Source organism: Cupressus sempervirens, chromosome 9, assembly GCF_028749045.1.
Source record: "Cupressus sempervirens isolate cs-2001-9-10 chromosome 9, ASM2874904v1, whole genome shotgun sequence".
Lineage (NCBI taxonomy): Eukaryota > Viridiplantae > Streptophyta > Pinopsida > Cupressales > Cupressaceae > Cupressus > Cupressus sempervirens.
The window spans coordinates 808,109,544-808,181,632 of NC_143126.1; the positions used below are offsets into that span (position 1 = coordinate 808,109,544).

The following is a 72,089-nucleotide window of genomic DNA, read 5'->3' on the forward strand; positions in this document are numbered from 1 at the left end:
CTTAGCTTGTTCCCATGTCAGCCAATCACAAAATGTCTCAAAAGAAGGCATCTAATATATGTTACCCAAGGCATCCATAATGGAGTAGAAAGTGGAAGAAAAGATCTGATACTGTCCTCAAAACTTTGAGAGTATCAAAAAAATACACTCATCATCTATTTTGATTTTTCCATGTCCCTACAAAATTGTATGTAGATATTTGAACTTCATCAAGAAGTCCTTAATGGTGGGGAAGCTGGTAGGTGTCAAAGAAATCAACTCTGCATCAAGCTGTAGTGCTCAAAACTCATTCACTATGCCAAATAAGTTGTGAAACTTGGTCCAAATAGCCCAAGGAGTGGTCAAACCATCCAGGTGAAATAGGAGACTATTAGAGATGTTTAGTGCAATCAATCCCATGGCTTCATCCATTTTATTCCTATCTTAAAGAACCTCAAAAGGGTGTTGCAAGACAATTTGATTCTCATCCAGACATGACCATAAGCCACGTGACATAAGAAGCCAAGTCATGTGTGATAGTTGTGTGGCGTTAGCTAGGCCACAAGAGGTTCAACATCGAGAGAAGAAGGCAAGAATAGAAGGGTCAATTTTGAAGTAAATTACAAAAAATAAAATGCTTCCCCCCAAAATGTATAAATATATCCCTCAAAAATCAAAGAAACAACTACTAGAAGCACAAAAACTAAGAAAAAAAGTTGGACGCCGGATGCAGAGAGGGAGGAAACTGAAGCCTCTACTTCAATGCCAAAAATGGGAGCTCAAATAGACTTAGAACAAAATAAAATCTACATCATCATCTCCATATTAGAACCAACTTTATGGTGCTTCTTTCGGATTGAAAAAAGACCTTCATATGCTCAATTTATGACCAAAAAATGAACTGCTCCAAAAATTGAGCTCACTAAAAAATACAATCATGGGAAAAAATTTGATGGCCATATGGCCATCAACAGCCCATCACTAGAAAAAATCTAGCTATCGAAAAGATGATGTTAGCAGCTAGAAAGGTGATGTTAGCTCACCGAAAAATGATTTTAGCAGGAGCAAAAAATGGTGGCCAGAATAATGATGTCAACAACCTAGATGTTGACATTAGTAGTAGGAATGTTGATGTCATGGGCTGAAAAACTATGTCAGCAAAAAATGGTAGCTTGGCACTGGCGATGATGGTTGTCAGGCAGTACTATGTCGACAAAGGTGGCTAGAGGGTAGCTCGTCGGTGGTGACGGGGTGCGGTTCGTGTCGCTCGCATTGTGTTGGTTGCAGCTGAGCACTGGCTGAGCATGGGTGACACTCTAGTAGCGACAGGGTGGCCGCTCGGTAGAGGGGCCAAAAACTTTTTTTTTTTAAATATTTTAAATTCGTGTTCATATGACCTTTTTGGAGGTCAAATTTTTTTCCAGAAGCTATAGTGTCCAAAATTTGAAAATTTTATATGATTTTTTATTGTACTAGGCCTTCTGAGCATGATGGCAACATTTGTTTTTGCCTAAAGTGCACCGAAAAAATGTGCCTCCTCTTGATTGAAGAAAAAACCTTGAAAAAGTGAGGGTTTTTGTCTCTGGATCGCGGCTTCAAAATCTTCAAACTAGGAAGCAACAGAGAAGCTCTGATACCATGTAGAAGTTGAGAAATCCAGCTTTATAGATCTCCAAGAACACCCGCATGTAAATAACCTATGATGAAGAGAAACCAAAGAAGGAAAAAGCAGAGCTTGGAAAATCTCAATGATGTGAAAGCAAAATTTTATTCCAAGTTATGAAAAACAAAAAGTACAAAAATTCAACTTTAAAGGTGAACAAAACCCTAAAGAGAAAGAAAACTAGGTTTGTGCATTATAATTAATATAAAATATTAATTATACGCACCTAAGAGAAAGCTTAAGTAGTCTAGAGTAATACATGACTTAATTAATTAAATCAACATTGTCTAATTAATAAGCGTAAATAAATAATTACTCTAACACCCCTTATAGAGTAGATTATATATTATAATCAAACATTGTAACCCTAATAGGTTAACTTTATTGTTGCAACAATGAAGATTTGCAGGTTTCATCCCCACCCTAGTTTTACCTTCATATTGAAGTATTTATGGGTTACCAAATCATTTGTGTTATGTGTTGAATCTTTCATGGATGTTATGTTTTAAAAATTACAATTTTATGTTACATTTGAGATATGAGATGAATTAGGTGTGAATTCAGTAATTTGGTATTGTAAGTAAAAGTTTAAGATCCTGATTCACCCCCCCAACAAGTATCTTGTTTTCTATTAAATCCTTCCAATAATTGGTATCAGAGCTTCATTCTCTTGGAAGAAGTCTAATAGGTTAAGAGGATCAGATCTTGGAGATGGAGGAATACAAGATGGGAAAAATCATTGAGAACCAAATGAATGAAATCTAGACCATATTGCAACTACTTGAAGGAGAAAGAGAAGAGTTAAGGAAATCACTGAGAAGAAGGAAAGAGATAGGAATTTAGCAAAATGATACACTATGCAAGAAAATAGACACAAAAGTACTAGTTGACAGTGGAAAGACTGGTAACAACAATGAAGCAATAGCAAAACTATTGGAAAATAATAGTACTCTAAGAAAAGAGTCAAAAGAAATCAAAAGAGAATAGGAAACTTGATCAATAAAACTATGTGAAGTAGTAGACAAAAGAAGAAAGCTGGAGAAGACAAACTTCATGGCTGGAGAAGACAAAAGAGAGATGGAAACTAGAATCGAAGAGAGATCATTCCAAGTACAAAAGCTCACAAATAATTAATTGGCTATGATGAATCAATTGATAATTGCAACTCAAGAAGCAAACAAGAAGGACATGAAAATCACAAACCAAAGGTTACAAAATGAGAAATTGAGAAATGAGCTAAGGAATCAAAAAGAACTTTTAGAAAGAATAAACAAACCAAGTAAGGCTATCAAATACTTTGAAGAATTGATGAGATAACCCAGATCAACTAAAGATACTTATGGACTAGGATACAATAAGAATTTTTCATCTACTAAAGAAGGTTGATCATCAAAGAGTGGAGAACAAAGAAATACAAAATCTAAAGGCAAACCTACATGTCATCATTATAGAAAACTTGGACACACAACTAACATATGCATAAGCGATAATGGTATGCAAACTTCTAAACCTAAGTGTATTTGATGCAAGAGCATCTTGGGTGTAACGACAATCTTGCATCACCCAAAAATATTTTATTTTCAGTCTTTTCTATTTTAATAAGGACTAGTAGATAAGGTGGTTACTATTTATGGGAACTTGCTATTTTTCGTAAGTTTTTTATATGAGCTTAGAATGTTCTCATTTTCTACAAGAAGGTTCATTTTGGAGATATAAGCTTAACATCAAAATCTCATTGCTCTAGCTTAAGCATCAAAGAAGTTATTGCAGATTTTTGGTTGAAAATTTTGCACAAAAATCTTTAAGCTCACCATTGGAGGCCTTATAGTGCCCGGATGAGGTCCAAAAACTCACCAAAAGGGCACTAGCACAATTTTGAGCATGTAAATTAGGAGTTGGCATTTTTGAAAAGTGGTTATAATAGCCAATCGGAGTAACAATTTGTGAGTTATGGCCTTCAGAAGTTGTGCTATTGAAATTTCTCAAATAATTTGTGAAATATGTATTTGGCCGACTCTATGTGTATTGTTAGGGTCTATCGGCCCTAGGTATTAAGTTTGAGCATTTAGAACCTTCCTAGGTAGCATAAAATTGCCTATTTAAGAAAGACCCAAACATTGGTTAAGATAGCTCCGTGTGATAGTTTGCAACACTGTCTTGCATATTACTGTAATGAAGGCACCCATTTGGGTTAGCATATTGTAATTGAGAATTCTATAATTCCACATTTGTGGCGATAATAAGAAGTCCATCTTTTGTTCTCGCATTTGTTGTTGTTTCTTTGTTTCTGTTATGAGTTTATGGTATTAAGGGAAGTCCCCTGCATCAAGTGGTATTAGAGCTAGAGTTCTTGAGTGTGTGGACAGATTGCCAATTGTGAGGCAATTTACAATAGGGTTTCAGTAGAATCACGAAAATGCCTCCACAAAGAGAATGTGGCAGAAGAGTTGTACATGTTACGCCTAAGGGTTTTTGAGCCCTCTAAAGGCAAATGCAAGTGTTGGAAGAACAAATGCAAAGAGGAATAAATCTTTCTATAAGAGATGAAAGCAAGGATGAGGACGAAGTAGAAGAAAATGTTGAAGTAGAGGTAGTTCTAAATCCAGAGGAAGAGAGGCTTTTTAGGGACATCTCCAAGATTGGAAAAAGATCTTGAGTTTGAGATTCCCACATTTTTAGGAAATCTTAACCTAGAAGAGTTGATCAATTGGATCAATGAACTACAAGAGTACTTTGAGTATAAAGATACTGAGGATCTGAACAAGATCAAGTTTGCAAAGGAAAAACTGAAGGGACATGCAAATATTTGGTGGCAAGAGGTTTAGTTGGAGCAAAATAGAAATGAAAAGGACAAAATCACCAAATGGGATCAAATGATAGCTAAAATGAAGCGACAATTCATTCCTATGGATTATGAGCTTGATCTGTTAAAGAAGATGTGAGGAATGAAGTGAGCGAGAAAATTTGTTCAAGAGTATACCAAAGAGTTTTACCGAGTTCTCATTAGAACCCACCATGTAGAAGCTGAAAAGTGAGAAAGTCGCCCATTATCTTAATGGGTTAAGACCAAGCATCTAGGAAGAGCTAAGTCTAGCTTGAATGAGCAGTATTAAGGAGGCATACTAGTTTGCCCTAAGAGTTGAGGAGAAATTGAGCAAGAATTTTAACAACAAGAATAGTGGAAGAGGTCATGGTGTAAGATCTTATGGAGGCCATAATGATGATCAAAAGAACGAGGATGAGGCTGGAAGTAGCAACCAAAACCAAAGGGGAAACAATTAATCATTTCCATGATCAGAACAATAGAGATTAGAGAGGAAGAGGTAGAGGACAAGGATTTGGAAGAGGAGGATTTCGTGGAAAATGTTTTCACTGCAAAGAAGAAGGGCATAGAGAATTTGAATGCACCCAGCACCAAGGAAGGATAGATATAAGAACAAAAGGTCAGGCGAGAGTTACACATGTTGATAAAGATGCCAGATCCTCACATTCTAAATTATGCTTTTTTTGTTTTAAATATAAAGTTCTGAACTTTATAATCCACCTGGTCATCCTATTTTGCGACTAGACACTGTCAGTTGCAAAATCTACCCAACAGCTATCACAAATAGAAGTGCTAGGATCAAGATCGGTCTCCTCTACATATTCTTCTCTTAAAGTTGGTTATAAAGGGCTTCTTCCCATATAAAAATGAAGTTTATTGTTAAATCTTGCTATCTAATGTATATATTGTATGTTAGTCTTTAGATGTTAAATCTTTCCTACTTTGATTTTAAGTTTCGTTGTGCTTAGCTTTAGATTTGTTGCATTGTTCAACAAAAATAAATTAATCTGGATAACCAGTGATGCAGTCAGAATTTGGTCTAGTTGCCTGTGGTTGTGATAATCCCCATTTGTTGTGTTTGTATAACTGAGAATTTATGTGTCCTGACTCACTCAATTGAAGGCCTAGAATTATCTAGAAAGATAGCTTAATGTATGCAATATAAAATAGCTTGATGAAGTTCTATACATTTTTAAATTGGAAAAGGGCAAAAGTTGTTGACTAGGACTTGGGAGGTGTGGAACTCGTAGCCATTTCAATATTGCAGAGGTAGTGTACATTCAAGATTTGTACGCATTAACTATTTAATTGGATCATATAAGACTACTATGCTAAATTATCTAGAAATATAGGTTCACATATTAAGAATCATATCATGAACTGAAATTTTAAATAAGTTTTAAACAAGACAAGGGAAAATGCAGTTCCAAATAAAATCAGCCCAAACAATAACAAGAATTTATAAAGATTGGCATGTAATAAATATTAAATTGAGCCAATCAATGGAAACGGGTCTGTTATAACATATGGCATTACCCATATGAGATTTTATATCCGATTAGATTAAGGAATAAAATACCAGTACAACTAAACTTTAATTAGCTTCAAAACATACCTCATGAATCTATCCTAACAACATTTGGATACTACTCAAAGAGTCTTGGGTCTATAAAATCTGATTGAAAATTAGAAACAACAAAAATCAAATGTAGTTATAACTGAAACTATAATTTGATAGAAGCTTAAGAGCCTACATCTAATTTGTGTCTCATATAATTATTGTAATAAGTCAATCATAGCAGCAATGTCCATGAGAAATCTGATCTATATTTATAGCAACAATAGCTTGTAATAATTCTTATCAGTTAATACAACGAATTCTTTATGTTTGTTAAAAAAATTGGTGTATATTATGTTGATAAGTAGGAGATGATTTCCACAGCTAGTCAAATTGTGATGTGAATATCAGGATTTAACTGTGTGATTTTGAGTCAAACTTGATGACCCCTATTTCATGAGTAGTGATTCAACATGAATCCATCTCTCATGAGAATAAATGAAACACTTAGCACTCATTGGATCTAGGTGATGCTCACAGGGGTGAAGCACCGGGACTTCCTGGGAGGTCACCCATCCCAGTACTACTCCAGCTTGAGCGCGCTTAACTACGGAGTTTCCTCCACAGTTAAACCCAAAGCTTGCAACCCCATTTGCAAAACCTTCACCAAGTGTTGTGCCTTATGAACCATTCATTAGAAAGCCCCTTAAGCTCATCAATTGATAAGTTACTGTATATTATGTATATTATGTTACTATTATATTCATATTAGAATTGTATTCTTACCTTATTGTTTATGTAATTTTTTTCAAGTATTAAAAACTTAATATATTTTTGTGTTTCTTTTTTTTGGCAGAGTGGAGTTCAATGCTACATAATGAATTCTAATTGTAACAAAAAAATACAATTTCTTCTTGCTATTGCATCAAATGTTATCCAATTGGTAGTACAAATTTAGAATGATAGTCAGATTTCAAAAAGTGCACAAAACAATTGTAAGAAACGTAGAGTACATTTGTCTAAAAGAATTCAATTATCAAGCATGGAATTAGATGGCATGGAAATAGTCCATGCAACCAATTCCGAGCTAGGTGAGATTATTGGGAATGACTTATCTATTTCTCAGTGGGAAGGAAGAATTCAAGGTGAGTGGTATGTCAAGCAATGCTCTTTACATTGGTGGAACCACTACATTTTTCAAGTTAGATGTGATGATGAACATTTTCTCAACATTTTTAGGTTGCCTTATGCATTATTCAAAAACCTTTGTGAAAATCTGAATGATGACTTGAAGCAAGGTGTAATACCATATTCATTGGCTAATTCCATAAAAAGTAGGGTGCTTTCAGTTGAGAAACATGTTGCTATTGCAGTTTTATGATTGTCATTAGGAATGACAATGGTTAACATTAGTGAATTATTTGGTTGTGGTAAGTCCACTGTTGTAAGAGTTGTGAATAAGTTCATGAATGTCTTTTATGCTCGATATAAAAATCACATCCAATGGCCTAGTAATCAGATGTCAATTGAGCATGTGAAAGAAGGTTTCTGTCGGAAATGAGGATTTCCAAATTGTTGTGGAGCAATAGATGTAACTCATATTCAATTTCATCTTCCACCTAATGAGTGTTGTTCTGATTGGTTTGATTGCGATCATAACTATAGCATGTCATTACAGGAAATTATTGATAACAATATGTATTTCATGGATATTTTTACAGGATGGCCTGGCTCTATAAATGATTCTAGACTTCTACGAAACTCGGGTTTCTATAGAATGTGTTAAGGTGGAGAGAGATTAAATGGGCATTTAGTGTCAATTGGGTCATTGAATATGAGAGAGTATATTATTGGTGATGGAGGATATCCATTATTGACCTGGTTAATTACACCATTTAGTGGAGGTCTAACAACTAGTCAAAGAGAATTCAATTTTAAGTTGTCATCAACACATATTGTGGTAGAACGTGCATTTGGCAGGCTAAAAAGGATGTGGCAAATTTTGGAATAAAAAATATGGCATCCAAATTTGGAAGTACTTCCAAGAACTATATATTGTTGTTGTGTATTGCATAATATGACATTAAATGTGCAGGATGAAGATGATACATGTGATGATGTCTTTGATGAGAGAGGAACAAATATGTCAACTAGTGAGTTGGCTGATCCAGTTGCAACAATTGCTTGAGAAGCATTAATGACTTTTGTAAATGGTGATATGAATAATGTAAGCATGTAAAAATTTTAAGAAATGAGAGATGAATGGTAATTTGAATATGTTTTGTAAAAGTTTCTATTATTTTTCTTTAACTTTGAATATTATAGGAATACCAGAATTTTCATATACAACATTTGAATCAGTTTACATATAGCTTCCTTGAGTGATTTGAATGTGTTATTAATTGATATATCTAATGATGTTTAATATGATTGAAAGATATGAAAATAAGTACACACAATTGATAAAAGTGAATTATCATATGATTTGCAAAATATTTCAAATAATGTAAACAATATTTAAAAAATAAAAATAAATTTATATACTTAAACAAATTACAATATAGATTGCAACACAATTTTAATTTATATCATGATTGTAAAAAGTTAATATATATGCAAAATAACATATTATAAAATTAAAAATTTAATTATAATTATAATAAAATATAAATACTATAACAAAATTCAAATCAATTTACATATGAGCAATTGAATGTGTTATAAATTGATATAAAAAATTTCATCATATTTAATATAATTTAAAGATTTAAAAACAAATAAAATAAAAAAGATAAATATCATATAATTTGAAAACATTTCAAATAATGTAAATATGTTTTTATTTATTTACAATATAGATTGCAAGATAATTTTTTTTAATATTGATTGTAAAAAGTTTAACATATAAAGTAAATTTAATTATGATTATAATAAAATAATATTATCATAAGTTAGAAAATTATAAACACTTTTCATGGGACCACCGGCTTCCTTGTTTGTAGGAGCTAATTGTTTAAAGTGGATTCACATAAAAAATTCATGAGACCGCTTTCGTATAAAAATTTCTTAAAAAACTCAGCGGCACCCGCTTTATTTTTAAGCAAGCGGGTGCCCATGGGACCTTACCCTAAGAGAAGAATATAAAGTGAAAGAAAAAATAAAGTTTATTCTTATATATTAAATATTTATCTTTTATATATATTAGATGTTTAGAGAACTTGTAAAAGGATAGATTTTGTTGGTCTTTAATAAAGAAGACTTAGAGATAATTTTAAGTCATCCACAATTTAAAAAATATTAAATTGGGAATTAGAAGCAAATTAAGGCTAGTCCCAATAGGTGAAAAGGTCTTCCTTGAGGGGAATACTTTGGAGGATGCCGTAAGTTTATATGACCTTTATAGTGGCAAGGCTTATGTGGCTAGTATTGTACCATAGTTGATGCTTAAAGACAACAATAAGATGAGATTATTATGAATAGTAATGGACTATATAGTGGATACTCATGAGGATGATGCCAATACTTTATTTTAGAAGCATGCGTCCTTAGTGCCACAACACTTCAAGGAAAAGTTTAATAAACATTGCAGATTTGATTAAATACCTCCTCTATGATGCCCAATTTTACAATCTTGCACATGTGACCTACAAATGTTCAATATGTGAAATTAATCAAGGTGTTACAAAAGAGGGATGAGACTTAGCTAATGAAGAGGGATGTGATAGTGTTAACAAACATCTTGTATATGTCATTTTTTGTTGTGCTAGTTTTGCAAAAAATGAGTGGACTTTACCATTACACTACTTAATGTTTTCTATTTCACTTGTATGTACAACAACTAACTTCCATTCATTGTTATGTAATGAAAAATTTAAAATTATTTAATGATGCAAATTTCTAATGCTTTACTTCTATTTTCTGACTGCCAAATTTTCAATGCATATAGTCAATGTTAACTTTGTAATTCATGCAATAAATTCAAGCTTCACAAGGGATATAATGAAAATGAATGTGTGTATACATATTTGTATGTGTTTGTATGGATGCATATTGTTGTATTGAATCACTCATACATCAATTTGGAGTTTACATACATGTAACATTGCAGTAGTCAAGAATTAGATTGTGACAAGTCCATGCATTGCGATAGCAAGATTGAAACTAGTTGTAATGAATAAATGGTTCTCCTCCAGCCGTGAATGAGTTTTGGCCCAATTATTTCACTAATACAATTTTGCACACTTAGACAAGAGTGGTATTGCAAGAATTGCATCATGAAATCTCTGGATATTATATAATCCAAAGGTGGATCCCCTTGCAAAATTGGGATCCAAATACATTAGTTTCTTGGTGTTAATCCCATCAATGAATGATATCCCCTAACATAATTGCATGCATGTTATGTCAACAAAAGCTACCAAATAAATAAGGATAATTATGGTGGGACAAAAAGTTACAAAATTATATACAATTAATGTCATTTGCATGTTGTCAATGTCAATTGAATAATGGATACAATAAATGCAAGCTTCACAAAGGACTACATTGTTAAAAAGAGACCATTTGACATTCATGAAAATGCTAAAAAGAATGATAAATAACAATGAGATATTGTTACTTTGTGAGTCCTCACCTAAAATACAACAAAAGAACAAGGTTGGACGAAATGACAGAGATAGAAGTGGGGGAAGTATTGGTGGGAGCTCTGCAAGTGACTTCTACATGATGAAAATGAACTAATTTAGGATAAATTTGCCTTAGCAAATGGGTTAACCACTGGTGGTAACGTGACATTTGGTGAATGGTAATATGTATCACTGTGTTGGGTAATAGGGTTGATCATGATTAAGTTAGGGACATGGTGGGGTGTAATAACATGAGGATTTGATTTCTGCTAGGGAGAATGTGTTTTAATTAAAATGAACCCATTGCCACCTTTTTTTATCCAATGAACATTCATTGATAGAAAAGCAAATAGCAATTGGATATTATGTGTTACTTTATCCAACATAGGTATCCAACTAATACATTGGATACCTAAGATATTAGCAGGTCAATTTGCTTTTATAATGTATATGTCCACACCATTACAAAATCAATTGAAGAAAATGGTATGATAGATGTTTAATGTATTCATTGACATCAATGTAAAAATGAAGAGGGATTTGTTGGATATTCATTGAGAACGCAAAAAAAGAAAGAGAGAAATGTGAAATCACAAACTATAACGATCACAACTAGGTAGATTGATAAGTTCATGAATTTAGTTTTGACATCAAATTACTTATTCTACACTATGCAAAGTCACCTGTTATACTCCATGGGTGGATTCACATTATAAAGTGAACATTCATTAACATAAAAGAAGTTACTAATTGGACACATTCAATTTCTTTATCCAACATTATATTACAATAAACAGATTAGATACTTATAATACCATTTGGCCTAATTATCTAGCATAGGTATCCAATCAATGCATTAGATACCTAAGGTATCGGTAGGTCGATTTGCTTTTATAATGTATATATCTACACCATTACAAATTCAATTGAAGAAAGTGGCATGATAGATGTCTAATGTATTCATTGACATAAATGTAAAAATGAAGAGGGAATTGTTGGATATTCATTAAGACCATGACAAACACAAGAAAGCAATGTGAAAGCACAAACTACAATGACCACAACTCAAGTAGATTGACAAGTTCATGAATTCATTAATGACATCAAATTACTTATTTTTTACTATGAAGAGTCACTTGTTATACCCAACGGGCGAGTTGACATTATAAAGTGAACATTTATTGACAAAAACAATTACTAATTGAACATATTCAGTTTCTTTATCCAACATTATGTTCCAATGAATAGATTGGATACCATTTGGCCTAATTTATTTTGAAATGTATTTCTATAGACCACTAAAAATTAATTTAAGCAACATCTTCTTTGAGTACATTACAAAACAAAGGCAAAAGTGTGAAAATCTAATTTTGTAAGGTATTCACAAATCACATTACAAATCTATGGTTGCACAACATTGTCATAATTTTGTAATGTATTCAGTGAATACATTGCAAAACAAACTTAGCAATGTGACTCTTCAACAACATCTAAATAATGTCTTATATTACAAAATAAGACCAACAATATGGTGTTAGTGTTCTAATGTATTGAATGAACACATGAGCAATGTAAGGTTGCTCAATGTTGTACCATGAGCACAATGGAATTAGATGATCCTTCAAAAAACCTTACAAATATTCAATGTTACTAGATAGTTCTTAAGTACATTTTGTTGCACACAATGATGTCTACACATCTACAAAATGTTTAACAAAAATGGCTACTCCATTGAAGTAGTCAAAATAAAAGATTTACCATATTATGTAAAAAAATCCTCATTTCTTGCAACGAAGATTGAAAATTAATTGTAATCATCCCTACAACACAACATTCTCAACATCTCCTAAGCTTCAATCATAAGATCTTTAGAGCCCTCTCTTTGAAAATCAAATATATGTGCAATTTTTCCAATGTTGTCATTAGGATCAATATTTTTAATCCCCACAACAACTTTTTCCCAGTTTGATGGAACCACAACTTGGGTGAAGAAGTCCAATACCTAGTCAATTCTACTTGTACCATGAAGACGGGCAAAAAAGACAAGTTCATAGATGACCCGATCATGTAGATGGGGGTCACCAAGACTATGTCACACAAGATAGACAATAACATCACATATGTCTTCATGTGGCATGATAAATAATCAAGAGCATTGGTCTTCCAATGACTCCTAACAAGAGCCCTGGCATGGAATACCGAAAGTTCGATCCATAAATAACACCTTAAAGAAAGTAACATACATAAAACATTCATATTATTTGATTGAATTAGAGAACTTAGACAACAAGCTCAAATAACATAGTACAATAATCATAACTTAACTAGATTGACAAGTACACGAAACCATTGACTACATAAAATACATCATTAACAAATTGGATAAAACACATCATTTAGAAACAAATAAATTGGGGAAAAATCATGCATAAGAAGCACTATAATTTGGAAATAATTGTGCATTTGAACTACTAAAGTAGGAAATAAACATGAATCGAACAGTACGCTACTAGCCTGAACAAGTACAAATTTGCAGAATGCTAAGAATAGCTCAGGAGCATCTAGACAAGGAATTTTCAAAGATATTAACATGACATTGTATTGTTCTTATAGGAATTTTGACATAGAAGAAATGGTTTTCCAATTGGAATTTTGAATTGTAGCAGGAAGTGGTTAGTCATTTCATACTTTAAATTACATTTAATATTTACTTTATGCCATGGCTTACCTGAATAATATTAACTATTCTATCTTTTTTATACATCCATCTATTTAATTAATTTCATTTGTTGTGCTTCCTTTTTTTTAATTTAATTCAATTGGTGAGCCTTACAACATTAGTCTTCATTTATAAAAGAGGTTGGCTATAATAAGTGATACACAATGGTAATGACAAACAATATTCAACTTCAACAATTGTTGGACAACAATGCTTGACAATGTTCATAGACTCAGGGGCACATCAACATAGTGTAAAATTGTTATGGAAAAAATGTTACATGATTAATGAAAAGTAGCATATTGAAAACTAGAGTAATATGTAGAATGCTTGTGAGTTGAAGAATGGATACAATCTTCTACATATGCGAGTTCAAGAATGGTCACATCCTTATACATATGCATACAATTGATTTCATTAGAAATATGAATACAAGAAATGGTACCTCGAGGAATGCATACAATCAATGTCAACTTAATGATGCACACAATCAATGTCAACTGAACAATGCATACATTGATGACAACCTAACAATGCATGTAGTTACTTGAATGAGGCAGTGCAGTCAAATAAATGTATGCAAATGAGTATGTTTAGGGTGGTCATCAAATGAATGACAATTTGAGAAAGGTCACATGCATAAATAGTAACATTGCACAAATAGCTATGTTGCACAAATAATTATCTATGCTCAAGATTGCAATGCAATGGGAGACATGATGATATGCATTGGTTTACTTATACTGGATCACATTTCCTACATATAATAATAAATTGGATCGTTAAGTTAACTATTGGTTGTATTCATTGATTCAAAATAGACATTGGTTGTATTCTAATAATAGTACACCATGACTAATAATAAATGGTAGTAAATTTAAATAGCAGTGTTGAAATGATTTAGTTCACATTAAAAACAATATTGGATTATATAGTCTCATTACATCACAACACTTTATCGACTTAAAAAAATTGGAATCATAAAAGCATGTAACAGAGAACCGCTCATAAAAGTACAACAAGAAGCAATCATTAATCAACAATGTACACTATTCCTTTACCATCCCTTCTAATTTTTCCTGACTATCACATCAAATGCAATGATTTGAAGGTGGAAAGATAGAAACTTAAAATGAGTATGCGTTCAAGTAGATGTATGCAAATGAGTATATTCAGGGCGGCCAACAAATGAATGACATGTTAAGAAAGGTCAAAGGTAAGGTAAGTATTTCAAATGAGGGTGGCATGAAGCATTAGTGGGTGCTGAAGTTTTCAGAATAACAATATGAGGAAGACAATTATGAACACATGCAAATCCCCAATCTTTAAAGGAAGAGTAGGAGAAACAAGTAGTGCAACAAGAAGTAATGATTAAAGCGACAATGTACACTATTCATTTACCATTTCTTTTAATTATTTGTTTCAATTACATTTCATGCAAATAATTGAAGGTGGGAAGACCAAAACATAAAACAATGGAAATATTGAATCACAAAATTCTATTAAAGACACCATGAGAAAGATAACTTTTTAGTATTGGTCGACAAGTTTCTTCAAAGCTACGAAAATTATAAATGTCATGGTGTTTCTATAGCATCCTGAAACTATCTTAAATGATTACAAACCCTTAACCTCAATGATTGCACACCCTTTAATAACATCCCAAAACCCATAACCGCAAATCAATTATTATTTCAAAGAGTGGAAGAAATCCATATCGACTAAGTATTTGTTTCTATGGTTGTACATTCAATGATTACAAACCCCACAACCATCCCAAAATTTTCAATCGCAAATAAAATATCTATTAAATGAAACACTTTTACATTTCATCTAATATTTTTAGAACCAATTGAGAACCCAAATACTCATGGCCCCTTTCTTAAAATGATTACCTTCACTAACATTATTAGTTGCTAGAAAACCTTAGTTAATTACTCAAAATAATGAAAGCAACAATTTTGGCAAACACGTCGAAGAAAAATTTAAACACAGACAAATCCCCAATAATTTGTTGAAACCTGCAAGGCACTTCAAACATTCCAAAATAATGCAATAGCAAGCAATGATTTTATTGACACTGTACACTACTTATTTCTTTATCTGAAACCCTTCAATAGAATACAAAAAAATTGAAACCCTTAAATCATTACAAACCCTTAACTAAAAATCAAATCACATCTGAAAGAATCCCTATTACATTTCATCTATACAATTCAAAACCATTTGAAAACCCTATTTATCATTTCCCTTTTCCTTTGAAAATTTCCTTCATGCCATTAAAGGTGGATGAAAACCCTTAAAAAACTTGACATTTTAACAATGATAAGCAACGATTTCAATAAATCCTTTGAAGAACATTATAAGCACACATGAAATCTTGAAACATTCACAAATAACACAACAAAAATTAATGATTAAAAATCCTTCAAGCAATCATTGAATAAAAACTCTTAAATAATTACAAACCCTTCAACCCATTTTCTCATTTCCCCTATCTTGTAATGAATTCGATTAATATGTTGAAGAATATTATAACCACATACAAGTCCCAATATTTCTCCCAAAACCTACAGGATACTTCAAACATTCACAACAAACAAAAGAGAAAGCAATGATTATCTCAACATTGTACATTTTTTATTTACCAATTTCTTAAATTATTACTTTCTTTCACATTACATGCAACCATTTCATGGTGAAATTCCAAAGACAAAAAATGGAAACTGCAGGATAATCATGGAAACACTAAGTGAATGATAAATAAGAGCAATAATGAACCCATAGAAAACCCCATATTGCTTCCGAAACTTGCAAGTTACTACAAACATTCACAAAAAACACAACAAAAAGCTATGATTTTATCGACATTGTACACTATATCTTTACCATATTCTCAAATTATTACTTCCTCTCACATTACATGCAATAATTTCATGGTGAAACCCCAAAGACATACAATGAAAACTATAAGATAATCATGGAAACACTAAGTGAATGATAAATAACAACGAGATATTGTTACTTTGTGAGTCGTCACCTCAAATGTAGAAGAAGAACAAGGTTGTACGAAGTGGTAGAGATGGAGGTGACAAGAAGCGTTGGTGGGAGCTCTACGAGTGACTTCTAGATGACGAAAATGAACTGATTTACAATAAATTTGCCTTAGTAAGGGTTAACCACTGGTGGTAATATGACCCTATGTGAATGGTAATATGTGCCATCGTGCATGGTAATAGGGTTGGTCGTGGTTAAGTTATGGTCACAATGGGGTGTAATAACATGGGGTTTTGGTTTCTACTAGGGACAATGTGTTTTAATTAGAATGAGCCCATCACCACCCTTTCCATCTAGTGGGAGGGTTCACATTATAAAGTGAACATTAATTGACACAAAAGTAATTACTAATTGGATATATAGGTGGTTTTTTAAAGCTTAAAAGTAATGGTATTTTGGGGGTTTTGGTGGCAGGTTTCGGGTGAATACTTTTTTAGGCTACTTTTAGACCATCTTGTACTCTACAGATTCTACAGAGAACTTTGTAAATGCGGGATAGCTGAAATGTTAGCTTTAAGCTCTTCACTCACCTAAATAGCTTCATTGAAAAAATTAACAATTTTTGACATACGAATTAGGAACTGTAGCTGCATGAAGTTAGTCTAGGTAGCTATTGGCTTAAGTGTTTCCCTTAGTACAAGGATAACCTACATGTGAGCAACATAAATGAAATTTTTAAGGAGGCAAGATTACACAAGACAACTAGCTTCCTAATGTAGATCCACAACAAAAGGGAACAACTTATTCAACGTACTATTTAGGTGGCCTTTTGGCCCCTTAGATAGTCACATGAACATCATTAAAACCCTTTCATTTAATTAAATATAAATACTAATATTTAAATTTATTACATTTCTATTTTAGTTCATTCATAAACATAATCGTAATAAACAATATATTTTCTATTCATATATAATAAATTTTATATATTATTTTTGCCCACGTTCCCTTTCATGATTACTCAATTTATTGTCACAATTTACAAGTACCTCAAAATCTTTCAAGTATCTGCTATTTTAGGGAATTTGCTCCCTCCAGATTCCACTTAATGATATTATTAATCCTCTTTAATTTTTCACTAACCCCTAACAAACCTTGCTGTTTATTATGTGATGTTTTATAAGCAGGTCCTTAGCCGCCATAAATTCAGATTGAATTGTAGAGATATCTGAAGCTCTGTTGATGTAACAATTTTGACACGATATAAGATTTATTGAAACTGGGGTATGTCCCTTTTACAAATGTATAATATAGGACTACGGTCCCGGGCAATACTGGAGGTTTTTTTTCCCCATTTTTTCTACCAGTGCCCGTCAAAACGATAGAATTCTTGTTTTCTAAATTTTTTTTATTAATAAAAGAAATCAAGACTACGATCGTTTATCAATCAATTTTTTTTAAAAATATAAATAAATAATATATATTTTAATAAATATGTATCTTTAACTGAAATATAAAATCAAGTATAAAATTATTTTTAATATTAAATTAAATTAAAAAATTATTGTTATTAAATTGACTCACTAGTACAAATACAAAAGCATTAATTACTAATATTTTTAAATTCGTTAACACTTCAATCTATTTGATTTCATTGGCAGGAAGTCCTCGTGTCTTCACCCAATCAAATTCTTCGCCGCCGATCAACTTTAACCTCGAGATTAACCCGAGTTACCCCTCGCACCGTTTAAAGTAAATTCGGTCCTTTTGTGTTTTAATCCTTCCCCTGGAAACTACACTTTATATTTCCTATTTTTATAAATATAAATAAAATAGAAAGTGTACATCGTGCTTTTTTCTTCTTCACTGAGCGTCTAATGCGATTCCGGCAAAGGTGCAATAATAAGAAACTACAAAAAACCTACACTTCACGCGATCGGCACGCAATTTTACTCTCGAAATCCTGGGCGGACGACGAGTCCATCTTCGAGGAAATCAGCAGGAGCACAATTTGAGCTCTCAATCGCGCTAATCCGTTTAGAAAATCTCCCTCGAACAGGTTGGTGCCCTCACTTTTACTTAAAACCCTCACAGACGTCAACTTTATTGCTGGATTGTGTTTTTGCCCAGTCGAAATAAAAAAGCCAGCGATTTTGCCATCTGGGTGATATTTTTTTAGGGTTTTAAGGGTTTGCCAATGGGGGACCAGCCGGTTACGAATATCTACGAGCCTGCGTCCCAGGGCCACGGCGACGCATACACCTTTCTAGAGTTTAATACGCAGGGAGATGATTTCGATTACCCAGAATTTACAGAACTTAGCCAGCCCATCAGGCCACCCGTTTGGGCAGACGGGTCGCAACCCACCGATGGAAATGATCTTATGGGCGTTGTCAATTCTGGACTTAATCTCGGCACCGACGTTTCGAACGATGGTAAGCCGAGGAACAGCCTTAACCAGGTGGGTATAGGGGCAGACGCCCTTGTAGATAATATGAGAGGCCTTAATTTCGAGGATGCAGGGGGCGAGGATGATAGCAATGATTATTCTAAGAGGGATACTCCTGAACATGCCTGTAAATATTGTGGGATTCACAATCCGGCATGTATTGTTCGCTGTAATGTACCGTCCTGCAGGAAGTGGTTCTGCAACTCCAGGGGCAATACTTCGGGTTCTCACATTGTCAGTCACCTGGTAAGTAACTTCTTTATCCTTTGCTAAACCAATCAGCATGTTGTTTATTTTCTCCCTTTTGAGCAGTTATATGTTTTCCTGTAATTTTCATGCTAAGCTATTCTGGTTTTTCTTGTAGGCTCTTGCCAAGTAAATATGTGTTTTCCTGTTTTCCTCTGCGAAGCAATTCCGTATATGTTTATTTTCCGTAGGTTAGCAATTTTGTTTTAACTTCAATTCTGCACATGTTTATTTTACCACTAGTAAGCAATTATTATTTTTAAAATTTATTTCTCATCCTACCTTTTTATTGTGAAATTACCAATTGTTGTGTAAAGAAGCAGTTTACAAATGCGTATTCTTTTGGCATATCCTCATGTTGGATACTGGAGATTGTTAACATAGATTTTGGTTAAGCCCACCCACGAATCAGTTGCCCTTAAGCTTTCCGCTAACTGACACCTCCTTACCACCTCCTTACCAACCAATTCTTTATGGGCAAATCCTCATGGTTCGGAAACTCAAGACTCGTTGTTTGGAAACTCAAGATTTGAACTTTACCACCTAGTGTGGCTTAAGTTGCATCCCGTTACTGGTCTATTTTTGTTTGTTTTAATTACCTTCCTTGCTAACTGCTAAGCAATTTTGGTTTTGCTTATTTTCCCCCTGCCAAGCAATTTCTCTAAAAAAAACTGGGCTCTTCCTATACCAAGTAATCCTGATTAATCTATTGACCTTCCTTACAAAGCAAATTTATTTCTACATACTTCCCTTACCAAGGTATTCTGTTTTTGTGTATTTACCCCTTTTATAATAAATATAACCATTATGACTTTACTCACATTCCGACTTCGAAGCAATACTTTTTCAGTCAATTTCTCCCTTACTGAGAGCTTCCATTATTAGTTGTTTCCACCTGCTAACCTATTTTTGGTTTTTTAGGAAAATGAGGAAAGGTAACTAATGGTGCTTGTGACAAACCCTTCAATTCTATCCTTTAGTATTTACTTCTTTCTAACTCACAAATACCTTCATTTTTTATATGTTTTCCATATAGCAAACAGTGCCTTTTGTTTAAAAGCAAAATTTAAAGGTAGTTTTCTGGGTTGCAGATCAACAAGATAGCAATTTGTTGCGTGAGACTGCTCTTTTTCTTGTCGAGTATACTATTTCTTGACATCAGATAATAAGCCCTTCTAGTTTTACCTGATTTGTCTATACGAAGCAGTAGTCACTTCTCTTAAGATAAAAGGTAAAGTTAGTTTTATGGGTGGCAGACGAGTAAGGTACAAGTTTGCTGTGCGAGACTGTTCTTTTCTTGTACACTCTTCCTTTAAATCATATCATAATTTTTGACACCCAATTTGAAGTCCTTCCACAGTATGATTATGCCTTTTAGGAATTCTTTTTTTGCACTTCCATATGGTAATATACTGAAATTTCCTCGTGTATTTTTTTCCCTTGAAATGTCTACCATTTCATGAATTTTACCAATTATGGGGCTCCGTGAGTTCATATGAGGAAATGACCTGCCAGGCAATTTTTCAAGTACCAAAGTCCAGGCCAAGATATAGACAGGGCCAATAATTGTACCTAACCTGGCAACTTTGGTAACCTTACCAAGCACTCTTTCTGTCCTTGCTCTACCCTGCTGCCTTGATCTGCCTAAGTTACATACGTAGGGCACTGCAACTCTTCTCTGAATCATATCATAACTACGGGACATCCATTAGTCATCCTGAATTGGGCAATTTTAATCGGAATCTTTTAGTCTTACATTGAGTTTCTTTTTGATTGGGATCATTGCAAATTTTGACCAAGGTTGGACAGAAGTGTAAAGTGGAATAACTCAGATTTCCTCGCTGTTTTGTTACTATATTTTGTTGGAAGTTTAATTCCTGTTAAGGCTGAACTGCTGAATTCAATGTTAATTTTTTTAATCTCTTCTAATTGCTAATTAATGTAATGGAGGATGTCTTCTTTTATTTATTTATTTTTCCTATAAACTTACCATTTTACTTGTCTGTCGACAAAATGCTTTAAGACTTGCTGTAGCATAGGTATTTTCAACTTGTCTGTGTCTTTTTCAGCGATTGATTAAACCAAATGCTTTTTATGACCACAAAGAAATCATCTAGATGATAATAGTAGGATTTTTATTTTGTATTTGGATGAATTTGATTGTTTAGTGCATTGGCTGTGGTCTTCGGGACTGCTTCCATTATAAACATCGGTTTGTACATCAACCCATCTACTGTCAATTGTAAAATCATTAATGCCCCAAACTCTCTTAAATCTGCTGTTGCTGCTGCTGCCTCACTCACTATGTTCCTGCAGTTGAAACCTCTAGCATCTTCCAGGTCAGTGATGGCTTGGTGTCCAATGGCTCTATGCCAGAGGCAACTTAATTAGCGATTATTGAAAGGTTGTTTGAAGTAAATCTACTTGGTCTACCCATGTGCTCGGTATACTTGCAATGATTAAATCTTCCTCATGGTCGACTGCTTGTTTGGCTGGAAAATTTACTTCTTGATTTACCTGTCTGTGGCAATTTTGAATTGTGAAGAACTCTAGTGTGTAATAATGGCCATACATTTTGTAAGATGCCATCCATCTTCCAATTCTGTGAGTGCGTCTATGTGATTGCTCTGACAATAATCACCAGGTTTTCTTTCACTAGAATTGATGAGAGTGCAAGATTTGTTCATATATTTTATTTGCATAATTTATTGAATAAGACAAACTAAATATCTTGCTTTGTTCTGGGGTGCGGTTTTCCTCACGAGGCTCCATCTAAAGTTAATTTGAGCATGTCTGTTGGATGTGGAGATCATCTTATTCCCACCCGAGGATCTTAATAAGACTTAACTCCAAATGTCCACAAAACAGGGGGACAGATCTTATTCATTAAGTTAGATTTTTTGTTTCTTGGCTTTCATCAGGATGCTGGTCGTTTTTACTGTCTTTTGTCTCCAACGAGTAAGAGAAATTAAATGTAGATATTTGAACAATCATTTTTAATAAGATCTTTTTAAGGTGTTGTTTTTAAATCTTCATTTATGATGCTTAAATCTTGCTAGTAGGAAAGTTTCATCAGGAAGATTTGAAAAAGTAATCTTGAATTTTAAATCATCAGAACTCTTTAATCTGTTGTGTCAAATGTTGATAATCTGGAATTGTCATTCATCTGGATGTATCTTCTTTTTTTGGATGGAGGTGGTTGCTGATACTGTGAAAGTGTTTTTTGTTCTTGGCAGGTTCGAGCAAAACACAAGGAAGTTTGCCTTCATAAAGACAGTCCCTTAGGGGACACTATTCTGGAGTGCTATAATTGTGGTTGCCGAAATGTCTTCTTATTGGGATTTATCTCTGCTAAGACAGAGAGTGTTGTAGTTCTATTATGCAGGGAACCTTGCTTGAGTGTCAATGCTCTAAAGGACATGAATTGGGACCTTAGCCAGTGGTTGCCATTGATTGATGATAGATGCTTCCTCCAGTGGCTTGTCAAGGTCTTTTTTATTACTCAAACATTTAAAGTGTTGGGTTACATTTTCATAAAAATATGCAGTTTTTTATTGTTATAATAAAAACTCAATTTTTTAAAAATGGGTAGGTTTTGCATACATAAAAAATGCCTTCATCCTGCTTGTATTGCTATTTTGCTTAAACAAAATTGATGCAGTTTTTTCCACAAGCTCTTATTATCATTATATGGACTGTGAAAACCAAATGTAAGCTTTCATCATGTTTTGATTTTGATTGTTCTCTATTTCAAAAATATTATATTGGAAGTTGCAACAAGTTTTAATTTTTTTTTTTTGCTATTTGCAGGTTCCTTCGGAGCAGGAACAACTTAGAGCACGCCATGTTACCGCTCAACAAATTAACAAACTAGAAGAGCTTTGGAAAACAAGCCCAGAAGCTACTCTTGAAGATCTTGAGAAGCCTGGAGTAGACGATGAGCCCCAATCAGTTGCGTTAAAGTATGAAGATGCATATCAGGTATATTCTTGGACTTGGTATCAATTGCGTTTTCTGTCCTTTACATCTTTCCTCTTGAGGTGATTTTAAATCTAGTTCATTTGGATTGCATATTCACAAGTTGTCCTTTTCTCTTGTTGCAGTACCAAAATGTTTTTGCACCCTTGGTGAAACTTGAGGCAGATTATGACAAGGTACAACAATTCATATTAACCTTTCTCCATTGTAGTTAATATTTTCTATATTAAGGGTTCACATAAAAGTTTGCATTCAGTGTTCCCTCGCTGACGATGATATAACTGAGATATTAATGAAGATAGGCTATGGGCATTAGCACATTTCTGTTCTTGCTATATTGGATGTTATCGAATGATCACAATTTGTTTACTATGTGATCATGTTGGTTTTAGCTATGATCATCTCATGTCATGACAAGCAATCTATGTAGGTTAGCAAAATAAGGCACACGACCATTATATTGAATCTAGGTCTAAACTTATTTTTCCAAACATAGGTCTAATGTTTAGAATAGCATTATAGATCAATATAAACAATGGAGATGATAACCATCGTAATCTTCACTAAGAAACAGTTTTATTACTTCCAGAATGATAATACAGATTGTTTATTGTCCTTGAAATTGGCTCTGTATAATTGGTTTGGCATACATTGCATGCCTATTCTCTATTTCCTATTGTCTACTGTGCTTGTTCATCCAAGAGATTCCAATGTGCCAAGTATCCAGGTTTTCAAGAAAATAGATAATTTTCAATGAATGAATGAAGGAATATGAATGAATTGTTAGGATAAACCACAGACAGAAATAAAAACTACATGCAAATATAACCAATAACAGAAAATAATAGATCACACAAAAATGAACACAAGGCACCAAGATTTAACGTGGTTCACCCAATCCCTGGGCTACGTGTAATGTCCCATTTTTTTTATTTATTGTTTTTGGAAGGAATTAATTATAAAGTTATCAATTAAAAAAAATATATTATAAGGTAACTTTATAAATTAAATAAAAAAAAGCTTCTAGAGGTTGTTGGAAGAAGCGGAGAAAAATTAAAAAGGGAGGCCGACCTATCAAGGAAAAAAAAAAAGTAGGCATTGAAGGCTCATTGTATATCATCGAGATTTATTATTGATTTTTGCTTATGTGCATTGTGGAGCCTAGGGTTTCTGCAAATAGTCACAATTGGCCATTGAGAACGAAAACTCTCAATTGGTACGCAATTTTGAGGGTGTGAGAAATCACCTGAATTATTGCAGCTGGGGGAAGGATATTTCAGTCCTTTCATTTGTGCTTAATTGCTGATTAGGGGTTTTTAGTGGAGTTGCACTTACACCATATCATCTACAGCATTCAATCTCCACCATTTGATCAATCCAGGTTCTTTATTTCAATCTGTAGTTGCAACAAGTTCTCAATTGTATACAGCCAGTTAGGGTTTCTTTGTAATGTGCTATGTCATAATGTTTTAGTGCTGAAATTTGCCATATCATTTGTAAAAAAATTGATTTTCATTGAATGAATACATTGGCACTGCTATTTCTTTTATTTCATCCATATATTTTAGCAGTGTGTTAAAATCTAAAGTTTGTTTAGTGGCCTATTGGTACGGGTCATTACAGTGGTATCAGAGCGGTTTCCTGCTAGCCTGATAGGGTTACCCAACCACTATTTAATTTAGTTTACAAAGGAACCAACATAACTAAGAATATGGCTGAGAGACATTCTCAAAGTCCATCCAGAATTGTGCGAAATGATGAGACTTTACAGCAACAGGAAAGGCTTCTACAGTCAATAGAGGCAAGTACACAGGCAATGATGGTTATGATGCAACATTTGATTGGGGAGAATAGGAGAAATAATCATGATCAAGATGATAGAAGCATGGCAGGATCACAACATAGGACATGGTCTGGAACAGCTGATAGACCCACACGTCCTACATTTAGAGAAGAAACTCTAGCACGCACACTTGATGCTATGTTAACAGATATTGTAGATGAACTCCGACAAGCAAGGAATGAGTGGGATTCATTACCAAAATATGTACAGGATGGATGGACATTTGACAGGTACCTGAACTATAGAGCTGCCAGGCAGAAGCAAGTAGATAAACACAGTGAGTTGCAACAAGTCACCAACAAGTTGGTATTACCCACATTTGATGGTAGTGGAAAAATGACTGCTCGTGCTTGGATTCATAAGGTGGATACTTTCCTATCTCTGAGGACTATGACAGAAATTGAAGCACTCAAGTATGCCACTTTACACTTAGATGGGGCAGCACATGATTGGTGGACACATGGCATGATCACATTGCAACACAATCAGGTAACCACTTATCAGGAGTTTGTGGATAGATTGATAGAAAGGTTTGATAAAAAAAATCCTGAAGTTTATTTTCGGGAGTTAGCCCAGTTGAGACAGTCAGGAGGCTTAGAACAATTTATCAATGACTTCCAAAAGCTTGCAGTGATGGTGCCTGACATTTTAGAAAGGAGGCTAGTCATTTTATTCACAGAGGGATTAACTGAACCACTCAAGGGGTGGGTAAAGGCCTTTGATCCTCCTACATTACAGGAAGCCATGAAGAAAGCCCGCAGTATGGAACTTGCAACTCCAGCAAACCGGTTTAGTTCAAAGGGTTCTTCATCATTTGGAGATAACAAAGGGGAATTCAGCAAGGGTAAAGAGAAGGTTAGTGACTCAAAAGACAAGCTAGCTGCACCTTGGGATAAGGAAACACTTAATGACTTGCGTAGGAAGAAGCTATGCTTCTTTTGCAAAGGTCCCTATGAGTTTGGTCATGATTGTCCTATGAAGCCTAAGGGGAAGGCTAACCGGGTGATGTGGGCTTATTATGAAGGTTCAGATTCAGACATCTTAGAGCACCATGATGAGGTAGAGGGTGAACAAGAGGTAGATAGTGCTGAGAAAAAAGAGGCTCCAAAGATACATTTATAAGAAGCACGTCTGTCTAGTATTCAAAGAGAGGGATCTTTCAGATTTCGAGGAGTCTTGGCAGGACAAAAGATTATTACTTTGTTGGATACAGGTGCCACGCATAATTTCATTGATGCACGATTTGTGGAGAGGCGTGGACTCATTACTGAGGAGTTCGAGGGACTAAGAGTTAAGGTAGCTGATGGATATACTCTTCGTTGTGATAGGATGGTGCGAGATCTACCTTTGCGCCTAAACAACTATGAGTTTAAGGCAGACTATCATGTGGTCAACATGGGTGACATGGGCATAGTACTTGGGATGCAATGGCTACATTCTTTGAAGGAGGTTACCCTGAGATTGGAGGATATGGAGATACGATTTGTGGTGGATGGCAAGACTCATGTGCTGAAGGCTATCCGTAATGGTGATCTTAGGACTATCTCATTTAGGCGGTTGGAGAGATTAGCCAGGCATAATAATATAGAATGGGCAACAATATGTGCCTTGATGCCTACCCAGGGGGAGCAACATAAGACTGAATATCATCCAGATATTCAAAAATTGAGAATCAAGTATGGGAAGGTATTCAGTGAGATTCCACCAGGCAGGCCACCAGACAGAGGTATTGAGCACATCATCGAGTTGGAGGAAGGTGCTAAGCTTGTCATGATCACACCATACCGGCACCCAAAACGACTCAAAGATGAGATCGAGAGGACCATCAACGAGTTGCTAGCAATGGGACACATCAGACCAAGTAAGTCACCTTTTGCATCTTCTGTTGTTTTGGTAAAAAAGAAGGATGGAACTCTACGAATGTGTATTGATTATAGGGTGTTGAACAAGAGAACTATAAAGAATAAGTATCCCATCCCACGCATCGATGAGCTGATAGACGAATTGTATGGGGCTTGTTATTTCACAAAAATTGATTTGAGATCAGGCTATCACCAGATCAGAGTTCAAGAGTAGGATATCGAAAAAACTGCTTTTAGATGTCATTACGGTCATTTTGAGTTTGTAGTCATGCCTTTTGGTTTGACTAATGCACCTGCCACTTTTCAGTCCACTATGAACAAGGTCTTCCACCATCAATTGAGGAAATTTGTGCTAGTGTTCTTTGATGATATTTTGATCTATAGCAGGACATGGCAGGATCATTTAGAGCACTTGGAGACAGTATTAAGCATTTTACAGAGCGAGTCCTTGTATGCCAAGGAGTCTAAATGTGATTTGGGGATGACAGAATTGTTGTATCTTGGACACATCATTAGTGCAGAAGGAGTGTGTATGCATCCTGAAAAGATCCGTGCTATTGTTGATTGGCCACCACCAGAGAACCTTACACAGTTAAGAGGGTTCCTTGGTCTATGGGGATTCTATCGTAGGTTTGTTAGCGGCTACTCACGACATGCAGCGCCCATGACAGACTTGCTGAAGAAAGGGGCATTTGTGTGGACTCGACAGGCACATGAGTGTTTTATGCAGTTCAAGGAAATAATGACTACATGCCCAGTATTAGCATTGCCTGATTTCTCGAAGCCATTTGAGCTTCAATGTGATGCTTTTGGAGAGGGAGTTGGTGTTGTACTCATGCAGGACAAGCATCCTATAGCTTATGAGAGTAGGAAACTCAGAGGGGCCGAGAGATCATTCAACATATATGATAAGGAGATGCTGGCCATCATGCATGCCTTGGCCAAATTCAGACAGTATCTTGTGGGTAGCAAATTTGGTATTAAAACTGATCATAATAGTTTGAAGCACTTTTTGGGATAGCGGGACCTGAATGATCGTCAACAGAAGTGGGTGAGTAAGTTGCAGGCATATGATTTTGATATCACATATGTTAAGGGGACACACAATATTGTAGCAGATGCTTTATCCCATAGGCCACACCTCACTTCTGTGATTCAGATATCAGAGGATTGGCGACACTTGATTGTAGCAGAATATGCCAAAGACACGTGGGTCTCTTCTATAGTGGAGGGGACAACAATCGACACTAGATACACTCCCATAGATGATTTGATCATTTACAAGAACAGGATTTACTTAGTCCCAGGATCGAAAGTGAAGCAGTTGATTTTGAGAGCATTCCATAATTCACCTACAGCAGGCCATCCTAGGTATTTCAAGACTTACAGGTTAGTACGAGAACGATTCACTTGGAAGGGACTTAAGGTTGATGTTTTGCAGTATGTGCGTGAGTGTCATGTTTGCAAGCAGAACAAACAAGAGCACACTTATCCAGCAGGGCTCCTACAACCACTTCCTATTCCTGACAGGAAGTGGGAGTGCATCTCTATGGATTTTATTACGGGCTTGCCTAGGGCCCAGGGGTGCGATTGTATCTATGTGGTGGTGGATAGGCTGACAAAATATGCTCACTTCTTCCCTATCGCTACTACATACTCAGCAACTCAGGTGGCAGAGGTCTTCTTCAAGGAGATTTTTAGATTACATGGGTTATCTCGGAGCATTGTGAGTGACAGGGATAGCTGCTTCATGAGTCACTTTTGGCAAGAGATATTTCGGTTGTTTGGCACTGAGCTTACACCTAGTACCGGTTATCACCCATAGATTGATGGTCAAACAGAGATTGTAAACAAATGGGTGGAAGGGTATTTGAGGAATTATGTGGCAAATCAACAACGAGCTTGGGTCAGATGGATATATCTCTGTGAGTATTGTTACAAGACTACATATCATATGACTATACAAATGACACCCTTCATGGCACTTTACGGTTATGAGGCACCTAGTTTCTTAGATTTGTTGTTGGGAGACAATCGAGTACCCCGTGCAGGTGAACTATTACAGGAAAGTAAGGATATAGTTGCTACTCTCAAAAACAACATTGCTAGAGCTCAGAACCAGCAAAAACAGTATGCAGACAAGAAGAGGACTGAGCGTAGTTTTGAGGTAAATGATATGGTTTACCTCATGTTGTAGCCATATAAGCAGTCCACTCTCAAGAAGAGTGGTACAGAGAAACTCAAGCCACGCTATTATGGACCATTCAAGATCATCAAACGAGTTGGTGAGGTGGCTTATGAGTTGGAGCTTCCCACAGATAGTTGAGTGCACAATGTGTTTCATGTATCACGCCTCAAAAAGGCGTTGGGTCAGAATGTGATGCCTTCTGCAGTATTACCTCCCTTGGATGATGAAGGGAAATTGATCTTAGTGCCAGAATTCATTATGGATAGTAGAGAGAAGTAGCTTCACAGGAGAGTAATCAAAGAGTATTTAGTTAAGTGGAAAGGTTTGCCTATTGAAGATGCTACTTGGGAGGGAGAAGTGATTTTGCAACATCCAGCATTAAGATTGCTTGAGGCCAAGCAATTTTAGGAGGGGCGGACCTGTAATGTCCCATTTTTTTTACTTATTGTTTTTGGGAGGAATTAATTATAAAGTTATCAATTAAAAAAAAAAAATATTATAAGGTAACTTTATAAATTAAATAAAAAAAAAGCTTCTAGAGGTTGCTGGAAGAAGCGAAGAAAAATTAAAAAGGGAGGCCGACCTATCAAGGAAAAAAAAAAAAAAGGCATTGAAGGCTCGTTGTCTATCATCGAGATTTATTATTGATTTTTGCTTATGTGCGTTGTGGAGCCTAGGGTTTCTGCAAATAGTCACAATTGGCCATTGAGAACGAAAACTCTCAATTGGTACGCAATTTTGAGGGTGTGAGAAATCACCTGAATTATTGCAGCTGGGGGAAGGATATTTCAGTCCTTTCATTTGTGCTTAATTGTTGATTAGGGGTTTCCAGTGGAGTTGCACTTACACCATATCATCTACAGCATTCAGTCTCCACCATTTGTTCAATCCAGGTTCTTTATTTCAATCTGTAGTTGCAACAAGTTCTCAATTGTATACAGCTTGTTAGGGTTTCTTTGTAATGTGCTATGTCATAATGTTTTGGTGCTGAAATTTGCCATATCTTTTGTAAAAAATTTGATTTTCATTGAATGAATACATTGGCACTGCTATTTCTTTTATTTCAGCAATATATTTTAGCAGTGTGTTAAAATCTAGAGTTTGTTTAGTGGCCTATTGGTACGGGTCATTACACTACGTCCACCAAACAGCAAGTCCGATCTTATTACAATCTAGTGATTACAACCTGATTACAATCCGTAATCCCTTACAGCTCAATACCGCCGCAAGAACCAATTTCGCATCACAACATAATGAAAAATACCCAACCCTAAACCTTTTTATACAAGTATTAAACCGCTTTAGGGTTATAACATGTCGGTCATAATTAGCCATAACTTTAGTGGCGAATCTACGAATGGCGAATAGTACCAAAACGATTGGCGAATAGTACCAAATTTTTTTTTTTTGGGGCGATGCCCCGAACCCCACTAATTATGAAGTATGTACAGTACTTTCCTGATTAGTCACCACAATCTAACATGAATGAATTTTAATGACATCTATGATGTTTAAATGACAAGCTTTGTGCTTAGTTTCACATGAATGACATTCATGTTTGCAAATTTCAGATGTATTTTAAAATTTATCTATTCTTATATAGGCGTCCCCGTTTGCAATAATTTGTAAGTCAAGCGAATTCCTCCTCTTCTAATAAAAGGTGCCCTTCCTAGTGCAATCCTCAAACAAGAACACAAGTACATCTAAATTCTCCCAGAGAATGGATCAATTGACCCTTTAGCATCTTCAAATAAGAAAAGTGTTCAATGCAATTATTGTCACAAGCATAGATGAAAATCTGCAACAGATTAATCGCCATGAAAAACACTCGCCCGTGTAGTGAAATCAGAGAAATATGTCATTTTTTTATGAATTTGCATTTGCAACATTGTGGAGCATTGTTTCAGCTTCTAAAAGCAAAAAAAGTCATTTTTGAAGCTCATTTCTTATTTGACGGAGGATTTTGTCATCTTTCAGCTCAGGGGCAAGAGGATTTATACAAATATAACATGTAAGAAAGGTATTTTAGGTTATATTTGTATACATATTGTTAGGATGTTTGAGATAGGTTTCACCTTTATAGGATTTAAAACAAAGATTCTAGATTTTGGGGGTTTTTAAAGAATTTTAGGCTCAGCTAAATTTCAAGATTTTGTATGCCCTCAACATTGTTATTTCTCACAACCTATCTTTGCTATTTGAGGTCAAATTGAAGCTAGAACAAGGACTTTCTAATTGATTCTAACTCAATTTCTCACAAATCACTTGATTTCAATTATTTATTCCCTACTCCTAACAAAGTTAGCTCAACCACTTGTTCACACCCAAGACAAGCATTACGTTCCAGTTGGCCAAATTTGCTATGATGTATTTACTTCTTGTTTTATAGAAAACAACTACAATGATGTATTTACTTCTACTATTATAGAAACTATTTACTATTTTACTTCACACCACCAACATTTCACATGAGAATGTGATTTTGTACTCACTTTGCATTTACATATATCTATACTCTGATTATTTCTTTTGTGTTCTCATTAATTAACTCATTGGATGCATCTTCTCATTTAATTTTGCCAAAAAAAATGTATTTTTAATTAAATTTAAGTTGTTTTTTAGATTAAAAACAATCGGCCAAATTTTCCCTGATTTATACTTTTAGGGCTTGGCAAATTTTTGTTGAGTGAGTTTTGCATCTATGGTCACAAGTTTGGTTACATGAAGAAAGATCACAAGAAATAGTTGGTAGTAGTCCAATCTTCACAAGATGGGTCTTAGCAAAATGCCTCAATTGCTCCACATTCAAATGACGAAGTTGCCTCCTATCCATTCTAAAAAAAATATTTAAAGCTCCCCCATAATTTGTACTCAAAAATTATCAAGTGGCTTTTCATAACTTTTCCCTTAAAAAATTTCAATTAGGTTTTACCATTTTTCTTGAACAATTTTGTTTCATAATCTTTGATCCATGTCTCAAATTTTATCATCATATTTAATCGATTTTTCACCTCAAAAATCATGTTTGGTTTTGGATGATTTGTCTTCTTAAAAGCATTTCCAACTTTTGTAATTTGCAAAGTTCACGTCAAATTTTCTCTCAAGGATTTTTATTTGAGAGTTTTGTAAACTTCAATTCCTAGGATCTTACTGTCAGTTTTATGGCATCTTGCTCCTCTACAATAGTTTGGAGGGCTTGCTGATTTTTCCTCAAAATCATGGCAATAGTTCTTAGTGTGTGACTCTCTCTACAAGGAAGGTCATCTCAATTATCCAACATTAGGTTGGATGTTTTTGTGATGATTTCTAACAATTTCGCAGATTATCGGAGCATTCGTGATAGACTCATCTCAGTGTCAAAGTCCCTAGCAAGCTTGTCTCTTATTGTAGACCATTCCAATGAAGGGGACAACCTACTTTGTTGTTTGTTAGGCTAATCTTGGTCACTAACGTTTTGCAAATCCAAGGAGGGTCTCGGCAATAGCAAAATGTTTTGAAGGAATTAAGGGAGGCTATTAGATTATTTTTAGTATCCTAGGTTCTTGCTATACTTTTGAGTCTGATGATTTGCAAATTGAAGAAAAGGATGCACAGCCAATAGCTTCTTCGCTCGCTTAGAGATTAGTCTATTCCGCTTGATGGAGTGGATAAATGAATATGTTGACCAATTCCTCTTTGCAGTTGAGTAAGTAGCAACTTGTGCAAAGAGTCGAGTGGCAAGTATTTTCAACTTTTGTGTATCTCCCCCATGCTAGATCCTTCATCCAATAGGATCTCTCTGTGCCAAAACCATTTTTTCCAACCTTGCGCGTGGCTTACTCAAGTTTGGGTCACGAAGGTTGGTGGAGTCAAGGAACTATGTTGAAGAGTAGAGGCCTCTTGAGCTGTATACATCTTATCAATGGCTTTTGTGAAGCCATCCACTACCTTAGGATCATCACATGGGAGGCCCCTTCCATCCAACTCTGCATACCATTTAGAGAAAAGGCTGCCATATGAAGCGGTTTATTCATTATGTGTCATAATAGGTGTAATATGCTCCTCGTAAAACCCCAATGTAGGATTCTTTGCTGCAACAAGTTTCTTCATCTTCCTCAACATGTTGTCAGAAGTCTCATAAATCTTTCCAAGACTAGGAGAGTCAACACTCACATATCTAATGACATTTACAATGGGTGCTATGACAAAGCAAATATATTTGCAAGATGCAAACAAAAAGTAAAAATCAAAAATAGAAATTTCTAAGTAGTATGAAAGTCAGCAAGCAAAAGAGTAACATTTATCAGCAACTTACTTCATTGTGGACCACTAGTTGTTATTAAGGATCTTTTGCTTCACCAATTTTCCTTCAGAGGACCTAGAATTGGAGCATCGTGCTCACTCTAGAATCGTCACCATCAATTGGAGGGCCTCCTGCACCTTAGTCATCCTCTCTATCAAGATGAAGTATGGACAATACCTATATAGACAACTATAAATAAAAATGAAGATAATCATTAAACACACCACATGTAAGTTTGTAATAATTGTAAATAAAACAAACTTAACTATAATTGAAACTAACATAGCCTTGTCTCGGTTGGTTTGAGGAACTCCTTCTTAGAGAAGGACTTGAACAAAGCAAGTGAAGTGTGGTGGTTGCATATAAACATTTGCACTTTTGTATTTGCTAACACTACCTGATTCACCCAATCAATCTTCCACATGTCCTTCAATGCATGAACACTGCAAGTAGTCCAAAAGATGTGTCTGTACTACATTAGCACATGTGCAAAATTTGTGATCACCTATACTACATTAGCTGATCCAACCTCCTCTATGGCATCCCTCAAAAGGTTGAAGTGAAACTTTGCATCCTTGCGCTTTCCCAAATAATCTATGATTTTCAAAAACTAAGAGCAAGCAGTGGATGTGACAATGATATTGATGAGTGGCCGATGTTTAACATCGATCAGCCCATCCATCACAATAGAGCAATCTGTCCTAACCCAAGTACGTTTCATATCCCAAAAAACAAAGCAATCATACTATCTGGGATGGTGGTTAGTAGCTTATGCTCATCAAGGGGTACAAATGAATGATTCATAGTAAATATATCTTTACTATATGTTTAAAATAAGTGGAATGAGCTACATGAAATGGGATACCATTAGCAACAAAGAGTCTACCGATGGATGCCTCACAAGGTGCCTTAAACAATCTTTCCACCAAGCTCTTCTCACACCACTCCCCATCTTCCTCTTCCCCCTAGTCTCAGTAGGGCTGCCACTTGTACCAATGGCGGATGACATATGCGTAGATTATTGTGAGTGGGCAGACGGTGATGTCATTATCAAATTTTGCGCCCCTCCCCCCTCCCACCCCCCTATTCCAGCCTCTAAGTGTGATCTTTGGCATTCTAATCGCTCCTCATCAATCATTTGAGGTCAAGCTTTGGCTCTGTGGCATGCAACACTTAAAAAATGTGATTTCACCATTGTATAGCTGCCCCAAAAATCATCAAGACAAACATGGCGATCCCAAACATTAGTCCTTCCTGCATTCTTTTTTATTTTTTTGCCTAGGTCTGACATATTGGAGAAGAGGTTTTTTTCTATTGGAAGAACTCTTTCAATATTTGCTTATGATGGTGGAAGGGCATTTAAATAAACCATTTTTAGGTTCAGCTTCTTTCCCAGTCCCATAACTAGCAATATCACCCCCAACCACACATTCATCATCACCACCACCACTACTTCCAATGCTGCTCATTGCGCTTTGTTTTGAGATTTAAATATGCAATGAAAATATGAACTGAAACAATGAAAAAAGATAAAAATCACTCTTTTAAGCTGCAAATCTATTTAAAAATTGGAAAATGGAAGCATACATTTTTTCATACTTGGTGCACAATAAATTAAGCTCAAACTCCCTCACAAACACTTGGAATCACAAACAAATCACATCTTCCTGCGAAATGAAAACTCCAGCTGCTGCTACAAACTCAAACTCCAAATGCAAATGAAATAAAATTGTCAAACTTTGCCAAACGTAGTCGTTTTTTGACCTTTTACGGCAAGTGGGAAAGTGGGTCCCACTTCCCATACCTGTCCCCCCATCTTGGGGATGTCCTTGTTTATGAAACTCAGTGATTTTGGGCGGGGACGTGTCCCTGGGTTACATAGGAAAAAACACAGCTTGTCTCCAATTTTTTTGGAGCTGTTAGGTAACAAAACAATGCTGAAAAATGAACAAACAAGAGGCACAGGTCCAGTTCAATGAAATAGTAGATAGAAACCCTCAAAAATTGTAGATGTAGGAAAACAATAATTGTGGCAAAAAGAGCTGAAAATGGCAAAAATTCGTGTTGTGGGTTTATGCAGATGTTTGGGTGCGTGTGATTTGTTTTGTATTTTTTGGTTTTATTGCAAAAAATGGGCCGCTGATTATTCAATGGAAAAAAAAACCATGATTTTGTGGTGTATCTTGTGGGACCAGATGACGCTCAGATTTGCAGAATATTGGGGGCTTAAAACACACACAAGATGATAGCACACAAATGGACTTGAGGAGGTCTTGGATTGGTAGTAAAACCCTTGCTGGATCTTTAAAAACCTGTGAAAAAGACAAAGGAAAAATCATTGGCTTTGATAGAGAAAATTCTAATTTAATTTTCCTCGTGCGTGTACCAAACACGAATTGTAGAAAAAATAATATCTCAGAAAATTTACTCTAATACCATGAAATTGTTAAAAATGGAATGGATTGTATTAACAGTACAACTCTTCAATAGAGTTTACAGAGGCTAAAAATAGCGCTAACTGATCAAGCAAGTTTCGGAACAAAGAAAACATCTAAAAATAGACCAAACAAAGAAAACTAAAAATGAGTGTAAATGACCATTTACTAAGGTTCTAGAAGAATGAGCTAAATATTGCAGGAACCTAGGATACTAAAAAATAATCTAATAATAGAGACCAACCTTACCAAGAATCGTATCCTAATTCATCTTTTGTAAGAATCAAACAGTTCTGCAAAGCCATGCTTTTCCAAAAAGTTGGTTTAGATAGGCCCTCCTTTTGGTTGGTAACAAGCTGATGATGGATATATTGGTAAGCAATGCATTAAAAGATAAAGTGCCATTCAGTTTCAACAACTCCTTTGCGGCAGAGAGTACATGTTCCTTCTTCCCAAATCTCTTTGGGAACCATGCATCTGAGTATCTCACACCTTAGATGATGAGACCCAATTTGTAGTTGCACCATTGACAAACTAGCCTTATCCTTAATTGCCATCTTCCGCAAGTAATCTTTTTCTTCATGATCCCAAGTGGGATTGAACATTTTCATTTCACATGATAGACTTTTTTTTGCCCATGGGCAATCCCGAATTTTCCTAACAAAATCTTTATATCTCTTCATTAGTATTGGGACAATTCATTATTTGTATACCAGTAAATAATGCTTATGCCAGTAATTCATATTGCATAATGTGAATGAGTTAAGGAACCGTGAAAATTAAAAAAAAAATCTATTTTGTTCAAGAACCATCTTCTTCAATTTTCAAACATCAGATTGATCAAGTCATCGATAGTTGATTAGAGTGATAGATTAATTTTTGTTTGGTAGTTTCTGGTACAAATTCCATGCGTGAAAACTATTGTTAGCTTAAAAAATACTGCAATAAAATACGGTAACCTCTGATTAAAAGGATAGATTATTATTTATTATTCTCGAATTTCTGTTATGAATGCCTTGCATGGTAATTACTAATTACTATAAAATAAATAATATATGAGTACCATTTTCTAGATTATTTGAGTTGATTATTGACATGACAATTTTCAGATGATGAAATAGTCACACATTACAGAAGATATAGTTCTCTACTGTCACGTTGGTCTCAGTACGCCTGTGTTTTAACATTCATATGCGGATATAGTTCTCTACTGCCATGTTGGTCTCAGTACGCCTATGTTTTAACATTCATTTGCCCCTTTATTTTATAGTACAAATATGTTAAATGATCATAAACTCATTGCATTAATTTTGTTCAAGAGCCATTTTTTCCCAATGCATGCTGTGTTTAAACATCAACGATCAACTCCATGGCGAGTGATGAAAATGATAGATTTAATATTATTTTAGAATTGCAGATATGAATGCCTCACATGAAAGCTAGTTTTAGTTTTTAAGTAATGTAATTAAAATGTAGCAGTTTTGCTTGGATTACTTCCATTATTGATACTGTTGGAGAATAAAGTTTTTTTGACATGACATTATTTTCAGATGATGAAAGAATCTCAGAGTAAAGACAATATAACTGTTCGCTGGGATATTGGTCTCAATAAGAAGCGTATAGCATATTTTGTATTTCCAAAGGTAAGTTCTTGTAGGCATGAATTAAAATTTCTATTTTTAGCTAATGAATACGTTTTCATTCTACATTTGAAAGCATTTTACCCTAATGATCTTTTGATATTATAGGAGGATAACGAACTACGTCTGGTACCTGGTGATGAGTTGCGTCTGCGTTATTCTGGTGATGCAAATCACCCTGCCTGGCAGTCTGTTGGACACGTGGTATTACAGTTTCTTTCATTCTAACTCAAGATATTAATGGTTCAGTAGTATCAGTTGATGGGGGAAGATAACAAAATTAGTTGTGATTTCTGTTCAGAGAGTAGTTTCATTCTATTGAAGCTAACTCATTTGTTAGGTACATTCAGCCAATAAATATACTATATTTTGTCTGGTATTTGCAGATTAAACTGACGGCACAAGAGGAGGTTGCACTTGAGCTGCGGGCCAGTCAGGTGAAGTCATTCATTGCAGAATATCTCATTCTGTACCACTTTGAGGGCAGCTCTGTTCAATTTCATTTTAAAAATATTTTATACTTCTATTTTTACTTTGGACATGACTTACAGGTTTTTGGTTCATCTTTACAGGGTGTTCCTATTGATGTCGTCCATAATTATAGTGTGGATTTTGTCTGGAAAAGTACTAGCTTCGATCGTATGCAAACAGCAATGAAAACATTTGCTGTAGATGAGACTAGTGTTAGCGGGTATGATCTGAATGTCCTGTTCTTTTAAAGTTATTAGTGTTCCACTCTTTGGCAAAACGAAAATGATATGAAACATCAAATTTTAAATTTTATTGTTGTCTTAGGCCCCTAGATATGCCCTGTAAAATATGATGTATCATGAATTTAATTTTTTTGATCCTTCAAGTACCCTTTTAAAGAACAAATTTAACACTTTTAAATGAAGCAGGGTTTAAGTACGTTCCAGAAGAGCACTGTTTTTGATGCACTATTTAATAATAAAACCTAATAAATGTCATAGTTCTCATCTCCATTAGAATGATGATTATTTAAATGACAATATAGAATTTTTTTTAATGTCACTTCACTGAAGTTATGTAACAATTTTTTTAACATATTTTTTGTTTTTCCCTCAGTTATATATATCACCGCTTGCTAGGGCATGAAGTTGAGGATCCTATGGTTCGTAATACTTTACCACGTCGTTTTGGGGCACCTGGCTTACCCGAACTAAATGCGTCTCAGGTGCATTGATACTCGCATCAATATGACATTCCTTAGGAGATCAATAATTAATTTAACAGTTTTGGTGGAGCTAGTTGATATTTACGTATTGCCTATGATTATTTCATATTGGGACAGCATGTTTTATTTCATGTAGACTGTAGTTAATACTCATATATTTCAATGTTATTGCTTTATTATACTTTCTCTAATTATAGTTACAGCAGGATATTTTAGTTATATTGTTTAGAGTTGAACCGTAATAATAATTGTAAATGCAATTGACTTTACTGTAGTTGCCAGGAGTCGGTGATCAGTACCAGTATACAGTTTTTAATGTCTGAGAGCACAATTAAAAAGTTTGAAACAAAAACAGAAAATGATGTTTAAACAATAAGATTAAAATAAAATATGTTACCAAACATGAAGTGTATCATTGCAAGTGGGTTTGTTCAGATAACTTAAGATGTGGTTGCCTGAACCTTTTGTTGAAATTTTCCACAGATAAAGTTTTTTTGTAAACCTGCACCTCCATTTATAATGTTTTTTCCTAAGTTACCGGGTTCGGACCCTGCTGCCCGGATCTGGGTCCGTGTTCACGCCCGGGTTACCTGTGGGTCCGGGCAGGGTCCTTCATTTGGACTGTGGGTCTGCCTGGGTTCGCCTTTTTGTAAACCTGCACCTCCATTTATACTGTTTTTTCATAAGTTACCGGGTTCGGACCCTGCTGCCCGGATCTGGGTCTGCGTTCACGCCTGGGTTCCCTGTGGGTCCGGGCAGGGTCCTTCATTTGAACTGTGGGTCTGCCCCGGTTCGTGCCAGTGCAAACCCGGGCAGACCCACAGTCCAAATGAAGGACCCTGCCCGGACCCACGGTGAATTCAGACGGACCCATGGTGAATCCAGGAGGTGGGGAACTTACAATAGATAAAATATCTATTCTGTGCTGTGATAAAGGGTGCGAAACCGGGCAGACCCACAGTCGAAATGAAGGACCCTGTCCGGACCCACGGTGAATCCGGACGGACCCATGGCGAATCCAGGAGGTGGGGAACTTACAATAGATAAAATATCTATTCTGTGCTGTGATAAAGGGATGCATACAGATCCAAAAGGATCAGATTGCATAGATCTTGATTTGGATGTATTTTGAACTTCTTCAAGTGCAATTTTAGCAAAAAACTCCTCAAGCTTTGAATCATCAACACAAGTCAAACCTGTCAAATGTTTCCTTCTAGTTGTTTTCTCTTCATTATCTGTAGGACATTGTTTATGAAGAAGTTATGGTAGTCGCAAAGATGGCAAAAATATGTTAATATACTTACTGGACCATCAAGTAATTCAGGCACCTTCACATCAATGGTGAAACCTCTGGGTGGGGAACTTACAATAGATATAATATCTATTCTGTGCTGTGATAAAGGGATGCATACAGATCCAAAAGGATCAGATTGCATAGATCTTGATTTGGATGTATTTTGAACTTCTTCAAGTGCAATTTTAGCAAAAAACTCCTCAAGCTTTGAATCATCAACACAAGTCAAACCTTTCAAATGTTTCCTTCTAGTTGTTTTCTCTTCATTATCTGTAGGACATTGTTTATGAAGAAGTTCATGGTAGTCGCAAAGATCAAAGATGGCAAAGATATGTTAATATACTTACTGGACCATCAAGTAATCCAGGCACCTGCACATCAAACTCTACGATGCACTGAGAATCAGGTTCTAAACCAAATCCATTATCGATTATACTGGAATAAGTTATGGCTTTTGTATTTTCCTTACTGGTACTTTGAAGCTCCAACACAAATATCCTAAGTTACTTTGAAGTCTCTTATTTTTTTGTATATATAATGCATATATATATATTAATATATATACTCACGAACCCACCCATGAACCCAAATGGGAAATTTTTTTTTGCCCGAACCCACGAACCCGAACCCCGAACCCGAATCAGCAACTTAGGTTTTTTCGGTAGGGAGAATGAATGATGGGATTTTTCTTTAAGGTGTTACAAAAATGTATATTCATAAAAGATTAATTACAATATGCAGACAAATTCTCCTTGTACAGATAACAATTCAAAAGAAATAGAAATTTTCTAAAACGCTGACAACAGGAAAGTCCCCATATTATTTAGAAACTAACTAAAACGAAAACTTGTGTAAAAGACTAAATAGCTAAAATATCAAGATTTCTTAAATATTCAGATGACCATTAATATTAAATAATTACCCTCCCTCAATGGTCATTGTACTAACTACTCAATAACTTTCAAATCAAAATGCATAAAAAGCTGATTCCTTCTCCTCCTTAGACTGCTGCAGAGAACCTCCTTGGCTGGTCTTCTGTTCAGCCAACTGCTTTCTGTTGGACCTCTGGATATGATGAAGCTTTCAACAATAGTGACAAATGATCTTTTTCTTGGAACCCTCCTCAGACTTATGCTGAATCAACACACCTTTATCTGTGGCAGAAATTGCCTGTTCTGCTTTGATCACATCACTAGAATTACAAAATTGCTGCCTCCATCTATCTTGTTGCGATAACTTATTGTACAACTCATCAAGTTTCAAGTCAACACTAGTGGAGTTAATGTTGAGTAATTCAACAAAGTGCTCGTAGCAGACTCTTCAGCGTAATCCTTACCATGCCCTCTTCCATCCTGCGACCAATATCATCCAGTTGATTGCTGGTATCCCTAATCTTCATAAGATGGTTCTGCTGAGACATCTTCGCATCCATTAGAAAAGAAAACAACATATTCTTCAAAATGAAAGCTCAACTTTTATTCAATGTTTCATGGAGACTTTTCAGGTGCACCCCAATCTCTGCTGCAAACATTTGATATGGCACTTTTGGGAGCATCTCATTGGTGACAGATAACATCAGCAACATAACCGCTTTTCGGTTACTTAAATCAAAGTTGTCCTGGTCTTTGCCCACTGCTGTAGGATGAAAAAAGTTACATAGAACAAGCTGGTCCAAGCACCGGTACTGAAAAATCAAAAGCATCTTCTCCTTCCAGGTATTGTAAGTCCTGCCGTTGAACCGCTGATTTCTCACCAGCTTTGTGTTGGTTGATGACACCTCCCGTGTACTAGTGTGCAAAAAAAAGGCAAACTTGAGCTTTGCAAAATTCTGTTTTTTCTGTCAAAAACCAGTAAAAAACCTTCAGCGAAGATTTGGCACAAATCCCAAGACAAATCACTAATTACACAACTTCGTTTTTTGGGGAAAAACTGTAAAAAACATTTTGTGAACATAAAAACCTTCGATTTTTTAATACAAAAATTATGAAAAAAACCTCCAAAGTCCTAACTGAAACAGATTTGTTTCCAATATAACACATCTGCCAAAAATCTTAATCACAGAAACCCAGAAAACAACATGGGAAAAGCAGGAAATCCATGATTTTTTGGAAAGTTTTTACAAAAAATCTGCGAACACCAAAACTCTTGAACTAATACATTTGGAAAATTCCAGGTAGAAAGAGCTTGAAATTTTAATTTTATTTTTAAAGAAACATCCTGAGCTCTGATACCATGTTACAAAAATGTATATTCATATAAGATTTATTACAATGTGGAGATTAACTAAAACTGAAGTTGCCTAAAAGATTAAATATCTAAAATATCGAAATGACCATTAATTTTAAGTACTCTATTAGAAGGTTGACGGTGGAGAATGGATGAGACAAATTGCGTTGGATCAAGGAGAAGGTGAAGGGTGCAAATTTAGTTTACATAGGCCCAAAAGATGAGATTAAAACAGCTGAAATATGGAGCAAGTAATTAGCTGCAACCAATAATAGGAGGGAAAACAATTAGTTTGGTCTTTTATCTCCAGAATAAATGGTTTTCTAGGTTATGAGTTTTGGGTCCAGGGTTTGTTTTGCAGTTTTAGTCAATTTATACAAATACAAAATCTAATCTCATTTTTATATCTAATACTTCATCACCTTGTGTTTTCGAGTACCGAGGGATGGGGAAATGGGTTCGTAGTATGGATTTTATTTTGCAATTCTAGGTGACAGTAGAGTGGGCAACAATATAAAGAAGAGGTAAAATTTTAAATATATGGGGAAATTTTAAAATTTCATATGAAAATATGGATAAAGCATGCTTATACACATTATAGAACTTATAACATTTAACATTTGTGTTAAATAATGAGAGTCAAAGTTAAAGATATTATTCATTAATACTTATGGGACGGCCATGAGAAATCCCCGATGTGTTAGCAAATGAAAGAGTGTGACTTCCTACACTCAAAGGAGGTACGAATGAGGAGAAGGTTCCATTTGACGGAATTAAAATAGGGAGATCAAGGGAGAATAATATTTTATTCTCATAGGCAACAATGAAAAGTGACATTAATACCTCACAAGATGGGTAAGTCGTGCGATTGAATGGGCCATGCTACATCATACAAAGGAAAAGGACAAGTCCCGTGGTAGAATGGGTCATGTTACATCTTTCAAAGGCAAGGGTTAAGACCTATAGTGGGATGGGCATGAGCTACATTATACAAAGACAAGTGATAAGGCCTGTGGTGAAATGGGCATGGGCCATGTCATATAAAGATAGTGTTTTTGAATGATAATCTTTATGGATAGGAAGCAACTGCAGTAAGGGGAAAGGTAAGGTCTCAGTAGGTACATCACCTCATGAAGCATGAGACCAAGAGGGATTACTCTTGGGCCTAGGGTTGAGTTAAAGGACACCCTATTGTAATACTTTCCAATACACATATGGGAGAGTTGTTGTGATAGCTAAGGAAATGATTTTTAACCATATGAGGGGAGTAAGAGTGATGGAGGGGAACGATGTAAAACAGTAAAAGTTTTGCTAGGTACACTGACCTCATGAAGCATGGGGCCAAATGGGGCAAAGTATTTGCTCTTGGACCTAGGGAGACAATGAGGTCACCTCATCATGTCTTTCTTATCTCATTCCTCGTAATGGTTAAGATCATGGAAGCTCACTGCTAAAGTATGTTTCTTTTATAAACCTAGATATGCATTGTATCGTTACCTAATCCCTATGTTAAGATTCTATATCTCTTTGTATTATTACTTTTTAAACCTTAAGGAAGATTATATTACACTAACAATGTAATTAGTTTGTTCGTGTGTGTTTGTGTATGTGTGTGTGTGTGTGTTTATATTTATATATATGGGTCTGTTCCTTGATTGGTAATTTGTGATTTCAACCTACAAATATCCAAGGTTCTGTCCTCAAATATGGCTGCTACTGTTAAACCAGCAAAAATGGAGAAATTATCAAAGTTAATAGATTGAGACTCCAAACCCCAATCAAACCTTTTTATAGAAATCCTCAGTGCAAAAGCTACGACTTCTTTCCTTTAATTCTTTTATTTAGCAACTTTGCATCATAATTAGTAATTCAAGCCCCATGGCCTAGGAAAGGCTTAATGACTAAGTCATAACTTAAGTTGGCCCTTTGTTAATAATTGCCAAAATCTAATCATATCAGCAATAAATGTAGCTTTTTCCTCCTTTATAATAAATTAAACACTTAACCCCCTTTATTAACTCAATGTTTTAGACTATGGGGATGCAGGGATGGGTAGACCTCCTTTGGACATCCGGGGAAGGCTTAGGCATCCCTTGACTGTCCTGGAGACATCTGCATGTTCCCCATATCCAGTCAAGATGAATATGCAAGCTGGAGATGTAGGGCTGACTGGTGTTCCTTTGGCTTATGATCTTGTGGTGAGGAGTCCAGTAGTTATACTAATGACAAGTTTGCCTTGGGAGATGATTCGTGGCTTCCTTTCACTACATTTTGACATGTTTTGTACTTGTTTTGATATTATGCTACTTATTTGTAATCATCTTTGTGATATCCTTGATATGATATAAATCAGAGTCTTAACTATACAGTTAAATCCTGATAGCAATATCACCACATATTAGGATTGTTAGTAAATTTGCAGGCAGGTTTATGCAGCTCTTTTAACTAATTAAAATTATTTTAGGATTTAATCAAGATGGAAGTTTTTCATAAATATGCAGAACTGAACTATTAAAAAATAATTAATGGCTAAAATTGGGCCATTGTATAGTATACGGAGATCAATACAAATGACTGCAAAAGAGCACCATCGGTAAGGTGTAAAATTTTTGACCATTGTGAATTGCAGCTTATCTTTTGTTTGTGTACAGGTCAGTGCTGTTAAGAGTGTTTTACAAAAACCTGTGAGTTTGATTCAAGGCCCCCCTGGAACAGGAAAAACTGTTACATCTGCAGCTATTGTATATCATTTAGCAAAGCAGGGTCAAGGCCAGGTAAAAAGGCATGCATTTTGGATGGTTTTGATTTGTTATTGCTTGTTTACAATTTCCAGTTAATGTTTTAAACTTCAAACTAAGATATGTTTCACAGGTGTTGGTATGTGCTCCTAGTAATGTGGCTGTTGACCAACTTGCAGAGAAAATTAGTGCCACAGGCTTAAAGGTATGTTTGGCATATATTTTTTCCAATTTAATATGTTAAGTGTCAATGAGAAAATCTTCTACCAGGATTCTTAAAAGCTGTGTTTATTAACTGGTTGAAAGTTCCCTCTGTGTATTTGAGGGTGCATTGTTACCTTACAATTAAATTCAACACACATATTATGGAATTGAGGTGTCCATATGTACCATATGAATGCACATTTCTTTATTTTATATGGCTAATGGTTTTCAAAGTTGAAAGGTTAAAAAGTATTTCAGCTCAGGCAGTAAAGTTTTGATTTCACAGTGGTTTGTCTTTCATTTTTTGACAATATGTCGTACCATGCTTACATGCTTAGATGTACTCAAAACTTATTATAATATATTCATTTATTTGGTTTTAAAGGTTGTCAGGCTATGTGCCAAATCAAGGGAGGCAGTTAGTTCGCCAGTTGAACACCTAACACTTCATTACCAGGTATATTTGTGAACGTGGTATTTAATTTTTTTTTCACTAGATTATCCCCCAGCATTCCATGCAGCTTGTGTAATATTGTTTTGCTTGTTCCCTTATGCAGGTTAGGCACCTGGATACTTCAGACAAGAGTGAATTGCATAAACTTCAGCAATTGAAAGATGAGCAAGGTAAGCAGTTCAAATACAATTTCACTTGCTACCCTATTTTTGATGTCATTTGATGTAGATCATAATCTGAACCATGTTATACACAGATTGAAATTCCGTGTGTTACAGAAGTCACTTATACTTTTAATTCATTTTATCTACAATTGTTGAAAATTGAATTAGTTTGGAATATTCAATAACTGTAATGCTGTCAGTTGCACAAAGTTTTGGGTGGGTCTGGAGATGTCTCCCAATCTTTAGGTTGATGGCTTAGGATGCAGGACAAATTTCTATGGAAAAAAATGCAAATAGTCAAAAAGAGTAAGTTTTTTGCTGTTGACTTGACCAAATGGGTTATAACTGTAATGAATTGGCATTCTGGTAGATATCATACGAAATGATTAATGTTATGGAATAAATGAAGATGAAGGAGATCATTCACCATAATGCATGATACAAAGCTTAAAATACCCACTCGGCAGAACATAATCACATAAAGAAATACAATAGAAATTCTGATATATGCTCAATGCCCTTGCATAATCTGATTTTAGTTGCTCTTCATCAAATACCTTGGTCATCCTAATGATATTAAAGTCATTTGGCACTGGGCAAACTCTGAAAAACTGATGTTTTATTTTTGAAAAATCAGAGCAGAAAAAAAGTCTAAGCAAGCAAAACAACGTACAGTAAAGAGAAAGTATCACATAATATCGAGAAGTAATTGGAAAAATGATGGTCTACTAAATATGTTTCATGAAAATATTGGTTAAAGGTAAGATCTAATATTTTCTGAGACATTTTGATATTTCTGAAATATCATTTGGCATTCATTTTTACAAATAAAACTAATAATAATAAAACAATGCTGACTTAACTTCTTTCATATTTTATCCCTGCTGAAAATGAAAATGAACACGAACCTTTTGACATATATCATAAGATCATTGTTCACTTTTTATGAAGCATTAAAATATCCTTTTATATAAACTTGTGTCTATTTTAACAAGGATTTGTTTTTTAACCATGACATAAAAATTGAAAAATACAACTCAAACCTAAATTTAGTAAGGCAGAAAAATACTTTGTTCCCAACCATGGTCCATTATGCCTATTGCTTGGTTGGGACTCAATATGTTTTTCACTAAAGTTAATGTTAATTTCAAAACATATAATAGATTCTGTGGTATATAATTGATGAATACTGTTAACAACATTTCCTGTGGTTGTGGGTGTAGTCTAATATCTCTTTTTGATATGAATCATTTTTGAAACTACCCCTGTACATTGTTTCTTAAGGTTGAATGATACCTACTTTTGAACTATTGTAATAGGGGAACTATCAAGTGCTGATGAAAAGAAGTACAAGGCACTTAAAAGAGCAACAGAGAGAGAGATAGCTCAAAGCGCTGATGTCATTTGCTCTACGTGTGTTGGTGCCGGTGATCCTCGACTGTCAAACTTCAGATTTCGTCAGGTTGGTCAACACCATTGACTTCCATTCATTAAATAACAAATTCTGTGCGTACTTACAACAGACTTCACATTCTCACAGTGGACATTCTAACATATAGTTTGCTAATTCTGCAGGTCCTCATTGATGAGTCCACACAAGCCACTGAACCTGAGTGCTTAATTCCATTAGTTCTTGGAGCAAAGCAGGTAATAAGGCCAGAGTTACAAGTGCATATTGTTTACATGATTCTTATTTTCCTGCATTTAATTGAATTAGAATATTGAACACCAACAGTTTCCTAACCATTTATATTTTGATTTATCAGTAGTTGTTTTCCCTATTCAATATAGGCGGCACAGTACTGATATTTCTTATGTCAAATTTAGGTGGTACTAGTTGGAGATCACTGCCAACTTGGTCCTGTGATAATGTGCAAGAAGGCAGCTCGTGCTGGTCTTGCACAGTCTTTGTTCGAGCGACTTGTACTCTTGGGTGTTAAGCCTTTCAGATTAGAGGTTAGATTATTGTTTGTGTTCTGGTATGTTCAAAATAAAGATCATATAAACCAGCACTTATTATATATTCCAATGAAGTACTGGCAGAGGAATTATCGCTTGTATGGTACAATACACAAGAGATGTAATGGTCAGAGTATTATTGTATGTCTCATTATTATAAATTGCATAAAGATTATTTCTTAGTTGTTATGTCTCTCAATTTCAACATTTATTCTAAAATTCTATAGCTTGCAAACAAAGTTCATTTTACTTAGCATGCTGCTTGTTTTTGTTCTATCATCCATAGAAAGTTCATGCATGTATGTTGCAGCAGCTTCATAGAATTGAAACTGCCATTTGGAAATGATCTTGCGGTCTGCGCTCATTTGAATTTTGTCTGCTAACGATATTTGAATATTCTGATTTTGTTAATGAATTGGGATGCATTGAAACTCATTTACAGATTGAGTTTGCGTCCTTTGCAGGTTCAATATCGTATGCATCCATCTTTATCTGAATTCCCTTCAAACAACTTTTACGAAGGCACACTTCAGAATGGTGTAACTGTAATTGAGAGACAGTTAACTGGAATTGATTTTCCATGGCCAGTGCCAAATAGGCCCATGTTCTTTTATGTGCAGGTGGGCAACCAAATTTATGTATTATTGTTATTATTTCTTATGTTTGTGCCTTGTGAATTCAGTAGATTACAATTGCTGTTATCAGTAATATTTTCTGTTCAAAATTCTAAGTTATGTTTATTGGAAATTTCTTGTTTCAGATGGGACAAGAAGAGATAAGTGCAAGTGGCACATCTTATCTAAATAGAACTGAATCTGCAAATGTGGAGAAGATCGTAACAACTTTTTTGAGAAGTGGTGTAATTCCTGGCCAGGTATTATTTGCTTTTTTCAAAGAATGTTTTTGGTTTGTAAAGCTCTTTTCTATATTCTGTACTCACTGCGTTACTTTTCATAGATTGGGGTAATCACACCATATGAAGGACAGCGGGCCTACATTGTTAATCACATGGCCAGGCATGGTGCATTGCGTCAACAGCTTTATAAGGAAATTGAGGTATTGGTTGTTTTCTACCTTCTCCATTTATTAACAGCATTTATGTTTGAGTGTTGATTTTTATAACATTTTTTGTAGGTTGCAAGTGTGGATTCATTTCAGGGTCGTGAAAAAGATTATATAATATTGTCTTGCGTAAGAAGTAATGAGCATCAGGTATGAAGATGTATACCCTTTGGACATTCTGGATGAGAAAATTGGAACCTAAAATATCTTTCTTGTGGCTAATGGATTGATTGCATTTCAGGAAATATTATTAGAACTGTTAACTGGTTTACCAAGGTACTGGGCTTAATGATGTGAAGTTTGATTGTTTTGCATATTGCTTTAGGGTATTGGATTTTTGAATGACCCCCGGAGGCTGAATGTTGCACTTACACGAGCTCGCTATGGTATTGTTGTTTTGGGGAATCCAAAGGTTTTAAGCAAACAACCACTTTGGAATGGTTTACTCTCTCATTATAAGGTAATGCTTACTCTCTATGATCTGAAATCATGGTCTGTTATGCATGTTTTTGTGATGTATATACAAGTTACTGAAGTTCTGTGATGTCATTTATGTTTCTTTATAGGAATATGAGTGCTTAGTAGAAGGGCCACTGAACAACCTGAAGCAGAGCATGGTACAGTTTCAGAAACCAAAGAAGGTAAAAGATGTTTCCATTGATTAACTCACTCTAGTTTGATGGTGATTAAAAGATGATTGTGAAACTTTTTCCTTAGATGTTGGGTAGAATGTGGCTTATGTTTGTTTTACTTTCATTTCGGGCAGGGATTCCATTGCTTAAAATTTGTACGATAAATAGAAACACTTCTCAATCTAGTAAAGATGTTTTCTTTTTTACTGATTTGATTACATTGAAAGTGCGTATCGGTTTTCTGGTATTTGACTAAGAATTTTTAACATCAACTTTTCGGATCTCACACAGTGATCCATCATCAGGATGAAGGAGTGCGCAAGAGAATAGAAAAATGACTCTAGCAATTTTTAACATCAAAGTTTTGGATCACACACGATGATCCATCATCGGGATGAAGGAGAGTGCAAGAGAATAGAAAAATATCACACACGATGATCCATCATCGGTATGGAGGAGAGTGCAAGAGAATAGAAAAATATTTTTCTATTCTCTTGCACTCGCCTTCATCCCGATGATGGATCATCGCATGTGATCTGAAACGTTGATGTTAAAAATTCTTACACAATAAAATTCCAGAAAACTGATATGCATTTCTAATGGATTGTGGAAATCTGATTACTTTACATTAGAAGTATCTTTCATTACTGTGATGTTAGGTATATTTAGATTTGGGCCCCACTCATATATATGCGGTTTGATTGCGCGGTATGCTAATATGATAGTTTAACTCAGAAATACCATTATCTATTATAATACACTAATCTTGCTTCTGATCTCCTTATCATGAACAACAGGTTTATAATGACCGAAGAATTTTCCCTGGGGGTGGGCCAACTAATGTTGCTGACAACTTCAATGCTGGTGTAGTGAACGATAAAAGGAATGCTCGTGCAAGAGGTAACATTTTAAAGATAGATATAGGTTGTTAGATAAGCAGTTCTAGTATTTGCTAAAGATCTAATCATTTATCCGTTCCTGTTAACTACATAAATTTGTAAATGTTTCAATCTTTATATCCAACCATGTGCATATGCTATGCAGGCAATTCATTCATGCCATTTGGACAGTTACCCAATGGCAATCACAAATCTGGGGTGCACCCAGCTGGCTTTCCTTTTCCACGGGTTCCTGTTCCACCATACCCTGGAGCACCACTTGGTCAACCTTATGCGATTCCTTCGCGAGGTGGTGTCCATGGAGCAATAGGTGTTCCTCAAGGGCCACAAACAGGTAACAGAGGATTTGGTGCAGGACGTGGAAGCGCTGGTGGTCCCATTGGGGGGCATTTACCACATCAAGGTTCACGTCAACCAATTGGAGGTATAGGATCTGGTTTCAACTTTGCTGGTCTTGAAAATCCAGCAAGCCAGACTTTAGTTGGGGGTCCGCTGTCTCAAACTGGCTTATTGACTCAGGTAATCATGTATATTTGCTGGCTTTTATTTGATAGGTAGGAAATACTAACAGTTGTAGAAAGCTGTGGGAAATGATTTTTGAACGGTTGACTGAAGTTTGTAGTAATGTGTTATGGTAGTTGCCTAATCAAGGATTGAGTCAAAGCCTACGAGATGGCTTTTCTCTTGGGGAAATGTCTCAGGTACTCTTTGAGCATATGTATCATGGCATAAATTTATGATGTCAACTAGTGATTTGTAACAAAACAAGTAGATATATTTTCTGTGTTGTATATTGTCAAATTGAAAATTATAAATTTGAAGTAAAAACCTTCTGTCCAGGATTTTCTTGGGGAAGATTTCAAGAGTCAAGGCTCTCATGTGGCTTACAATGTAGCTGACTTCAATACTCAGGTGATGGTTATTAGATTTTAGTTCGGAATTATTGTGTGAACTTACAGACTTTAATTGAATATTCATTTTGAATTGCAATCTTACTGTATAAGTTTTTACATAGGCATCCCAAGGTGGATATGGTGTTGAGTATGTCACCCAAAACACACAAGGTGCCTTCCCTGGAGACTTTTTGAATCAGAATTCTCAAAGTGGCTACTCAGTATCGAATACTGGAAATGACTTCATTTCTCAGGCGAGTCATTAACTTGATCTGTAAATTACTAAATTTAGATTTTGGTTGGATTTACATCTCTTTTTTGGGTATGTGCAGGCTATATCTTGATCTGCAGATATAGATTTTGATTGGATATACATCTGACTTTTTTAATCTGCAGACTACCTTTTGTAGCTTTTTTCAATAGGGTGCCCCAAGGAGAATGTTCACTTGTTGTTTGCTTAAGAATGTTCACTCATTTTTTTTAGCTCAAGAATGTTCTCGCACTGTTGTTTGCTTATAAAACAGCTTTAATATGTTTCGATATATTTTTGGCAGTCTTTTTTTTTTTAATATGTTGAGGGAGTCAGGCGAGACATTATTTTGAAGCTAGTGCATATTTTTTGTGGTTTGCCTGTCTCCTGCATTTTTCAAAATTAAATCATATTATGGGATGTGGATGTCAGTAGCGAGGAAGATATTCTTTGGTTGTAGGAATCTAATGTTTTGTGGCAGTGAAAATGGAAATTCTATAGGCAGTTGCATGATAGGGTTCCAATCTTTTGCATGATCGCTCTATTTTGTTCTCTCCACTTTCTTCAGGTTGAAATGCCTGTTAAATAGGTAATTGAATTATGGGATATGTCCTGGTGCAAAGTGTGTCGTATTCATGTCATGTTGTCTTTGATTTCGATTGACTTTTCATGCTAAAGTGTCAGATGTTGGAATTTTTTACATAGTTGCCAGATCTGGTTAGTTTTAAATCAAATTCAACTTGATCCAGATTTTTGTACCAGGCAAATTTGTCCAATTCATCCTTGGCTTTTCAATTCCTATACGAATTTTAGTGAATTCTTTCTTAGGTTCTGGATTTGCAATTTTTATGGATCTCCCAAACAAATCAATTTTTTGGACCAGGTAACTATGGTTTTTGAACATTGAATTGATCAAACCTGGTGGTTTTGAATCTTTAATTTTTTAAACGTTGTACCTATGTTTTGTAAATTTTGATCTAAGTAATGTGGTATAGCTTTGTACCTGCCATGGCTTTTACACTTTCAAGGAAGAATTCAATAGTTTACTTATAAGTGATTTATGCCTTGGGTACCTGGAGGTTCTTGTAGCATGTCTATTATTTTCGGGCTTATGATGCTGCTTGATATGTATCGTGATTATCTGTGGTTCCATCGTCAGTTCCTTTATGTACTTTGATATTTGCAGCTCTTTGGTTAAGCCTTAGGTTATTTCTTTTATAGTGATTCTTTATGTTCATACAATCTGCTACTTGCTATATCTTCAAAATATTAATTTAGTTTGCATGCATTTCTTGCTTTAAGCAGCTCAGTGATTTCCAATGTTCATTGAGTTTTGAATATGTAAAACTCAGTGCTGTTAAGTCCTAATTTTGACATGATTTTGTACAGGACTATATGCCACATGGGTCCCAGGGCCTCTTTACGCAGGTAGGTTTTAATGATCGTACACAGGACGAGACATCACAGTCTCACTTTGGCTTGGCTGGACCACTTCAGTCACAGGTAAGAACTGAGAAGCCTTTGATTTCAAATGTTAGCATTCTCTATTTGTTAACTTTGTCTGATACTGCATAAACAACAAAATCTGGGAGCTTAGGACGATTGTAATCTTTTCCTATATTTTCAGGGGCCACTTAATCTGTATTCACAGCCATTTACTCAGTATGCTCACCCACTGAACCAGCAGGCACAGCAGCAGGCACAGCAGCAAGGTCCTCAGAATCAGAGGCATCGGTAGAATGGTATTTATATGCTATGTCTTGAAGAAATAGCAATTGGTCTTTGTGTTTGGCCTTCTTCGAGTGCCTGTGAATGGGGCTTTCACCAATTTCGGGCAGCAGGACTTGCTAGATTGCAACTGCTTATATTGTATGACTGCACCATTCAGGCAGTGGGGGTCTCTGATCTTTTTTTAAAACATAAAGAAGGAAACTACAGTGTTCTTCCCTTTGGTGCCAGTTGTGGCAAATTATTTTGTTGGGCTTCAGATTTTGGGTTTTTGCCTTCTCTTGGGATATTGGACAGTTGAAATGTGCTCTAGCAAATTTATAACCCTTCATGGATGAGGAGTCTTTGCACTTGTATTTGGCCCAACCAAACAGCATGTAAAATAGCTTCAGGTACATCCTTGTATCCTTGTAACTGGTAGGGATTATGCTGGCCATTTCAGAGCCATCACAGCAATGTTGAAGTCCTTTCAGTCTACTTGCACACATGCTTTAGTACAGTAGTGTTGATTCCATAGTGTCTGATCATGATGTAATTAGTGATGTATTAACTAATTACATCATTATGTCCAAAGTGTACATGCCAGGGTGGTATCTGTCAAATCATGTTCAAAGCATTGATTGTTTGCTAACCATGACTGTTGCACAAGGGAATGCACTGCTATTGGATCAGGAATCTGGGGTTTGGGTTGTCGCTTTTGGACATATTCATTTGGTGGGAACTATGACATTGCTTCCGGTGTTGAAGGATGATATATGACTGCTATCATGGCACTGCATAATTGTGCAGGCCTTACCCTATATAAAGAAATGTGGGCTAAATTATGAATAGAAATTGAGATTTGGTCTTTACTACGAGTTTTTCAATTTCTTCTTTCTTGCTTTGTTAAAAAGCCAGTTCCATATCAAATGTTCATATATTTTGCAGTCCTTGCGTATCTGAGTTTTTACATGGGAAGATGACTTTCAGAGTTTGTATTGTACAACCTGTACATTATTTAAAAATTCTTTAGTCATGTTGTGTTGACCTTATATGTGGTTCCAATTTATATTGTATAGATACATGCTCCATACCTGGCTTTGCTGCATAGATAACCAGAGTCAAAACATCTTGTTGAATCACTACATTGCAGCTTTGCTTCCACCTCAACCATCTTTCTAATGCTAAGCTTTTGTTCAGTTCGTTTACTTGATTTCTAATACCAAGAAAAACGATTCAACAAAAATTAGCAATTTTTAAATAGCTCTTCCAAGGGAATACCAATTTTTAACCAACTTTGTAGGTGTTGAATATCAGTTTCAACTTTGTAGGTTTACTACAAGCATTTGCTGCGAACTTCAAATTGCATTGGTTAAGTTATATAGCTTGCTGGGTTGACTAAAGTAGTTTGTATATATTTTCTATTGGAGCAATGGAATTGCTATTTGCAAATGCAAACTTTATGTTAAGGTGCTGTAAAGGTATTCAAAAAATATGCTTTGTTCTTGATTGTTTTTTTGGAGTGGAGAGTGTAAGATTATAGTAACGATTTCATTTGTAGTTCAACATCCTCCATTTGTTGTTTGGATTCCACAAATGAAATCATTCTTCCTTTTCTATGGAGTGTATGAAGGCTGCCTTAAGGGTGCATCTGTTCATTGAATGACATTCTAGAGCCGGTTTGTTATGGCTCAAAGGGACCGTCTAACCTTCAAGCTAGTTGCTAATCTACCCAGTTCACATCCTTTTTGCTCATTAGTGTGCTGTAGCCAATGATTTCATGTCCATTTTTTCCTTGGAAAATCACCATACCATTAAAAGCTTCTAAGCCTAAGCTATTTGCAGCAAACTTTGCACCTGGTATATTTGGATCATCTTCTGTGGGACATGGATATCAGGACAGTATAACTGTTTGCCGTAATTCATAGTGAATCTTTGTTATCGGTATATTTCAAATGCACATGGAATGTAGTTCGTGTGGAGGTCTTTATTTATAATAGCAGTAATGGCTAGATTCTGTGAGTGTTGAATTGAGGACAGAAGTTTGACATGAGTTTTAAAGATGCCTGATAAGAGGGCTTCAAAAGTTGCAACCAGTCAAATGTATTCCATTGCAAAGGTTTTCAAAAAACCAGTGTCATTGCCTTGTTTCCTTGTATACAGTAAGTTGTGACCATTTACTCCCTAAAAAGAGCATGATAATAAATTATCCGATTCAATTGTTCTAGATGAATTTCGTTCCATGTTGCAATATTTACCGTACTCACAAACTATTGTTTCAAATATAAATATGAGCAGGTTTAGGCATCGTAGGATAATTGCTCCATTAATCTTAATTAAGAGAAAAAATAATGACATGTATACTTATCAAAAGCTGAATGACATGGAACGGAGTGATGCATTCCCAATCATCCTTGTCTATGTTTATACTGAAATTGATAATGGTTGATACTCTGATCTTTGAATTTGTTTTGTCGTTGCAGTGAGTTAGGATAGAGTTTCTGCAATCTGAATGTGCCAAATGTTGACTTTATAAGAGTTAAACAATCATTTGTGATGGTATTCTTGATCTACAACTGGCATTTGTCATTGTCTATAAGTATTTGAACTTAAAAAAGGTTCATATCGGACCGGCTTTAACCATTGTGTGAGGTTTTTGGTTGTACCACACTAAATTCTAAAGGGAATAACATTTCATTAAATGGGTTTAGAATGAATTAATAAGAGCAGTAGATTATCTTGTCCATGTCTCAAGTGCTAGTACAGGCTAGGATGGGAGTAGAGAGAATATTTGGTTTGTAAGAAAGGATATCGATGCCACATAGAGTTACCAGGGCGCCGAAGTCCAAAGAGGCTATTAGTGTAACCTTAGAGTTGACTCATGCGATAACACTTTCCCACTTACATAGTAGGTTTTCTACGTGTCTTTGTTGGCTCTGAGATTGGATGTTGTGTGTACTTGGTACTTTTGAGATAGATTGCTATTAAGGTTTTCTTTACTTAGAGTATGGTTATAACTCTTAGATTGTTATCCGTATGGGACTCAAGATTATCTCCTTAGCACAGTAGGAGTAAGCCATTTAGGTTCCACGAGGTTGGGCGGTAGTGTTTCTTATACCATTGAGATCCAACAGCTGGATGCCATTGCTGGATGTATTTGTGTAGTTGTTCTATTCTTCTGATTTTGTGATTGTCTTCTTTGGTCATATTTTGAAATACTGTATTTGATTATTGAAGATTTTATGAGATGCATCTATTCATGATGTATATTCTTTTAGCATTTCATACCCTATGACTTGTACAAAGGATGAGTATGCATTCGGGTTATGACATGTGACATCTTATGTATTTGTATATTATTTCATTTGATTTGTACTTATGGTTATTCAATGATGTGTATTTTGTTATGTATCAGAATTAATCTTAATAAAACTTTGTATGTGATTCAATGTCAAGGAACCCTTAAGATGCAATTGCAATGTATTGTTTTTTTATGTATGTAAGTTATTGCTTCCACTATTTTATCTATTGTTTTTAATCTTTCAAAAAAAAAAAAAATGATTGGCAATCTTAGTGACATATTAGGTTAATTTCTTTTGGGTTCCTTGGCGGGCGTTACAATATAGGTGGACATATATGTCATAATAAATTGCTTAGCACTTTGTTAAAGCATGCTATATGCATAAATTAGAAAATAATCATTTTTAAAAATTGAGTTATGGTGATGAAGATAAATTATAATTTAATGAGATTTTATGTGGACTTAAACTAAGGTCAAATGCACCCAAGATTGCTAATAACTACATTTCATGGAGCTCAATAAATTATTGAGATTAGAGAATTATAAAAGATATTTGCAAATATATTTGATTGTCAAACTATGTTACCAAATATAGTTGTCAAGCTGAGTTAATCTTAGTTGCAATATAATTTAAAGAAAAAAATTACAAACTTTATCCAGTATATATGATCATTCAATCTATACCATGAAAATGCATCCATTATAGCCATAAGGAATCACCCACATTCTTGTATCATTGGAACCCCAAAAAGAATTTCTTTAAGTTTGTCTATTTTCTATTCCTGTCGGATAATTTCCTATTTTTTACGGTAGTGATTGTCTTGGCTTGTTATCTTATGCAATTTATTTTATGAAAATAAATTATAAATTAATGAGATTTTACGTGGACTTAAACTAAGGTCAAATGCATCCAAGAGTGGTCACAAGTAAATTCCATGGAGCTCAATAAATTATTGAGATTAGAGACTTATAAAAGATATTTGCAAATATAATTGATTATCAAACTATGTTATCAAATGTAGTTGTCAAGCAAAGTTAATCTTGGTTATAATATAATTTAACGAATTTTTTTTACAAACTTTATGCACTATATATGATCATTCAATCTATACCATGAAAATGCTTCACCCAACATTCAATTGGGTTATGTATGTTACTATTAAAAAGTATTATCTTAGCAAGTTGACTTCAATCAACCCAGAAAGAATTCCTTTCAATTTGTCTATTTGATGTTCTTGTTGGATAATTTCCTATTGTTTACGGTAGTGGTTGTCCCAGTTGTCTTGTTATCTTATGCAATTCTTTTGGCGTGGTCTAGGCATCATAAAGATCGTATGTCCAACTTCACATGACTTTTCAATTCTGGGACTTTTTATAACCAGTGGGATTGAAAGCTTATGAAATCAAATGATGTTTTATCAAGTTACCAAAGGAGTGATCACCGATGAGAAATAAGATCTTATTTGTGGATTAGAAGATGAAAATTTGTTGAATGATGTCGAAGGTGGAGTCAAGAAACAAATGATAAAGTAGACATTGGTTTCTTTCTACAGAGGTGAAAAAGGTATAAACAATTGGTGTATGGTGATTGATTAAAGAAAAATGACACCTGATATAGAGAAGTATGTTATCGGGCTTGTGGTGAACACTTGCATCAACAATAGTATGAGTGGTCATGTGCAAAGTCGATGCAACCATTTCCTTCTAATGAAGAGGATATGTGGACCAAGAATGAACATGGGGTTTATGTTCTGAATCTAGTTAGATATTCATAAGTTCCTCTTATGGAATATCTTCTTATTAACATGGGGTGTATGATGGAGTCGTATTCTTGGGTTGTTGGCAATCTTGCATCACCCCAAATGATTTCCTTATAGTTTGTCTTTTTCCTATTCCAATTGAATAGTTTCTTTGTTTTAGGTAGCGATTGTCCCAGTTGTCTTATTATATTATGCAATTCATTTGGCTTGGTATAGGAATCATAAAGATCCTATGTATAACTTTACAACCCATTCCAATGTTTCTAGATAAAGTTATCTTTAGATTGACCTTGTCCTATATTTGGTTTCATGTAGCAAATGACCAAGATTGTAAGATTTGGCTTGCTATGGAGTTTCATGACATGTGATGCTAATTGTTGTATTATTTTATATTATTATACATATGGCTGACCCTCTTGTGTGTTCATACAATATGATGTATCTATTTGAGGGTGTTATGGATTTAGGTCATGATCTATTTGTTTGTAATACTTTTTCGTTATCTTGGAGATTATTGAACAAATAAGATGACTTGTGACTTTGACCTTGTATATAAATAGCGTAGTAGTCCTTGTTTTAGGTAGTGCTAGAAAGTGATAGTAGAGGAGTAAGAGTTGTTAGTATAGTATCTGAATTAGTAAATAATTAGGTATGCATGCCTCGAATGTAAGAAGGCTTAAGTTCTAAATCTATAATCTTCATTTGTAGAGGCCAACTATATGATAACTGAAGTTCTTTCTCCTTATTGATTGGTGTTATTGTTGCTTTGTGTTGTTATTTCTATTATGGTGTTTTTGGTTGCAAGATTGGACATCTCATTTTGAGGACTTCTTCAATCTTGACTACACCATTATCATATGTAATAGCAATTGAAATGTCTTAAGTGGTCTTGTTACCTATATTGGTTCCTTTAGAACATAAGTCATATGACCAAAAAAACCAACACATTCATAAATTGTCTAATTTGTGTAGTAGTTCATGACCTCCTTTTTGTTCTTAATACATGTAGATAAGTTAGTACATGGGTAATATTATATTCATCCAACAAGGATTTGATAGAGTTACGCTAACAATTTTTTTTGTGGAAAATTAGGTCTAGAATATAAATTGTAGGTCTACTATACTAGTTTCGGCAATTGTCTTTTCTATATGAGACATAAAGAAAAAATATGATGTGGGGGGATTATTATAAGAAGGTTATAAAAAAATCCAAGAGTAAAAAAAAGTCCTTTGCAATGTTATTGAAACACTTCTTGACATAGCTTAGGCCCTATTTTACCAAATACTTTATCTTTTACCATGTATGCAGTTACCAAATCAATCGACAAGAAATAATGGTTTGTGAAATTTAGTACTATTTTAAAGATTCCTTAGGAATTCATTTTCATTTCCACATCTCTTAGAATGACCAACCAACATGGCATTGATTGTGTTTTTGATGTTGGTAGATTGTCAAAGATGGTAATTTTGATTCCTTGGATTATTTTCACATTCATTTGGGTGGCTAGAAGGACTATTTTCCTCATCAAAATAGGTTTAGAGAGGTTGAGGTTTGTGATTGGAAGACTAATCAAACCCTTTTTAGTCTTTTGGTGGTGCTGATTGTCCTTTATGGTTGTGAGGTGTGGGCTAGCAATACTTCCATTTCCTAGTGGAAGAAAATCGAGGGTATTGAAAAGTGTTTGATCACTAACAAGTTCAAAATCAAGTATACTGCCTCGTATGATATCATGCTAAGTGAAACATGAGTTGCCACCATTGAGGATATCACTATGATCCATCTCATATGTTATCTTAAAAGAATCCAACAAATGCAAAATGATAGATGACCTAAGATTGTATTTACTGATATTTTGTGCAAAAGGAAGAGGACATGAATACGACAAAATATCAAATGGACAAGAAAATGCAATATTCATTTCAATACGTGTCCCACTAATAGTAAAGAAATTATGGCCTTTATTTTGGATAAATTTTATAAGAAGAATTGGGTAAAGGGATAGTCAGGAAGAAAAAGTATTATATCAATGAGTTGTTAATCTTAGATTGGTTTTGACAAATGAGTATCTACACACTTAAGTCATTTACTTAGTTCATGCCGAACAAGTAACATATGCCAAGCACAACATATAAGTTAGAGCATGCCGAGTAAACAATGAGTGCCAAGCCACTCATGTGCCTAGTCATTCAAGTGCCGAGTAGATAGTATGTGCCGAGTGATTCAGGTATCGAGCAAGCAGTGTATGCTAAGTTATATAGATGTTGAGTGACAACATTGAAGTCACAATTAGGGTCGATCACCAGGGGCTTCAAATGCTGAGTAACACAATTTTGACATAGTTGTTTCTATTGGCACAAACTACTATGTAAATCATTTTAAAGTCAACTTAAGGATTGATTTACGATCTTTTATTGATAAGGACAAATTGTACCTAATCCTTAGTAACCTAGGTCTTCTTAAGGAGGACAAACCCTAAATGTTATAGACATAAAGAAGAATAGAGAAGGAGAGTTTGCATGCACAAATAGGACATTCATGGTGACCAAGGTATTATGATTTGAGTTACATTGCAAAATCAGTTAATGGAGAACAGAGGAAAGAAAACAATGGACAATTGAGAAACATTTGATCCTAAAGGATGAAGTACACATTAGTAAAGAGGTGATCTGACATCAAGCAATAGAGTGCTAATCGCAGGATCATTGCTGATACATTCTAACATGTATATCGATTAAATCTCTTAACGAAGTAGACCTAACAGGCTGTATTGAAATCCTCTAACAAGGTGCTCACTCAATTGTGAGTTAAAGTCCTTTAATTGGACACACTTCTTACAGGGTGTTGAAATCGTCTACCTGGGTAAAACCTAACAGTATTTGTAAGCTTTTAACAGGGCAGACCTTTCACAAGGTAGATCATGTTTCATGATCAAACATTGTTACCTTCATTGGATACACTTTATTACTGCAGTAGTGAAGATTTGTGGGTGTCATCCCCACCCCAGTTTTACCTTCTCATTGGAGGGTTTCTAGGTAATCATATTTTGTGTCATACATGTGTGAATGCTTACTTGTTTAAATACTTTAGATGTATATGCTTTATATGGTATTTCAATTTACTTGTTAAATTGTGAGATGGATGCATGATGAATGTTTTTATTAGTAAAATTTTGAAGCATTGATTCACCCCCCCTCAGAATTGACCTTTTCTATTGTATTTCCAACAATTGGTATCAAAGCCTAGTTCTCTAAAAGTAAAGCTTTGTAGCTTTGAGGAAAGATCTTGAAAATGGAAGTCTACAAGTTTGAAAAGATTATTGAGAACCAGGAGATTGAAATACAACTCATTCTACATCAGTTGAATGAAGCAAGAGAAGATCTAAAAAAATCATTGAGAAGAAGGAAGGAAATTTCTATTGAGAAGAATGGCACCCAATACCAAGAGATGGACACTACTAAACTATTTGCAAATGGAAACTCCAATGAAGTTGATGCACTAGTTGCAAATCTAATGGAAAAGAATAGAACCATAGCTAAAGAGATTAGAAATCTAAAGATAGAGCAAGAATCACAAGCCATATTGCTATGTGAGGTGACCAAATAGGAAAAGAAAGCTGTGGAAGACAAAGTCATGATTGAAGATGTCAAAAGAGTTTTGACCAGTAAACTAGAAGAAAAATCATTAGAGATAAATAGGATTGCTCACATGCAATTGGAAACAATGAATCGAGTCATGATTGCAAATCAAGAAATAAATACTAAAGAAATTGAGATCACAACATTGAAGTTGCATAATGAACATATGAGCAATGATCTGAAAAGGGAAAATGAGTTTGCTGAAAGTTTCAATAAATTTAGTGAAGCCATCAAGTACGTTGAACAATTGATGAGATCCCCTAGATCTAACAATGATACATTTGGATTGGGATACACTAGTATTGAAGAAGGAGAATTATCCAAAAGTGGTGAAGAAAGAAGTAACAAAGGTAGAACTCCAAACGTACTTGTCATAATTGTGATAAGATAGGCCATACTACTAATGTTTGCAGAAGCAAGATTGTAAATCAGAATGTTAGGTAGAAGAACATGGGTCACTGCCACAAGTGTAACAAACAAGGTCATTAGGCACAAGAATGCAGAACCAAGACCATGCACACTCAAATATTTGAAGGTTACTGCTATAACTGTCAGAAGTATAAACATAGAGCTTTTGAGTGGAGATCCAAACCCAAGTGGTCATTAAACAAGTAGACAAAGGTAAAGAACAATGGAAACTCTTATAATTGGGATTATAATACAAGGTATAGTTGTCACTACTGTCAAGAGTATGGACATATTCCTGAGAATTGTATTAGAACACATTTCATAAGTGATTACAAAAGCTGGTTGAGTCAAACCACATGTTTTAGTTGTTTGAAGGCTGGTTACATAAGCAAATATTGTTCAACAAGGCCAAAGACATCAAGTTGTGAGTTCAACAAAGGCAAAGGAAAGGAAAATGTTGAAAATGTTAGAGATGAGATGAACAAAACATGGAAGAGAAAGGAAGATTACAATACATCAAGTATAGATGGGATCACTTCACCCAATGGGTCAGGTGATCACAACTTATCAAATTAACAAATCAAGAGGTATGTGGGATTGATATTTGAAAAGATATACTATAAATTAGTTCCAAGGATTTAGTTTTGAAAATATTGCATATGCATGAATAAAGATGCGAAGCGCTGTTAGGAATCGAGAATAAATCTTTAAGTTTTGTTAGTTTTCATGTTACTGCCGAGCATGAAAAGTTTCACTATGGTTGCCAAGTGAAATATTAGTGGATGTTGAGCTAGCAAAGGTAGTTACTAAAGACCAAGCTCGTAGTGGTTATTGAGCGTATAGAAAAACACATGGATGTCGAGTGAGCTAGAAATTCAATTGAAGCTGAGCTTATATTGTGTAAGCACTTAGCATTAAATGTAGTATTTTAAGGGCTTTTGATCAATTTTTTCTCATTTAACATCATTTGAATTTGAAGAAGAGCACAAAGAGATAAAGGAAATCTAGAGAATTTGATCTCACTGCAAGTTTTGATGTTTCAAGATGTCAGAAATTGTTACACATGTAAAATTGGAAGCATAGGTGATATAGAAATCAGGGAAACATATGGAAAACTATGTGAGAACAATGTGTTGAAGGAAGAGTTTAAAATTGTTGATAAGAAAGGGTTAACTCGTGCCCTAGGTTTCCCTAACGTATTTAAGACATAAGTGGATACAAAATTGTTTTGAGTAGAATTCATGACAACTTTGTATGGCTAGAAAATGGGCTAGTAAAAATCATTAAGAAGATTTTTTATAGTGACAAGGTATCCAACCCTAGATTGGCCTGAGACAATGAGAAGTGAAGCTAAGGAAATAATTGAAAAGAACACAAGAGCTGTGTGGAATAAAAGAGGAATGAAAATTCATACTATCATAGATCCGCTGATAGCTTTTGCAGTGAGGGTTATAACACACAAGTTTTATCAATTTAGTAGATTAAACATTGTACCTTGCATTGTAGTTGATATGGGTTATAAATTTGTGAAAAAGGATCATACTTATGATCTTGCCGAATCATAGTTGCAACAATTGATTGAGAATTTGGGAGCTATAAGGAAGACCAAAAGTGCACAATGTAAATTCAAATCTATTCTTGTATGTATTTTCTTTTATGTACATAACACATTTCCTACATTTGGTAAGGTTGCATGGATGGTGAACAAACGTCTGCATTGCAGTTCAAATAGGTGAATTTATTGAGCAACTAGGTGATAACTTTGAATCTATCATGTCAAGTTATTTTGAAGGTTTCAAACAATCTATGAAGAAAAGGCTAAGGATACCAGTCTTACTAGTGGAGAAACATTTTGATGATGTTTTCTTCCTAGTTGATACTGATTTCACATATGTATAGGCATCAATTCCTAGGGTGAGATGGCCAAGGCCATTAGGATATGAAATAAATGTTGATGAGGCCTCTATAGCAATCACAACATTACTTGCAAAAGAAGTGGATAAAGAAGCTACGACATTTGGAAATTATGAATTGGCCAAATCAAAGATAATAATGGAATTGAAAATTGCTTCAGTAATCAAGAAGAAGAAAAAACTGGTAAAGAAACTAAATGAAATATTTGGGGAAGGAGCCGATGAAGAAGAAGAGGAAGATGATGAAGAAGAAGAGGAAACACAAGCTCAAGCACCATTGGTATTGACACAAGGTCAGGGAGAAGACCAACAAGAAGATTAAGTAGAAACTACAGAAGGTGCCAAGGAATAAGAAGCCAATGAACAACCTACAACTACTAAGAAAAAGAGGAAAGCATAGACACAAGTAGTGAACAAACCAAAGAAGGTTGCTAAACCTAATCAGACCAAGCCTATAACACCTACCACAAGGGCTAGCATAAGAGTCACTACACAAAAGGCTAAAGAAGTAGCCAAGCCTAAAGAGAAGAAAGTTGAAACACATAAGAGACCAAGGAGGAAGTATGTTTCTCAAGCTGAATCTAATGAAGAAAAGATTGAATCAGATGACAACAACCAATTTCAAATGGTAAGTCATAGACTCTCTTCAGATTTAGACAATTTATGTGAGGATATTAGGAAGAATTCTGATTTATCAAGATTCTCTCACATTGAGTTTGACAATCTTAGGAAGATTGAAAAGAACCAAGTGGAAGAGACATTATATGCCATGATGGCTATATTAAAAAAGATTCCTCTAGAACTTGCCAAATCTATAATAAGAGTTTATATGATAGAGTTGAGCAAAAATGGCATTATTGTTTAGACACTGAAAAACAAATTAGGGAGACAACCCTTGCTCAAGTTATGCTAGAACTTAGTAAGGCTGACATGTCTAAATCCATTAAAAAGTATGCTATAAGATTTGTGCCAAAATACAGGGCATTTGACATATTGCAAAACAACATAGAGGATGTTGTACAAAAGTCCAAGAAAATGTGGAAGAAAACATATGGATTGTCAACATCTAGGGAAGCCAAGAAGACACCTATTGAGGTAGGAAAGAATGAAGAAGATAACACTGAACAAGGAACAGTTAAGGGAGGCACATATATGAACATTGACACCCAGGCACCAGCTGAGGATAAACAAAAAATAGAACAAAGTGTACAAGATTCACAAATTTTGAGTGCCAGTCTTCCACAGGAGACAAGTGAAAATATTAAAATTGTCAAAATTAATGATGTTTCTAAGACTATTGCTCCGAACATCAACCCCCTTATAGAAAATGGTTTGAAAAGGATACTTTTCAAGACCACTCTCCAGGCGAAACTATTTGACAACCTTGTACTAGTGACTATAGATGAAATTTAGAAGACAAAAATAATAACTGCAGGGGAGGAAGTGAAAACACTAGACACATCTATAATCACTCCTCAAGTCACAAGTGTACAACCTTCACAACCTTCACAACCTATAGTGGTATATCAAAGGAAGGAGACAACAATTTTAACTGTCAATACACTTATGCAAGAAACTCCAGTCTCAGTGAATGTGTAAGAAACTGAAAAAGATAAGGTTGAGACAGTTGGAGAAGACAAAGTAGAGACACCAGAGAATGAAGGCACTCAAGGTCAAACAGGTTAGCTAGATACACCTACACCTCCAACACAAGATCAAGGCACAACTATGACTACAGAGGGAGAAAAGGAGAAGACTAAAGAGTCAAGTTTGACAACCAAGCCAAAGGAGCTACTAGCTATTCAAGCACTGCTGACATTACCAGAATTTGGCACTCCTTCCAGTCAAGCTCTTCATAGGTCGAGCATAGATGCTATACCATTGTAATTCTCAAGGCTAAGTCCTAGCTCATCTAATTCAGAAGAGGTAACTATTTATGGTGATGTCAGCCTAGATGAATAGATTGTATTGCCTAAATTTAATTAGGCAACAATCACAATTGAAAAGATGGGTATATTACAAGAGGCCCTAGCAAGGAAAAAAAATCAAGAACTGCTTAGAAGGGAGCATAGGTAGAAGCAAGCTTTGATTGACATCAAAGATATTTTCTTAGATGCATTTAGTCTACCAACTCTAGATGAAAACAAGCCCATCATTGAATAAATAACAAATATAGTGCAAAGGGCTAGTGACACAGACCTTTATACTAATGTAAAACTACTAGAATGGTTTGAACGAAAGTTTCAAAATGAGGTGAATGAGAGGATATCAAGTGATATTGCACTAACATAAGTTGAGCTAGAAACCAAGATAGATAGTGTGAAGAAGGTACTAGAGAACATTTTCTCTTTGTACAACAAATTGTGTAATCTTAAAATCTTCACACAAGAAGTAGGGAATCACATCTTGAGTTTGGAGAACCATATGTAGTCATCTAGTGTTACTTTTCCCAAGTCTCCAGCTCAAAGTGAGAAACATTTTAGATACCTCTTGCAATCCTAGCGTCAGTTAACATCATTACAAGCAGATGAAGCCAACATCAAGGATAAACTAATGAACATCCAGTCAACATTGGCTCCTCACATGGAGATATTACACAAGGAACTAGGCTATGTAGAAACCCTTATTAAGAAAGACCCTAATCTTTCTACATTAGATGACTTAGTCCACCTTGCTGTCAAGCTGGTCATCCAAATCAAGTCTTTGGAGGCAGCTTCTGATAATTGGGATGTAGCTCTAAAGGTTTTTACTTGAGGTCCATAAATCTTTTTTGGAAAAATATACTATTTGTGTATAATCCATTGACATAAGTGTCAAAAAGGGGGAGTAAGAGTAATTGGGGAGAAAATGAGGGAGCAAGCAAGTAGAGCAAAGAGACAAAGAACAAAGGGAGAGTAAGAGAACATAATAACAATTAGTTAAGATAGGAACGAAGAAAGAGTATCAATATATGCAAATCTACTCTACATGAGAAATTTTGAGTCAGATACAGAGTACAAAATAGAATAATCAACTCAAGAGGAGTTATGAAAATTTGAGGTATAAGTCATGTATTGCAAAATTTTGATATTTTGAAATTTTGTATAGAAGCCGAATAGATATCTATGTTATGCTCACAAGGATAAGATCATCAATGCATGACCAAGTTTTTTTGACACTCATGTCAAAGGGGGAGATTGTTAATCTGATCAGATTGGTTTTGACAAACGAGTATCTACACACTTAAGTCATTTACTTAGTTCATGATGAACAAGTAAAATATGCCGAGCACAACATATAAGTTAGAACATGCCGAGTTAACAATGAGTATCGAGTTATTCATGTGCTATCATTCAAGTGCCAAGCAGATAGTATGTGTCGAGTAAGTAGTGCATGCAGAGTTATTTAGATGTCGAGTGACAACATTGAAGTCACATTTAGTGCTGAGCACCAAGAACTTTAGATGTCGAGTAACAAAATTTTAACATAGTTGTTTGTATTGGCACAAACTACTATGCAAACCATTTTAAAGCTAACTTAAGGATTGATTTATGTATATTACAATAAAACATGAGGTAGACCCAATAATATTTCAAAAGAAAACTACGTTAATGATAGTATGTGCCGAGTGATTTAGGTGCCAAGTAAGTAGTGCATGCCAAGTTATTTAGATGCTGAGTGACAACATTGAAGTCATAGTTAGTGTTGAGCACCAGGAACTTCAGATGTCGAGTAACAAAATTTTAACATAGTTGTTTGTATTGACACAAAATACTATGCAAACCATTTTAAAGCCAACTTAAGGATTGATTTATGTATATTACAATAAAACATGAGGTAGACCCAATAATATTTCAAAAGAAAACTACATGAATGAGAAAACTACGTGTAATATTGATAAAAGTTTTGAAACATACCTTATATAAAAGAATGATATTTGAAATTCTCATAATGGAAAATGCAAGTTCCACTATGAAGGAATACAAGCATGATGTAATGCAAGAAAGTATGATATAATCCATCTAATTAATAAAGAGAATTAAGGAGAAACATAACAACATAAGTTATCACACACAAATCTAATTTAGTAGACTCCATAAATACAAATGAAATTGAACAAACATACAAAGGAGATCTAACACCAAAATTAGAATGCAAATGTTATAAATAGAGTTCACACAAGTATACAATAGGAAAAAAGAAGTAATGTAAAGAGTTAGATCACTCCTTTTATAAATTGCACATTTGAAAAGAAGTTGTCCCAAATAGAGAAAGGCAGGTCCCTAGCATATGGAATGCCTTAACATATTTTTTCAATGCTTTGATTATTATTTCTATTTTAATATAAAAAATATGAAAAATATCCCCAATATATTCAATGGTGAAACAAGCCCTACGTGCAATCTTGAAAAGAGATTTTTCCTCTGGTCTTAGATATTGATATTTATTTTATGCTCTATCAAATAGTTTATAATTCTCTTACATAAGTTGTTTTCCATAATTTTTGTTCATATATCATGCTTCACATAAATTTATATTATTATTTTCTTTATCAGGCTTATAAGAAGAGTAGTTTTATTACAACTGATAAGCCAATCCCTCTAGCTGCATAAACCCTTGTAGATAACGTCGCAATTGTGCAAATGCCCATCAATTATTTATTTATCATTATTGTAAGTTTTATAAAATATTGTTACTAACAAGCAATTAAACTTGTTGTTTTGGACTTCACTTAGAAATTCATAAATATATAATTTAGATAAGTAAATAATAATAAAAATTTTCCTGCTTCAGCTATAAACAATACCTACAAAGCTAAAGATCATGCCCTATTTGGGCTTTGTCAAGTTTATGGAGATATATTTAATTAAGTCTATGTAGATATATTTAATTTAGTTTGTATCTTGTTAGTCTAAAAATGGACAATTTAAACATTGTACATTAAGGTTTGATTCTTACACTAAAAGTGCTAAATAGTCAAAGTTGACTTATTTTTTCCAAGTGTATATCTTTTCTTAGTGTGTGACATTTAAGAGTGGTCATCCAATAACACTATTTTGAATGGACTAAGCTTCTTGTGAACCTGTTGGTGTTTTTCAACTATTAAGCAACAAGATACTTAATACCAAGATAATGAAGATTATAATAACCCAAGGATTAGCTACTTCCCATAAATAGTTACTTGTTCTTCATATTTGGGCCCAACTTCAAAAAAATCATAAAAGAATTTCTACTCTTTAGGCTTTGCAAAACCAAGGTGGGTGCACCTGAGGGATGAAAGATTTTCAATTTGATATTTCATACACAATTTACTCATTCCATGACACTTTACAAAAATACACATCCCTTATAGTAGATTTGGTCACAATTCTTCTTAGATCTACAAATAATTCTAGACAATAACAACTAACTAAAACTCAGGGGTTAAATGCAAACAAGTGTTGACCAACACTGACACTCTTCAAATAGTAAAGTAAAATTGATTTTGATTTTAAGCTTGATGCTTGTTCATAATTTCTCCATCTATAGATTGAAATACTAGATTAGTGCCTCATCCATTGGGATTCAGAGTCCATTCAATTTCTAGACCTAATTGATGATCATTATATTAATATCATTGCTATAATTTCACTCCTCTATGTGCTTGTAGGATTTCCTCTTCAATCTTATATTGAACATCTTTTTCTTTTCTAATAGAGTCAAAGATCATAGCATTAGCTATGTCCCACTTAGGTACTATCAAAACACTTGACTCTTTCAATAATTGTCTTCCCCGCTCAGAGGTCAATCATGCAAATTCATCTAAGAAATTAGCCTTAATCTCTTCTTCAATCTCAGAGTCCAACTTATTTGGTTGCTCTACTTTTATTGTTTTACAATTTTCCTCAAAATTGCCAGTGTTTCTTCTCCAGAAGAATTGTGTAAAGGCCCTAGACTTTACAAATTTTTCATCATCAATAAACTTTTGAGATCCTTGTGCAATTATTAGATCTATCTCCCTACCTCTATAATCAGCAACAGTAAGGTCAAAGGAGAACATAGGAAGCTCCTTAGGCACTCCTCCTTCAATATCAGTAGTTGTAACAATTATGTCTCCCTCCCCTATGATTTTCCTCAGTTGTTCTGTCAGAGATGCCTCATCATCTATTCTTAATGGAGTCTGGCATGGTGAGTACTCTCCTTCTTGAGGGGATGATCCTTATTCTAACCTCTATTTCTTGGGGATATTTGTGTCAAATGGGCTTTCTCATCTTACCCTTTTGTAAGGAAGGACATACTGCACATTCTAAGCTACAATATATCTAGCCTTCCTCTGTAATGTATACTAACCTGAAGTCATAACCATTCTGCTACTTAATCTCCTCTCCACTTCAATAGCTTTATTTGGATGTGCTTTTTCCAATATGTCCTTCTCATTTAAAGTTTGCATTATTCCAATAGAGTTGTTCATTAACATGTCCATTTTAGCTCCCCAATATTTCTTGTTTGCTAAAGGATCATACTTAGGCTCAAAAGAATTTATGAAATGCAAAACCTTGCTATAGACTATCCATTTTTCTTTCTTGACCTCCTGATCTTGCAATGAATTTTTTTTTAATGATTATATCCTTAGGGAAATACACAGTTTGCATGTGAGCCTTAGCCTTACTTCTTTCCTTGAGGAGGTCATAGAATCCCTCTGGATCAATATAATGGGCATGGGATTGGGCCATTTGATATCTATCTAGAAATTTTCCCAAACTCCTCCATCCCTTCTTAACAAACACAAACTCATGCACAATAGTAACAACAAGGAAGAATGTACCTTTAGATTTACCTAGTAAATCCCTTTCATCAATTGTACCAATTTGCCATAACAATTCTGCAATTCCTACCTTTAAAAACACCTAATATAGTAATACATTGGGTTTTCCCAAGAAGCCATAAATTTTGAAAATAATAGAGACAACATATGGGATGATATCCCCCTAATTATGACTGACCAATAGGCCTTTGGCATGATCTTTAGGTCTTATCGATTCTAACAAGGGTTGTGGTATTCTAGGCTATCCCCTCTGAACAACAATCTAAGCCTTGACGTAAAATGTTTGTTAAATCTAACAAAACTAGCATCTGTGACCTCCAATGTCATGTCTGCGCTCCATAATTGATATAGGAGTTTCTCTCCATCTCTCTCCAATTCTAATTTCATTTTTTTGGAGAAGAAAGTAATGCCTTTATACAAACATATATACATCAGTAAAGAATACCAACAAAAAGGCCTATTAATCTTAGCTTGAGCTATTCGAATCAAACCATCATGAATTTCCTCAGCCAAGTAGGTGGCAAAATCAAGAATTGAGCTCATTCCAAACTGTAGAGTCTGAGCTATGATAAGAACAATAGAGCCTTGAATAATCTTGCTCATCCATTCCAAATATTTTGTTGAGAGAAAAATATAAGGTCTGTGCCCTAGGATTAAAATATTTATTTAGCAAGGGCTTTGGGGTATTCTATGTGACTAAGGGCAGCAACCCAATTTTGACAAAATGTTGTTGTCATGGCCCTCCCTTTAAGTATACTCTTTGTACATCATACCTAGCTTGAAATTATCTCATATCAATTTTCTCATGTATAGAATGGTTAGGGTTTAGCTTGAACACTTCTCTGATTAATTTAGGTGAAGCCCTAAAAAGATTATCACCTACATGATTTTTAACAATCTTGGTAATTAGATCATATTTTCTAGCCATATCTGCTAATAGGTCACTATCAAAAAACACTCCAAGAATGACCAGTTTGCCTATATCAAACTCCCACACATTGCTTTTCGGGGTATCCAAATTTTATTCTGCAAACCATTTTAAAAATAGTTCTAAACCTCCCACTGAGACTTCTACATCTCTCTAATAATTAGCCTTGTCATAAAAACCCTCACTGACCAACAACCTAGGGATTTTTGGAATTAAGTCTCTACCCTTAGTTAAATTTACAGATGGAGGCATTTGTTCAAGAAAGTCATCATGAATGAATCTTTTTAGGTAATCCACCTTACCAGAAAAATCCTTACGAGGAGGAATCTTCTCAATTTAACCTAGCATAATTATAATTTCTCAATTTTCAAGGGTTTCAAACCACTTACCCACC

At 34.8% G+C, this 72,089-nt stretch overlaps 1 protein-coding gene across 4 annotated transcripts; it reads left to right on the top strand.

Moving 5' to 3' along the window:
- The first annotated feature begins 18,169 nt into the window (after positions 1 to 18,169).
- LBA1 (RNA helicase) lies at positions 18,170 to 53,837 on the top strand. 4 transcript variants are annotated; one of them, XM_089802156.1, is made up of 30 exons: positions 18,170 to 18,424; positions 18,545 to 19,060; positions 22,297 to 22,548; positions 22,871 to 23,041; positions 23,164 to 23,214; positions 37,199 to 37,291; positions 37,397 to 37,492; positions 37,675 to 37,725; positions 37,861 to 37,979; positions 38,375 to 38,483; positions 44,655 to 44,777; positions 44,875 to 44,946; positions 45,331 to 45,402; positions 45,503 to 45,569; positions 46,883 to 47,025; positions 47,139 to 47,210; positions 47,391 to 47,519; positions 47,987 to 48,142; positions 48,283 to 48,396; positions 48,480 to 48,578; positions 48,657 to 48,734; positions 48,910 to 49,044; positions 49,151 to 49,225; positions 50,014 to 50,116; positions 50,261 to 50,634; positions 50,754 to 50,816; positions 50,956 to 51,027; positions 51,131 to 51,262; positions 52,648 to 52,761; positions 52,886 to 53,837. In XM_089802156.1, the coding sequence occupies exons 2-30, from the start codon at positions 18,563 to 18,565 to the stop codon at positions 52,994 to 52,996; spliced, it is 3,744 nt and encodes a 1,247-aa protein (XP_089658282.1). In that variant the 5' UTR covers positions 18,170 to 18,424; positions 18,545 to 18,562; the 3' UTR covers positions 52,997 to 53,837. The 4 variants fall into 4 exon arrangements, with proteins under 4 accessions (XP_089658282.1, XP_089658283.1, XP_089658281.1 ...); XM_089802158.1 differs by having other exon boundaries at positions 18,231 to 18,424; positions 37,397 to 37,489; XM_089802157.1 differs by having other exon boundaries at positions 18,195 to 19,060; positions 37,397 to 37,489.
- Positions 53,838 to 72,089: the final 18,252 nt, after the last annotated feature.

Coding starts and splice junctions, on each gene's coding strand:
- LBA1 (XM_089802156.1), top strand. CDS start 18,563: ATGGGGGACCAGCCGGTTACGAATATCTACGAGCCTGCGTCCCAGGGC. Junction 44,947..45,330: donor TTAGTGCCACAGGCTTAAAG/GTATGTTTGGCA, acceptor TTGGTTTTAAAG/GTTGTCAGGCTATGTGCCAA. Junction 47,026..47,138: donor CAAACTTCAGATTTCGTCAG/GTTGGTCAACAC, acceptor CTAATTCTGCAG/GTCCTCATTGATGAGTCCAC.